General features: G+C 41.1%; 1 protein-coding gene across 3 annotated transcripts; it reads left to right on the top strand.

Annotated features, from left to right (window-relative positions):
* The first annotated feature begins 288 nt into the window (after nt 1-288).
* Nucleotides 289-57,282, top strand: LOC117369136 (carcinoembryonic antigen-related cell adhesion molecule 1-like). 3 transcript variants are annotated; one of them, XM_033963179.1, is made up of 8 exons: nt 289-769; nt 15,366-15,443; nt 30,310-30,660; nt 37,254-37,532; nt 48,376-48,525; nt 48,607-48,701; nt 54,499-54,540; nt 56,351-57,282. In XM_033963179.1, the coding sequence occupies exons 2-8, from the start codon at nt 15,389-15,391 to the stop codon at nt 56,405-56,407; spliced, it is 1,029 nt and encodes a 342-aa protein (XP_033819070.1). In that variant the 5' UTR covers nt 289-769; nt 15,366-15,388; the 3' UTR covers nt 56,408-57,282. The 3 variants fall into 3 exon arrangements, with proteins under 3 accessions (XP_033819070.1, XP_033819071.1, XP_033819072.1); XM_033963180.1 differs by having other exon boundaries at nt 56,001-57,282; XM_033963181.1 differs by lacking the exon at nt 54,499-54,540 and having other exon boundaries at nt 56,001-57,282.
* Nucleotides 57,283-59,130: the final 1,848 nt, after the last annotated feature.

The following is a 59,130-nucleotide window of genomic DNA, read 5'->3' as shown; positions in this document are numbered from 1 at the left end:
CTTGCTTATTGGGTAATCCATCCCTGACCCCTGCTATCAGTAAGCATGTTGTTATCAGACTCAGCAGGGTCCCACCACCTATGATGCAACATTTTTCTGCCAGGTCACGTCCCCTGTGATGCGTTGTTCTTGTTTTGTAGGAGCAGAATACACCAGAAGATAAAGCATGACGTTGAGATGACGGCAAGATAGACTTCCAAGGCAGTCAAAACAGTGGCATTAACATGGTAAGAAAGAACTGTGAGATCTGTGGGATCTGCAGAACCCTTGTTTTACCCGACCCAGCATGTGCCTAAAATGTCTATGCCTTAATCCTGCCCTGCTTGCAATGCTTTGCCTTTTCCTTTCCTTGTCCAGCTCTTCCTCATTTACTTTTCTTGCATTTTTTTGCTTCCTTTTTAAACCACATTATTCAAACTGTCTGTGATTGGCACTATACAGTAACTGTGATTGGACTACTGACTGCCAATATACAGGATCTCTGGGTGGGGCTGGCACTGGCATTGGACAGTCTCTGTGGGTGTGACAGTCACTGGCATTGCACAGTAAATCTTTGGTTATAGTTGTTGTGTGCTCCCTGGATTTTCTGCAGTAGAAGACCGAGGAAGAAAAATTCCATTCATTTCATTAGGAAACTCACAATTCTGTGTCCATCATGGAAATCTTATGAACTTGTTCCATCTTTGCCTTTGTAACCACCATCCCTGGGATTATGCTGCCTTGAACTGAAAGAGACATCCTCAGGAAAAAGAAGGGACAGGAGACTCAAGTGAGTATCATTATAAGTGCTTTTGATTGATGTTTCCTGAAAAACAGAGGTAGTTTTTTCTCGTCACAATTCCAAATTCATGGGATTCTCAGTACGAAGAAATTGGTATTTAGTAACTAAAACCAGCAGTTTTGTATTTTTCAAGCTTTGTTTCCTGGTCTGTCTCTCTATAGGGAATAATACCAGTAGTTTCAGTTTCCTGAGCAGAACAGGGCTGCAGTAACTCTGAGATTCTTCCCTTATAAGCAGTGTCAATGCAGTCATGAATTCAGAGAGACATGGTATATTTAGCTCCCAATTTTGGATAAAGCATGAAGACTGGAATGGAGATGTTCACATTGGGATGCACTTAGTTCTAGCAGGGCATTTACAAAAGGCTCTGTGTCGGGAAAGCCTTTTCTAAACATGTATTTGTTGGCATGTGCAGCGGGGAAAACCATTTTAGAAACATACGTGTGTATAAAATGAACAGAACCATCCTGACAGCTTCCACATGCTATTTGTGCCACTTCCACTTGTAGCTGCTCCATTTTACAAATCATATTGCCAATTAAGTGTAAGGCTGCAATTTTAATTTTGTTTCGCTTTGAATGTGGAAATAAAAAAATGGGAGATTAAGGAGAAAGACTATCTTTAGTTCCTTGTTGAAACTTCTACAGTGGCCATAATGAGCATTTTATAGCAATGTGTGCATGTGTTGAGCTGGTGCAAATCCAGTGGGGATTTTTTTTTTCCTATTCACTTGTATTCCACTTGTAAAATGTGGAATAGATGTGTAGATTTGTGTCCTATGTAAACCACCTAAAAACATAAGAACAGCTATACTGGGTCAGACCAATGGTTCATCTAGCCCAGTATCCTGTTTTCAACAGTGGCCAATCCAGGTCACAGATACCTGACTGAAATCCAAATAGCAACATTCCATGCTACTAATCCAGGGCAAACATTGGCTTCCCCCATGTCTGTCTCAATAACAGACTATGAACTTGTCCAAACCATATCCTCTGGCAATGGGCACCAGAGCTTAACTATTCGTTCAGAGAAAAAAAATTCATTCTATTTGTTTTAAAGGTATTTCCATGTAACTTCATCAAGTGTCCCCACCTCCCCACCACACCCCTTTAAATTTTTGTGGTGTGGATCTCCAAGTGTAGACAGCAGCCTTATGAGATCATAATTTGCATGTATATGCACATGGAAATGTTTCTAAATTAAGGGCCTTAGTATATGTATTCTATACAGTATTAAACTCTGCAATTGTTTCATAAGATCAGAGGGTCCATAATTACATAACAAGATTTATTTCTTAACCTCTGAAGGGTTCTTTTACTAAGCTGCGGTAAACTCTAGAGCAGTGATCTTCATTGCAAGGACTGTGAGCCAATGGCAGCCCTCCGAGACCTCTGTGGCGGTCTGTGAATTCTCTACAGAATATCAAACACCCCCCACCCCTTCAGAATCCTGCACTTTTTGTTTTCAGTGCTACAGTCTTGCACTCTTCGGTCCGCGGGCAGCATGAATGAAATAAACACACTGCCTTCAGCAGCCCCGGAAGCTTTCTCTCTGCTACAGCTTCCTACAAACAAAAATAGCTGATACAGACTCCAGACTAAAGCAAGAGCTGGGTTCCTAATACAAGGCCAGCTCCTGAATACATAGCAGACAAGAGGGAGTAAGGGACTCTAAGGTGTGGGGAGAAACAAGCTGCATTTGGAACAGCTTGGAAATCCTGGAGTGGAGTTGTTGTTTAAAAGTCAGTACTCCAGGATAGACTGGTGAGAGACCAGGCTGTTTGAAAAGTGAGACTCCAAGATGGGAATATGATAAATGGAATAGCAAGAAACCTGGTTAACCCTGGAGCATTGTCCTGTAAGCTCAGAGGACTACTAGCCCTTGGAGTGGGGCACAGTTAAGGGACTGAAAAAGGCCAAAATATGGGGTCATGAAAAAGTTGCAGGGAGTGACTGACAAGGAGGAAGGTGGAGTGAGTCTCCAAAGAGCAAGTCAAGAGACTGGTCAAAAATCAAGGGACTCCAAGAGGTTAAGTGCCCTGATAAAAGCAGGATGTCAGAAGCCAGACAATGGTTACACTCTAAAAGAGAGGGATTCTTGGGCAGAACGCAAGAGTTGCAACCTGAGTCCAGAAGCCCCAAGAAGAAAAAGGGGACCTGTAGAGGTTAAGTGCCTGTCTCAGGGGTAGCCCAAGGGGTGGAAGAAAGTCAGCTCTTGTGATCTAGAAAGGACTGGAGACCTGGATTGGGTGTCTGCTATGTTGTCTCAGTCAGAGGAGGAGATAGGATCCTGTGAAGATCAACTATTACAGGTTCAGTACCCACCTCAAGATCAAGCCCATGAATTAGAGAAGGCTGCCTGTTACATTAAAGATCTGGAAGAAGATCAGGTGCTATCGGCACAGTGTACAATTCAATTAAGGAAGGAAAACGAGAACCTCCAAAGACAACTGGTAGAGGTTAAGGATCAGTTGAAAGGTGAAGAGTGAAGAATGAGAGAGTATGAGAGCCTGTTGCAGCATATGGACAAAGAAAGGGGAGCTCAGAAAAGCCCTTGAACAGAAAATTGAGGAGGCAAAGCAACTGAGTAACAAGTCCATTGGGGGGACCCTACAGGAATAGAAATGCAGCTAAAACAGGAGGAATTCCAGGCCTTAAACATAGTAACATAGTAATTGACAGCAGATAAAGACCTGAACAGTCCATCAAATCTGCCCTATAGTTAAACGCATTATAATTCATGATTTAATTAAATTGTCTTTTTTTCTTTGTTATTTCTGGGTCATAGACCATAGAAATCCACCTGGTACTGTCCATAGATTCCAACTACTAGAGTTGCCATTGAAGCTCATACCAGCCTATCCAAACCATCTCGTTTGCGAGATACAAACTGTAACAGTCTTCCCACCACCGTCCTCACATTCAAAATTGCTGTAGTTCCTGTTGAAGCCCTCCCCAGCCCATCCTTAACTGAATTGCCATCTACAGGACACAGATCGTGTATCTCTGCCCTGTACCAGCCTTAATTCTTCAATTTATACTATTAATTTTCTAATTAGAGCCTCTGTGCTCATTCCATGCTTTTTTTAAAAAAATTCTTACACCATTATCTTCTCCACCACCTCCCTCAGGAGGGCATTCCAGGCATCGACCACCCTCTTCATAAAAAATAATTCCTAACATTAATGTTCTAAATGAAGATCAGACTTGTCCACATACTTATTTTCTCAGTGGTCAGTTATGGAAGCGAAAGCTGGACACTTACGGAAACAAGGCAGAAAGAAAATTGACTCATTTGAGCTTTGGTACAGGAGAAGGATTTTAGGCATGCTGTTGTGGACTGACAGAAGAACTAAAAAAATCAGTTCTGGAAGATATCAAACAGGCTATGTCACTTGAAGCCCAAATGATGACAATACGACTGTCTTATTTTGGTCACACCATCAGGAGGAAAAATTATGTTCTTACCTGTTAATTTTCTTTCCTTTAGACGCAGCAGATGAATCCAGAGACCAATGGGATAGCACACATCTACCAGCAGGCGGAGATAGAGAAACTGATTAACAGGTGGTCCTATTGGCTGGCACTCCTCCTGTATCTCCAGTATAGCTCCTTGCCCAAGCAACCGTAACCATCAATAGGCATAGCATGTAAAAAACTTCTTTCCCATAACAAATTTCAAAAGGCAATTATACAGAATACAACCATCAATAATAACAAACTTCGAAAGTTGGAAAAGAAAAAACCGACAGTCAATATCCAGAAAGGGTGGGGCTCTGGATTCATCTGCTGCATCTAAAGGAAAGAAAATTAACAGGTAAGAACATAATTTTTCCTTCCTTAGCAAAAGCAGCAGATGAATCCAGAGACCAATGGGATGTAGCAAAGCAATCCTCAATCTGGGTGGGAAGCAAACGCCGCCTCCGCAACAACCGAAGCACTAAATGCATCTACCACATGCACCCCCACATCCAACCAGTAATGCTGAGAGAAAGCACTCTCGGAAGACCAAGTAGCCACGAGACAAAACTCCTCCAAGGAAAAATCCTCTGGACCGAGTCCAAGAAGTAGCCATCGTTCTGGCGGAATGGTCATGAAGTTCCTTCGCCAACCACTTCCCTGCCATCAAGCAAGCGTAAATAATGTCCTCCTGGACCTACTGAGCGATGGAGGCTTTGGACGCCACCATACGTTTGAGGCGTCCCGTGAAGAATACAAAAAGGTGATCTAAACAACTAAAAGTTGTTAGAAACCTAGCTCGCGGACAACGCTACGCATTTTCAAAAAATGCAGTGAATAAAAGCACTTCTCCCCAATTCTCCTCCCAGGAAGAAGGAAGGAAAAGTGAGAGTGTCATAAAAGAAAGGATGACACCGAAATTGTGGTACCGTCCGAACTGACACCCCAGATTTTGTAAATCAGAAATAGAAATCCCCGCCAAACAAGGCCTGCAACTCAGAAAACCACCGAGCTGAAGCCATGGCCACAAGAAACCCGGTGTTCAACGGCACAGCCCTTTAGAGTCTCAAAAGACAAGGATGAAATGAAGCCTTCGGTAAACTATGAAGAAGTACCTTAAGACTATACTCCGGACAGGGCTTTCTAAGAGGTGTACAAATATACCGTACTCCGTTTAGGAACTGAAAGGACCTCAAGAAGTTGATCCTGGAACTGAAAAATGAAAGCAAGAAGATGTGACTTTACCTGAACATCAAGAAGACCAAAATCATGATTACCACCAACAAGAAAGTCCACATAAAAATGAAGTGGTTAACAGCTTCGTTTTCCTTGGGTCTTCTACATGAAATTGAGAAGTAATCGAAGAGCAATATACCTTGTAACAAGCTAAGAATGGCACTTGATGCTGAAGGGAATTGAACGCTAAGCCCTTGGCAATATACTTGTGTCAAAAAAGAACTCTGGAAGGGTGCAAATGTTGAGAAGTACTCAAGAAAGTAAAAACCTCCAAAAGGAAGCAGAAGCCACAAGTGAAGATGTCTGTATCGCCTGGATAAGAGAATAAACAACCTGCTTCGCATAACCCTTACATGTCAGCCATGACTTTTCAAAAGCTAGGTCGCAACACCAAAGTAGTACGAATATCCATGTTGATCGGACTCTAGGTGAGCAAATCCAGAGATACCAGGAAACTTAACAGTCCGGCTGTCGAAAGACTCATCAGATCCATATAGCAAGGATGGTGCAGCCAATCCAGAGATCCTACAAAAACTGTGCCCTGAAAGTGAGCTTGAGATGGCAAATCCAAGCCATCATCAGCCAGGGGAAAACACTGAAAAAAGAGAAACCAGAGGCGAGAAAGAAGCCACGCTGCTACCCCCTCTGACTCCCACTCCCTGTGCCCGCCGAAGAAGCTAGGAAGCTTAGAATATTGAGACAAGGCCATGAGGTCTAGTTCCAGGAGATCTCACTTCCATAAAAAGAGCTGGAACACCTGAGCCAAAATTCTCAATATCCAGGATGTAGAAGATTTCACTAGTACTAACATTTACACTTTCTAGAGCGTACACAGTGCTGTACACTGTAACAAACAATAAATGGGCCATGCACAGATTTTGTGGAGAGAAAGTCTATCCAAACTCTTTTCCTGATCCATAAAATGATCTGCCAACAGAAGAGGAAGATGAGGGTCCACCCATTGAAGTAGAACCCCAACTTTACCTGCCAACTGAGCACATCACCTACTGCCCAGGCTGTAGAGAAATACCCCCATCATAATACTGACTGAAAAGACCCTCAGCGTCATTCCGGAAGAATGGTCTGAAGCTCCAGAAACTGTAGCCTGACCATGCTCCAGAGTAGAAGAATGAACAAGTACCGAGTCGCCTCTTAAGACCAGACTCCTGGAGCTGAGGATGGAAGGCACCGAGCCCCCCAACCCGACAGCCCGGGATTATTGGTGGCCATGAGCTAGTCCAGCAAAGACCAAGGCATGCCTTTGAAAACAGAATTCTCGCTGAGCCACCAAATCATACAGAGCGATACTTGAGGAGTCTACCAAATAATTGGAGCCTGAGATACCGGGAACCACCGGAACAAAAGCGACTGGGTAGGCGAAATGGCATGTGCCAAAACCGAAAGTGCTGCTCCAAGAGAGGCAAGCAAACCTAGTGCAGATTCGGAATCCATAGTGAAAAGGTAAATATTCTCCCAGTTTTTCTGTAGAAATGTGTAACCCTGAGAAACTAATTCAGAAGAATGGGATCCAGCCTGCCCAATGCCCCCGTCTTGGGCACCATGCAATAAGTGGAACAACGTCCCTTAGTTCCTGGCCCTGAGGACCAGTAACACTTAAAAAGGGAAATACAAAACATAGAGACTCCAAGAACTAACCAGAAACCTGAAGAGGATGCAAAGTTGCAAGCATCCTGAAAAAAGTTCACAGCCCCCTGACCTGACATTATAGCATCTTCTCCCTCATGAGAAAGCCTGAAGAGTCATTGGAAGAAGTCTAGATCCCCTCAGAATGAAGTGCAGAAGGTAGGGAACGGCAGGATGAGAACTGAAGGATCTGTAAGCTTAAAGAAAGAAATTCTCCTAGGAAAAATCAAGTTTCGCAATGTAAAGAGAAATATACTGGAAACCATGAAAACAGTACTAACTCCATGCAACGTGAGCGAAATACGTATGTCCTTTAAAATGAGTACGAACTAGACGCAATCAAGATGCTGCTTCTACCGCCCCGTGGAAAACAACAGAATCCTAACAGGTATCAGACAAAGCTCACATCGCTAATGAGAGCTTCAGGGATGAGGCTAACAGCCACACAGCGCGCGCTCCTCCGTGAGTTTGATAGAATAGATAACTGGCTCCTGGTTAGAAGGAGCTGTACAGCCCTTTCTGTCTGGTCAGGGGGTCCGTCTAGCATGTGCCATGAGAAGATGGCGACAGGAGAAACCAGCGTGATAAGCATGGAAATCTGAAGTCCAGGCCCCCTCAGAAATAGAGAAAGAGAGTCCTGGCCGCAGAAAGATGCGAAGTGTCATTATGCCCATAGAGACAGCCTGAACTTGTAAACCGTTAGTACTACCTTTAGGCATATATATCCTATGCCACTACTAGACACATGCAGCGCAGCACAGAGGCCCAAATAAAAAGGACAGCTACCAACAGACAAAGGCTCAATCTGCAGGGACCCCAAGAGACACAATGAGATACCCGTGTGAAATACAGAGCACTTTCTTACTGCTGATCTCACTGCGCTGTGAATTGCCGTATGTCGGCTCAGTCCGGAGACAAACTGAGACTGGGTGACCTAGCACAGGTCAGAGTCTCTCTGGTAATCCCCTCGAGTGCTTACACCAGAGTCCGATTAAACTAGCAGCTTCCTTCAAGGTAATACAGCAGGAACACAGACATAGACATATAAAATCTGTCCAAGCTTGTCCCAAAGCAGGTGAAACACGTACAACTTGTCTGAACCGGAAAGGAGAGAAGCCACGGCATATCCTGACCAAGTCAGCTGTAAATAAACTACCGGAACGCTGCAGCTCTCCCTCCATCGCCGGAGACCCAAGTGCACACCTGATTCTCGCTGACATGTGGCCGCCGCATCAACGCTCCTAGAAACATAGTCGGATTCAAGTCCCGCAAAATTTACCCTGCTGCGGCATGCATAGAAAGAAAGACTCGGGGAATAACCAGAAGAACGGTGGGGTGCTTCCCACAGCACCGGAAAAAACATGAAACATCTCATGCGCGCTGCTATAAACCGGCACCTGCACAATCAGCTGCACATGGCCGTGACAAACACCGACGAAAGAGAGCCTTGGAATAAACAGGACTACTACTGCTGCACTGAAATTCAACGAGGAGTACAAGTGCAAGCATGAAATCGCACCACTACTGCCACGCTGTAACCAACAAGGAAACCAAGCGCGTGCATGCAAAGGGCGGGAAAGTCCCGGCTCCCTCAACGGATTCTAGTCATAAAACTTAGCCTCAATAAAAATATCCATTCCTTAAACGTATATTGACCGAATCCACAGTACTAAGACTCCCAAACAGAACCTGAAGTTCATACAACAGTAAAATACAGACATACTCACAAGCTTGTTGTTAGGGCCGGTTGAAGCCAGTTAGAGCTGGATGAGCAGCACTAACAGAGCAGAATGTAGCAACTGTGGTCTCCTTTTTTTTTTAACAGAGAAAGGAAAGAAGAAAAAATCGAGACCCTGTCAGACCCTCTAGCAAAGGAGGGAAGGTGAGGCAGGGACCTGGGGGGGACCAGGTGTAACCCCTAAAGCCGGCACCGTTCAGCTGGACACCCCTGTCTCACTGAAGAGAAAATCTCAACAGGAGAAATAGCATTGCCAGCTCACTGAAGAGAAATCTCAACAGGAGAAACAGAATGGCAGTCTCACTGAAGAGAAACCTCAACAGGAGAAAATAAAGTTCCAGTCACAGCCAGAATTCAGGAGCTAGTTGAATAGCGACCATTTCCTGCTGGGAGATAGAGAATATGGAGATACAGGAGGAATGCCAACCAATAGGACAACCTGTTAATCAGTTTCTCTATCTCCGCCTGCTGGTAGATGTGTGCTATCCCATTGGTCTCTGGATTCATCTGCTGCTGTTGCTAAGGAAGAGAGAGATCACTGGAGAAGGACATCATGTTTGGTAAGATCGAAGGAACCAAGTGTAGAGGGCGACCTACAATCAGATGGTTAGACACGTTGAAAGCAACCATAGGGATGACGCTGGAGGACCTGTCTGGACTAGTTCTAAACCAATTTCTTTTAAGAGCCGCAGTTCATCATTCAACATTAATACTAAGTCTACCACCCTTCAACCTCAATTTATGCCCTCTAGATTTACCAGTTTCCCTTATCTGGAAAAGATTTGATTCTATAGTAATACATTTCAAGTATTTAAACATATGTATCATATTATATATCATAACATGCTGGACATAGCCAGAACTTGGACATCTTTTTCTGATGTATTTAGTAAAGGTTGTATGTCAGCAGATCCTGTTCTATCAACTTGCACGAACACAGAGGTTTTTTTAGTGGGTTTTGTATACTAAGCTCCTAGAGTGTTGAAAGTCTATTAAATTGCTGCATTTTTACTGAGAGCTTTATGGGGTTTGCTTGATACTCTTTGATGATCATAATATCTTCAGACTCTTGATCATAATATCTTCAGACTCTTGATCTTCAGACTCTTGATCCAGGTCATATAGGGCATTTTCGATAGGACGTCTAAGGGCTCCTTTTACGAAGGTACGCTAGCGTTTTTAGACACGCACCAGATTAGCATGTGCTATAGCACGTGCTACCCGAAAAACTACCACCTGCTCAAGAGAAGGCGATAGTGGCTAGCGCACATGGCATTTTAGCGCACGCTATTCTGCGCGTTAAGGCCCTAACACACCTTCATAAAAGGAGCCCTAATTCTGAGTTTGGACGTTTCCTGTAAGACGTCCAAAAGTCATGGTGAAGAATGTCTATTTTTTAAACCGCTAAATGTCTAATTTTTTTAAATGACTTTTTTGGATATCTTGGACGTCAGGCCGTCCAGCCTAAGGACGCCTAAATTAGTTCACCATTTTCAACCACAAAAACATCCAAGTTCAAAACATGTTTCTCAAGTTTATTAAAAATTTGATATACTGCCTTAATATTGTCAAAGCGGTGTAAATTACATTAAAAATAAAGTTTAAAACTAGTAATAATATCATTCAAAACTATTCCTGTATAAATCTTTATTCATTTTAAAATATACACAAAGTGCATACAGAAATACAACAATTGGCACCAAGTAACAGCACTTATTACTAACAAATAATAATATAGACATCTTTTCCCCTCCTCGCCCCTCCCTCCCAACTCAGATGTGTGTAAAACTCAATAATATAGAAGGCTTTGACTATTAATTGGTGGATACAAAATTTGCTAATGGGCCCCAAATGTCATTGAAGTTTTTACCATAACCCTTTAGTTCCGAATTCATACATTCGTATCGATAACACAAGCACAGGGATTCCCACCAAAAGCTGTGATTCAGCTACAAATTTGAACTTGGAGGATGAGATGTACAGCATCAGCATCTATGAGACAGACTTGTTTTTTTTCTGTTACATAGAATTTTTTGAACCCCTGTTCATTTGCAAAAATTAGATCATTCAAAGTCTAATAGATGCTGGCACTGTCATCTTGATATAGGGACGCTGGATCACATGTTGTACTTTTGCCCCTTAATATTAGTCTTCTGGAAGTTGATATGGGTTTCAATTAATAGGATATTAGATATTTCCATTCCTATGTCGTACGATATAGTGTTCTTTGGAACTATATTACAACCCAAGTCTCCAATTTCTGTAGCTAAGAATAGATTACTTCTTGAAATGACTGCTATACAAATGATTACAAAAAACAGGAAGAATTGCAATATCATTCAAAACTATTAACATACTATTAGCATATCATTAATATGTAGGGTAATTACTAGATGAATCAGAGCATGAGGAAAGGAGGGTGGAACTACAATCATTTCTAGAAAAGAGGAGAAGGGTAGTACTAAAGGGAAGGGAAGCTATGCTCTTCCTTAATTATGTTTAAGTGGCGGGAAGTCATTGAGTTGATCAGATGGAAGGTCACAAGTTATATGCGTCCTTACACATAAATGTTTTTAAAATTTGTTTTAAATTTATCAATATTTTTCTCTTCTCTTATGTGGGCAGGCAAAGAATTCCAGTGTTCAGGCACACTTACCGAAAAAATACATTTATGTGTGATGTCATAAAAGAGATGTCTGACTGAGGGGATATGTAATAGATTTTGGGTATTTGATCTTAATGTTCTGATGGAACTGTAAGGAATAATCAGCCTGTTAAGAAAGTGGGAATATGGAGGGATTTTATTTTAAACGTTAACATTAACAGTACAACGTTAACAGTAAAACATCTAAATCCAGACCATTTGGATATGGGAGGGGCCAACATTGCAATGGACTGACCACCCAAACATACCAACAGGGCAGTGGGGCATTTTAGAGAGCACTGCCATGAAATTCTCATAAAGAGTGCCAGATGTACATCTTACCATAACCCCCTTATGATTTCTGGTAAGCCCTCCAAAACGCTCCCAAAACCTACTATGCCCACCCCCAGTAGCCCAGTAGCTAGATGGCACCTATATGGCAGTATAATAGGGTTTTAGTAGGCTCACACTTTCTACCATAAATGTAGTGGTTGGATTATAGGCCTGGTTCCTCCTCTGTATGGTTCACCAGCCCACTCACCGGGCTACTTAAGATACCTGTGTGCTGCTTTACTAGGCTGTTGTCCTAGAGACAGGTATGTACTGTTTCATTCAGATCTTTGTGGGTGGGAGAGGGTCAGTGACCACTGGGGGAGTGTGTGTGTGTGTGGGTCATTACTTAATCCCTCCAGTGGTCATCTGGTTAGTTTGGGTACGTTTTTGGCACATGGATGGTTGTAAAACAAGTTCATCCTGGATGTCTTGGGAAATGTTTGATTATTACTGCAAGACATCCAAGTGCTAAGCCCGCCTATATCATGCCTCCAACACGCGCCCTTAAACAGCTAAGAAGCCTAGCCAGTTGACACTTTCCAAAAATGCCAGGACTAGTAGTAGATTTAAAACAAACCAATAAAAATATTCCTTCATTCAATATGTAATTAACCTCCTTCTTTACAAAGCCACACTAGCATTTTTAATGTGGCCATGGCGGTAAAAGCTTAGCCGCTCATAGTAATTCCATGAGCATCAGAGCTGTTACCACAGTGGCCGGAGCTAAAAATGCTAGCGCAGCTTTGTAAAGGAGGAGTTAAGCTCTGGAATGTGGTGAAAGCAATTAGCATAGTAGGGTTTAAAAAAGATTTGGATAATTTCTTTGTTCAAAAAAAAAAAAATTCTTTATTTATTCAATTTTAATTGAACATATAGCATATATATGCATTAAGAAACAGAAATTTTAAAAAAGCTATAACACCAAAAATTCAACAAAGGATTATCTTTATGGAACCTAACAAAAAGGTGAATTTTCATAGCAGATTTCTCTATAAGTCCTTACGCTATTACGATGGACTTGGGAAAATTGACTGCTTATTTCTAGGATAAGCAGCATAAAATCTGTTCTACTCTTTTGGGAATTTTGCCAGGTACTTGTGACCTGGGTTGGCCACTATTAGAAACCTTTGGTTTGTCCCAGTAAGGCAACTCATTTTATGTTCTTAGTTGAAATATGGCCTGTGTCAACTCAAATGGCTACATGGATTATTTTATTGAAGGGCATTTATAATAAAGGACAATAGTGCTCCATTTTCTGGTCATAGCCACTGTTATGGTTTCCTTAAAAACCACAAAAATGGATGTCCATATCTGACCTGCATACTTGGGCGTTCATATTTTAAACTGCATATTCTAAATTTAAAATCTAGTTTTAGCTTTGTGCAGTGGCAGTATTGAAGCCAATGAGTTAAAATATGTTTAACTACATAAAGTGAATTTGAGTCCTAAGTAACTGTATTGGGAAGAACAGGGAGGATGAATATTTTGGTGTAGCTCATGCACTATTCTCTTTTCCATCTGCCAAGGGTTGTAAATTTAAAAGATTTCAACTTCTGCTGTCCTTTCAAGTGGCATTAATGGGTTAAGGATTTGGCTCTCTTGATTATGTCAACTGACTCTTATCTGCAATTTCAACATGTCTTAAAAAAGTATCTTTTTACTGAATACTTTGAAAATTAGGCATGTTCTGCCTTTCTTCTCACCTTTTGTACTCATAATCTTTTATGAACCGCATAGAACTTAGCGGTATTTGCGGTACAGAAGTGATTTTTTATGTTATCTTTATGTTTATGAATGTATGGCTGCCAAAGCAGTCCATCATTAATCATGAGATTCACTCTGACATAATGCTTTTACATCTATAACTGAAATTTATTATTTGTTGCCTTTCCTAAAATGGTGTGAAAAGCTAATACCCTTTCTTCTATTTGCTGAATAGAGACCTGTATACTATTCACAAATAAGTGCATGATAAGCAGAATTATTTTCTTATTCATTCCAACCTTCAAATTCCACAGATAAAAAAGGGGAAAATTACATTTCATAAAATGCTCACGTTAAGCCTGTAATTCTGGGATTTAATAACCTTCAATATACATATTAGGGTTTTAAGAAATGGGGGATTGCCTTCCTTTTTGCTATTCATAGAAACAGAAATCTTGATGGCAGATAAAATGGCTGATCACGTCTGCCCATTCACAGCATCCACTATCTCCTTTCCCTAAGAGATCCCACGTGCCTGTCCTACGCTTTCTTAATGCAGACACAGTCTTTGTCTCTACCACCTCTACTATAAAAAAGTATTTCCTTAGATTATTCCTGAGTCTATCACCTCTTAACTTCTTTCTATGTTCTCATTCCCTTCTCTACAGTCTGTCCAGCTGGTAAAGTTTCAAGTTTTATTTTATTTGATATACCACTTATAAAGCCTAAGCTGTTTCCATACAAATTGTATACAATTATATAAAAAAATAGAGGGAACATACAAAATAGTTATTTAAAAAATATAAGGGACTAACATACATGACACAAAAAGGAAAAAGGAAAAAGGAAGGGGAGAGGAACAAACCAAATGGGAATGGGTTAAAGGAGTAGAGATAGAGATGGAGATGAAAGAAAAGAAAAAAAGAGAGAGAGAGAACCTATAGGAGGAGTAAAAATAAGGATTTTCCACTTGGGGAGGATCAGAAGAAGGAGTACTAGTTTAGGTTTCGAACGCATCTTTGAAAAGGAAAGCTTTGAGGCCAAATTTAAACTTCTGGAGACAGCTTTCTTGACTGAAGTTAATGGGAAGGGGGAGGGCAAGTCATTCCATATTGTTGGTGCAACAACAGCAAAAATTGTTTTCTGGTGGCGTCGTAACTATTTGGCACATGGAAGGGATGGCAAGAAGATGTTTTTGTGTAGACCTAAGTACTCTAGACATGGTATATGGCAGGGGTGTCAAAGTCCCTCCTTGAGGGCCGCAATCCAGTTGGGTTTTCAGGATTTCCCCAATGAATATGCATGAGATCTATTAGCATACAATGAAAGCAGTGCATGCAAATAAATCTCATGCATATTCATTGGGGAAATCCTGAAAATCAGACTGGATTGTGGCCCTCGAGGAGGGACTTTGACATGCAGGCGAGTGGCTCATTTGCACTTTAAAAGCGAGGAACAGAATCTTAAACGAAATACAGTGTGCTATAGGCAGCCAGTGTGCGTCTATTAGAAGAGGTGTCATGTGGTCATAGTGTCCCTGTTCTTAACTGTATTTAGTCCCATGCTTCCTGTGAAGAAGAATAATTACAAATCACAAGATATTTTGAATAAACATTGCTGGATACTGGAGAGGAAAACAGTGCAGGTGTTTAGACAGGATAGCACACTGTGATGTTGATTATCAGACAGGCTGGTAGATTTAGGGTCTGAAGGATTAGCAGGGTCAGATCTCCATACAAAAGGATAAGGGATGTTAGGAGCAAGTGTAAATCTGCCTTTTTCTTTGCAGAGATCCTGGTATCTAACCACAAATTGTCTCTTCTTCAGAGATCTGCAGCACTTCCTCTGGGATGAATGTTGTGTTCTGCAGTCAGTGTCCTGCTGTCTGGAGCTTTATGCTCACAGGTAATGGGATTAACACCCAATAGAGCAGAGAGTTGATTATAAAAAATGAACTTAGAACATTTCTTGTTAGCGGTTTGAATGAAGTATTGCGATAACTGTGTTTATGAACTTGAATATGTGAAATTATAGTAAAAAATATGAGAAGTTGTCAGTGATAAATTTATGGGACTAACAGGAGGGTAGAAAACAGTTGCCTCTGCCAATAACAGTGGTAGCAGCATATAGGACAGTGGTCTCAAACTCAAACCCTTTGCAGCGCCACATTTTGGATTTGTAGGTACTTGGAGGGCCTCAGAAAAAATAGTTAATGTCTTATTAAAGAAATGACAATTTTGCATGAGGTAAAACTCTTTATAGTTTATAAATCTTTCCTTTTGGCTACGTCTTAATTATCATATTGTAATTTATAGCTAAACAGATATATGAGCAAGATACTGTTTTATTTTACTTTTGTGATTATGATAAAACATACTGAGGACCTCAAAATAGTACATGGCTGGCCACATGTGGCCCCTGGGCCGCAAGTTTGAGACCACTGATATAGGACATCAGGTGGCCCCTCCTCAGGGCCAGCAGAATTGATCTGCAACCAGCAGGAGTGTTGGGGTTCAGACTACTTTCTACTGGCCATGTGACTGCTGGTGAGGAGGTACCTGAATTCAGGAGACTACATGGGGGCTGTGCTCAAAGAAGGCAAGCCAGCTGATCCAGTTGTAAGAAAGTTCATGATAAAGCAGATGTTTGGCTCATGTACAGTCTGGGTTCTTATTGTTCAGTAAATTAAACTGCAGCCCTGCTATTACCTGAACAAATGGTCTGGCCTTCCTCACCGCTGGAATTGTTGTCTATGTGGGTTGATGGTGCTTCAGGGGCTGGACAGAGCTGTCACAGATGCTTAAGTTATGAGGGAGGGAGCAAGTGTTCGTAACTTCTCACATGTTTCAAACAGTTTGATTATTTTAATTTGAAATGAATCTTGATTGTACATTTCTTAAGGGAGTGATCATCTGCCCCAGTGGAATGTTACCGCAGTGAGACGTCACTTGGTTTATCTCTATTTTGTGTTATTTTCCAGTGTACAGAATCTATCAGCTGGCTAAGGAGCTAGTTTGCTGCATCATCTGAGATAAAAATTACATTCATCAGAGTAACAAAATATGTTTGCTTGTTTCTATTAAAAACAAGTGTATATTTAGAAGTATGTTTAGCTTGGTGAAGTACAAGCTATAGGGCTTATTTGCTAAGGCCCGGATTCTCTATATTGTGCTGAATTCGGCAGCCGCCTAAAAAGCAGCCGCCAATCGTGTGTATAGAGAATTGCACCTCCGGGTTTTCCAGGCCTACATTTCTGGCACTTATCTTTGTCATGAATCACATCTACGTATGCGATTTAAGGCACCTAACACCACTTCCAGTATTAGCCACACTTTAAGGGCCATAAAGCCAATAGGCACTGTAATGATTTTTACCATTTTAAACAGCATTTCTCAATTAACTTAGGTGCTGGTAGAATTTCTCCCTAAAGGCTTTCTCTTATAAATTTGATCATGTTATGATCACTATTTCCCTGCAGACACAACACCATTACCTCTTGTGCTATGCCCTACATTCCACCAAGGACTAGTTAAAAAATAACTCCCCTTCTTGTTGTTTTCCTGAACCAGTTGCCCCAAGAAGCATTTATTACGTCTAACAATCAGGGCCGGTGTTAGGGGGGTACAGACAGGCAGCTGCTCTGAGCCCCACAGCTACAGGGGGCCCCCGACTGCCTGGTGAGGAGATGTAAGCTTCCCTCCCTTCAACTCCCTCACTGCCGCAGCCTGTAGGCAAATTGAACCCTCGCCACAGGGCTCAAACACTGTGTGAAGGCTACCCTTCTCCTCAAAAACAAGGCGTTACATCATGGGAAAGAGAGGGAGGGGAGGGGGAGAGAAATGCTGCTGCACCCAATTGGGGGGGAGAGAGGGAAAGAGAGAGAAGGAAGACAGAGAAGGAAGAGGAGAGGAAAGAGATGCCAAGACCATGGGAGGGAGGGAAAGGAAGGAAGGAAAGGAGATGCCAGACCAGGGGAAAAGAAGGAGGGAGAAGAGATGCCAGATAATGGAGGGGGAAGGAGAGATGGAAGGGAAGGAGAGCAGAGAGATGCTAGGGCATGAGGGGAGGGAAGGGAAACTAAGGCAACAGATGCCAGACCAGAGGAAAAGGAAGGAGAGGAGAGAGATGCTAGAGCATGGGGATAGGGAAGGAAATGAGAGTGATGCCAGACTATGAGGTGGAGTGGGAAGGAAGAAAATGAGAAGAGAGATGCCAGAGCATAGGGGAGGGGGTGGAGGCAGAAAAATTGAGAAGGGGTGAAGCTGAAATGAATCATGTACAAGGAGAGAAGGGGCACAGGATAGACAGTTTATTGAAGGAACATAGAAAGAGGGAAGATGCCATATGGAAGAGAGAGAGGGTGGACATTAGTTGGAAAGGGCAGAGAGGGCAGACAGTGGATGGAAGGGGTAGAGAGAGAGGGCAGAGACTGGATGGAAGGGGCAGAAATGATAAAAGGTAGAACGATTTTTTTGTTGCTTTATGTAGAATAAAGTAGTATTGCAACTGTATTGATAAAAGTTTATAAATAGGAAATGGAAATAAGGCAATCTTTTTTTTTGGACTAAATCCCTTTCCTCAAATCAGGACAGGATACCATAACAGCAGTATACTTTACTGTCCTGAAGAAAGAAGATTTGGACTCTGAAAGCTAATTGAAAAATGAATTAGTCCAATAAAATGGTATTTTCTTATTTCTCATTATTTACTTTATTTCTGTTCGTTAATTTGTAAAGTGGTGATTGTTATTTATCAATTTTTTCAAATTTACATCTGCTATCTTTATATTTTGCACAGTATTAGGGGACATGTGTCACTGTTTCTTTTGGGGTTGCATTGTATGCAGAGTCTGGTTTCTTATCAAAATCATTCAACTGACCCGCATTGGTAACAAAATTCATGGAGAGTGATCAAAATAAAATTTATAAAAATACTCAGAGATATGGAACTTTGTAGGGAAGGCTTGAATACCTCCCTTGGGTGAAGAGTTCACCTTCCAGTCATTGTGATTTTATAAAAACTTTGATCATTAACTCCACAGAATATTGCTTAATTCAGTCTCAAAAAAACTTTCATAATAAAGATTTTTAACATATTTGAGAGTCACTGTGTGTTATAATTTGTTTTGAAATAACACTTAGCTTAAACAGGACTTGGGGGTCCCAACGTGGCCCCATTTCGTTCCCTGCGTCAGGGGACCCGAGTGGTGTAATTCAGACAGGTTCCTGATGAAATGCAGTTGAAAAATGGCTCTTGTGACTATCAAAATGATTCTAGTAAGGAAACAAACAGTAAAAGCAAGAGTCAGGTGTGGATGTAGCAAAACTCTAATAACCACACTGAGACTTGAAAATGACACATTCTTGCAACAGCTCTAGGGAATAAGAAGCACAATGAAATGTAACTAATATAAAGAGCTCCTTGGAGATTACATACCTCTGCTGGAAAACAGTTGTTTAATTCAAAAACCGCCAGGCAGAGAGCAGATTTCTGGTACTATTTAAGTGCAAAAACGCTGAAAAAACGTCAAAAACAGTCATGACGTCAAAAATGTGATGACATCACGACGTCAGCTGTCAGGAATGAAAAAACTGATTAAGAAGAAATCCTGAAGTGGAAATGAGTGAATACAGCAAAGGCAAACATTATTAAAGAAATGCTATCCACTCGATCTCATTGTTTAGCCCTCGAGGGTGCAGTGTGTTCAAAGTAAAGATCCATTGCTGTTCTTTTCTCCATAACAATTTAGCTATGTCTCCACCTCTTGTAGATGTGACAGTGTCCAGAATAGAAAACTTAAGGTCTGTCAGGTCATGATTATGTTCAATCCAGTGAGTCACTAAAGGAGCTTCCTTCACTTTAGATCTAATTCTGCTAATATGCTCACCTATTCGTACTTTGATGCTTCTAGTAGTGCATCCCACATAGTGAAGGTGGCACGGACACTGTATGATGTATACTACCTGCTTTGTACTGCAGGTAGTAGCCAGGCATATAGACTTAGTCTGTGTTTTAAGTGACATGTAGGCTAGGCTCACACTGTGTGCACACATTTTACATGAACCACATGGGCTGTGCTCACCTCCCTCCACTACCTCTGTCTTTCTCAAAAATTGTGAATGCACCAAAAGTTGTTTAAGATTCCGCTGTTTAGAAAACCGTGGGAATTCCTGGAACTCTGGGTGATATCTCAAAATGTCCCAATGCTGTTTGATGATTCTTTTCATATGAAAGGCATGAATGGAGTATGGGAGTACACAGACCAATGAGGGTGAGTCCTGAGATCGTGATGAGTTAAACAAAAAATCTCGGTTGGCATACAGTGCACATTTGTATGCTTTGCGAATAACAGAAGATGGATACCCCTTCTCTTCAAACCGGATCTTCATATCTGTGGCTTGCTGGATAAATTCTTGTGTGGTAGAACAAAGCCTCCGTAGTCGTAAAAACTGACCTGTCGGTATATTATTTCTAAGGTGTTGAGGATGAAAACTGCTGTATTATAAAAGGTTATTCCTGTCACTGGGTTTCCGGTAGATGCGGGTACTGAAACTCCCATGTTCCAGACATATCTTGATGTCTAAAAAAAGTACCTGTGACTGATCACTATACATGGTAAACTGTAGATGTGGGTCACATGAATTAAGCCATACTAGAAACTCATTAAGCAAAGTTAAAGAACCAGTCCATACTGCAAACACATCGTCTATGAAACGTTTCCATATACAAATATGTTCCCAATATTGTGAATGATATAAATATTTTTGTTCAAATTTGGAAACATACAAACATGCTCTAGATGGTGCCATTTTTGCTCCCATCGCTGTTCCTTTGATTTGTTGATAAAACACCTTGTCAAACTCAAAGTAATTCATGCTGAGTGCAATATGATCAAGTTGCGACAAGAAAGCTATACGGCTTTCTGCAAGATCCAATGCTTGTAGTTCCTCTGTGATGATGGTTTCTTGGCAGTTCAGTTTAACTTTTGTCTACATATTTCTATTTTTGGTTTGTGATTACTTATTACAAAACAAAGCTTGTATATAATTTGAATGCTTTAATTTAAGCACAACAAAAAATGCATTCATGAAACGTAGTACAGTGCTCTCCCACGAATTCGCAGTCAGCGATTTGTGGTGCTGGCCATTTCTTTCTTTTTTTTTTTTTTAATTCTTTATTCATTTTCATATTTTACATCAAGTGCACAAAATATTGAATTACAACTAATGAATACACAATATCACTTTCTATCTACTACATAAAATTTCAAGCATATTTTATCCCCTCCCCCACCCCCCACCCTTCAAGTACTTTCCAATCACCTTATACATATTATATACCATATTATAACATGTTATGTAAAATTATTTTCATTACCCACCCCTACATATGTGCCATAAAGAAGACAACGAAAAAAGAAAAGAAGAAGAGAAATCCTACTATTCATTCACTGCAATATTTTGTCAATGGCCCCCATATTTTTATAAATTTAGTATATGTCCCTCTTTGTATTGCTATCGCTCTTTCCATTTTGAATATATGACAAATTGTATTCCACCAAAATATATAATTAAGGTTACTATAATTCTTCCAGTTGTTGGTTATATGCTGAATGGCAACCCCTGTCATGACTAATAAAAGCTTGTTATTTTCTGGTGAAATTTGACTTTTTTTCCTCATCATCATTCCAAATAACACGGTATCATATGATAGTGCTACATGGTTTTCCATCAATTTATTAATTTGTGGCCAAATTGCATTCCAAAAACTTTTAATGTGGGGACAATGATACAGTAAATGATCCAATGTCCCAGGTTCCAGATTACAATGCCAGCATTTATTGGACTTAGAACTGTCTAATTTTTGCAAACGTGTAGGGGTCCAAAACACTCTATGTAACAAAAATAACCAAGTTTGTCTCATAGATGCTGACACTATACATCTCATTCTCCAAGACCAAATTAGTGGCCATTGAGATGCAGTAATTTGGTGCTTAATCTCAATGCTCCAAATGTCTCTTAGACCATTTTTTGGTTTTTTATTCAAATATCCAGATATTAATTTATACCACAATGCGGCTTGATGTCCTAGGAAGTCTGCTTGGAAACATAAGAACTCTAAACTATATTGATTATTCAATGTTTTCCATTCAGGGTACCCAACCTGAATGGCCTGCTTCAATTGCAACCATTTAAAACTTTGTGTTTTACTAAGACCAAATCTATGTTGCAATTGTGAAAATTCCAGCAGTTTACCTTCTGAAATAACATCATTTAGAGACCGAATGCCTGCAATAATCCAGTTCTTCCAAAGGATTTGAGCTCCGCCAATTTTAATCTTGGATTTTATCCATAAAGACTGATTAGTTGACTTGTTTATTGGGATAGGTGTTAATTTACTAATAAACCTCAACGTTTTCCAAGTATCCATTAATATCTTATTTTCCCTGTATCTTCTAGGCATGTTGATACTTGGAAGATGAACTAAATTTAGGAGAAACATAAGGCGCCATTCCAAATATAACCAATCCGGTCCATTATCTATAAGTTCTGGGAGGATCCAATACATACCCTGACGTAAAATATAGGCTTGAAGATACCTATAAAAATTTGGAAAATTTACCCCTCCCTCCTTAATTGATTTTTGCAAAGTTACTAAAGCTATTCTAGGTATTTTACCAAGCCAAAGAAATTTCGTTAAAATGCTATTAAGCTTTTTATAAAAGGACCCCTGAAAATAAATAGGTATCATACTCATTTGGTAGCAAACTACAGGCAACATCATCATTTTAATAGTTTGAACTCTCCCCCACCATGAGAGATGTAAAGGATTCCATTGCTCACACAACTCCGTAACTCTTTTTAATACAAATTTTTCATTTTCTTTTACTGTATCTTCAATTGTATTTTTAACTTGAATGCCAAGATATTTAAATCCTTCTTCCTTCCATATGAACGGAAAAGCGTCAAATAGTCCTTTTACACAATGAACATTTAAAGGTATAAATTCAGACTTACTCCAGTTAATTTTATATCCTGAAAATTTACCAAACATATCAATTAATTCCAATAGACAAGATAAGGTAGACTCTGGATTTCTCAAATAAAGTAAAATATCATCCGCATATGCCGAAATTTTATATTCCATATCAGAATATGGAATACCCTGTATCCCCCTTGCTTGCTGTATTGCTAACAATAAGGGTTCTAATACAACATCAAATAACAAAGGAGATAAAGGACAACCTTGTCTAACTCCCCTCTGCAATTTAAAACCTTCAGATAACATATTGTTAATATTTAATCTTGCAATCGGGAAGCTATACAATATTTTTACCATTTGTATAAATCCAGAACCTATACCAAACCATTCTAAAGCCTGATACATAAAATTCCATTCTACCCTATCAAACGCTTTTTCTGCATCCAATGAAACTGTAAAAGCCGGTTCATCCATTTTTTTTTGATAAATTTAACATATGAAACGATAATCTAGAGTTATTAGAGGAATGCCTTTTAGCAACAAAACCAGTCTGATGCGTGTCTATAATATGTGGGAGAGCTTTGGCTAATCTCAAAGCCAAAATTTTTGCCAAAAGTTTATTATCCACATTTATTAAAGATATAGGCCTGTAGTTCGAAACCAAAGTAGGATCTTTATTTGGCTTAGGCAAAACAATTACTACTGATTCAGCCATAGTACCTTTAATATCACCTTTTACAAGTTGTGTCTGATATAAATTTAGTAAATATGGGGAAAGGACATTTTGAAATGTTTTATAAAATTCTACTGTATAACCATCACCACCTGGAGCGGATCCAACTCTAAGAGATCTCAATGCTTTTTCTAATTCTTTTAATAATATAGGTTCATCTAAACTCCGTTTTATATGATCAGGAACCTTAGGTCCATTAATTAAATCTAAAAAATTTTTACCATCTTTTTGCCTCTCCAAATAAGGCTCGGAAGAATACAGGTCCTTATAAAATTTTAGAAATTGTTTTAAAATTATATCCGTTTGATTTGTTATTATACCATTATCATCTTTTATCCCATTAATGTTAGTTCTTCTTTTTTTTGCTTTAAGATAATTCGCCAATAATCTTCCCGCCTTATTAGAATTTCCATAATACATTGTCTGTTTGGAAAACAAATCTCTTCTTATCATTTTTGAAGCTAATTCATTATATTTACCTTTTGCTTTCAAAAGAGCTTGTAATACCTCATGTTCCCATTTACTTACCAATTTAGTTTCTAGTACTTTAATTTCTTTTTCTAACTCTATATACTGCATTTTAATCTGTTTCCTAACAAAAGCCGAATAAGATATAATATGACCTCTCATAGTCGCTTTAAATGCGTCCCATACATTTTCAATAGATGTATCCTCCACTAAATTAATTTGAAAGAAATCACTAATTTGTGTTTTAAAATTTTCCAAAAATTTGTCATCCACAAGCAATGCATTATCAAATCTCCAAAGAGGTCTTCTATTTTCTAATTGATCTAAATGTAATTCTATCCATACTCCCGCATGATCCGAAATAATAATGGGATCAACGGAAGCCTTAATCACTTGTTGCATCTTATGTGATGAAATAAAAATATAATCTATTCTTGAAAATGATTTATGAACCTGTGACCAAAATGAAAATTCCTGATCATTAAAATGAAGAATACGCCATATATCCTTCAAATCACATGATTGAACCAAATTATCTAAACCTAAAGATTTTATACTTTTACCTGGTTTTTTATCCATTAATGGATCCATTACAGCATTAAAATCTCCAGCCACCACAAAATTAGAAGCAGCCAGTGGTAACCACATACTCTGCAACTTTTTTAAAAATTCTGATTGATTCGAATTAGGGGCATATATATTGAACAATGTCAGGGTATTATTTCCTATACTCATATCAACATGTAACCATCTTCCATGTGGATCCGAATTTACTACCTTAAAATTAGCCATACACTTTTTATTTATAAGAACTGCTACCCCTGCTTTCAATTTTATAAGTTTTTATCTTCTATTTATATATAAACATTTTTATTTCATTCTGAAAAATAAAATTTTCACTTTATAATTTTTTTTTTAATATTTCCTCTTTTCCAAATTAAATCCAATCCTTTTAAAACTATAATATTACAAAATCAATCTTTACATTTGATCTTTTAGTCATCTCCTTCAATTACCAATAAATTCTTATGTATCTTTCTTGTATATTATTCATTTTCCTTTCCTTTACTTGCATCTAAATGTCATATAACTTTTCTGTCTATAATTAGTCCATTCTACATTCTTCTTCTTGTTGTCTTTTCATTCATTACTTTTCATTTACTGACTTATTAAATTAACTGAACTTTCATATTTATTTCTTAGCTACATCCATCCTCTCTTAAGACTCTTGACTGCCAATTGTCATTTTATTTAATATCCTTTTAGTCTATCCATTCTGCTTTCTTCTTCTTCACATCTATTTATTGTCTTGTCCATTCTTCACTTTTCTCCTTTTGTTAATTAGTCAAGTCCTTTATTCCTTCCTGTTCACTCTTTACTCCAGCCATCCATCCTTCAGTCTCCTAAAGTTCAGTCTCATGACTTTCCAGTGCATCCTTCTTGCTTTTTTCTTCTTTACATTCTTTTATTGTCTTTTTCCCTTGTCCATTTTTATTTCCTGTTCTTTATTTCATATTCCTCTTTCTTCAACAAACCAAAGTCCCATAGTTCTTTATATTAAACTTTTTGTTCCATATCCACCAAACCAGTCTTAATATTTTTCCCTTCATTTCAACACCCATTGTGCTAAAATGACATAGGTTCTGATTTTGAAAGAACGGTCTTTAGCTTTTCCGGGTCTACAAAATACAAAGATTTATCCCCACAAGATACCTTCATTTTTGCTGGGTAATATAACCCATATTTATATCCTTTTTCCTTTAATTGAGGTCTCAGATCAAGGAATTTCTTCCTAATGTTTGCTGTATTTTTAGCAAAATCTGGTAAAAACCATATTTTGGACCCTTTATAATTTAAATTTTTATCTTTCTTGGCAGCATTTAAAATTTCTATTGCTTGCTGATATCTTAACATCTTGAATATCAGTGGCCTTGGTCTCCCTTGGTTCTCCACATGCTTTGTTGGAATTCTGTGTGCACGTTCTATTTCTAAAGGCTGTTTGAAATCCAACTGCAGTATTTTAGGTATTAAATTTTCTAAAAACTGTATGGCATTTCCTCCTTCCAAATTTTCTTGTATTCCAAAAAGTTTTACATTTTTCCTTCTACCACGGTTTTCATAATCTTCCAGCTGATTTTTCAATTGAGTAATTTCCAAACTGTCATTTTTACATCTTCTTTCTGCACATTCCAAAACCTCCATTTTAGCTTCTAGATCCGTTGTTCTTTTGTTTGTCACTTCCATCTGCCTATGTATATTCAATATTTCTTCCTTCATTTCCGCCATGCTGTTAACGTTTTCTTTCAACATTTGTTTTATTTGTCTTAATTCCCCCATAACTTCGGCTTTACTTAGCTCTTCCGACTCATCCCCCGGAAGCGGAACCTTACACGGAGTAATTTGATCCGACTTTTGCCTCTTCGCCGCTCCTCCGGTTTCATTTTTACTCTGCCTCGTACTCGCCATGCTCCCGCACTTCCCTCCACACTTTTTCGCCGAAATACAAGCCGCAATGATAAACTTTTTTATTCAGCCGTTGCCCAGGTAAGAGGAGCGCCGCGATCACACGTCCATTTTGTGTGCGCGCCAAGCCACGCCCCCTCGTGCTGGCCATTTTCTGACTGTGAATGACCGGGCAGGAGAGGGCAGCAGGAGAGGGCAGCTGGAGTGCCGGCGAGTGAAAGAAATCAGTCGTGGTATGCTCCGACGGCCTCTTCCTGTACTAAAGTCAGGCCTCACCAATCAGAAGCTGTGTGTCAAAGCAGCCTCTCCGGCTGCCCTGCTAAAAACTGTATTTGCGGTTTTTCAACATTCGTGGGGATTCCTGGAACGGAACCCCTGCAAATATCGGGGGAGTACTATATTAAGAGGATACCATTGCAAACTATTTAAAGTGGAGAAAAAGATCTCAGTATTGTAACCCGCACTCTCCAGGCAGAGGGCCTGGGAATACTGGCCACAATTAAACTCTTGTGAGTTTCTGCATGTCTCACAAGGATGACTTGTTTTCACGTTTCAGAAGAAGGGACAGCTTTCAAACAATAATTCAGGTTTGTATTTAATTGTTCAAAATAAAGAAAAACCATAAGTTGCTTGTCAGGATTACAAAACTTTCATAGCATCAAGCACAAAGTTCCAAAAAGAAGTCTCTGGTTAAGAAACTCAAAAAAAATCAAACTTAAACAAACTCTCATTCCAATTATAGTCCAAGTAGAGTTCCTAATCAAAGCAGGAAAGTAAAACACTTTTTTTTCAAAAAAATCAAAATCACAAGACAATACAAAAGTACTGGCTTCTTCAGCCGCTTGAGGCTGGAAGGACAGTGTGCGCCGTGTGGTCTTATTCTTGCCTGAACTTAGGCCCGCTATCCCACCATGTAACACGGGGCTTACCCCACTGTCTCAGCACAGCAAGCATGCTTCAATTCCAAAAAGAAAAAAAAACATTATTTAACTTTCAAGGAAGAAAACTCCAAACTTCCAAAAGAAAAGTCCTTGCTTAATTTAGCATAGTCTAATCCACTCTTTAACTTGAGCAAGATTAATTCAGACAGCAAAAAACCCAAAGAAAAGTCCAAAACAAACTCCAGCAAAAATTCAAATAGTACTTGCTTTTGTGGTGCAAACTTCCATGGGAGTATAATCAGGAGTCATTTCAACACTGGCTTCAGGGCTTGTTTCTAATTCCATAGCCAATGGTTCCTCACTCAGGCTGGTAGGCAATTCTCCTTCAGCCTCAGTAATCTCCATGTCCTCTGGAGCTGGTCTGCCATCAGGAGCTCTCAACCCTGAGCCTTGCGACCTTCCCTGTTGCTGTTCCTCTCCCTTCTGTCTCTCTAGGAGCCTGGCCTTCAGAGAAAATAGCTTGCAGCCCCGCCCCCAACCCTCAGGTGAAAAGGATTTCCTGAGATTCATCTTGTGACTCAGAGGGGGATGGGAATTCAGCACTGCTGCTTTCTTACTCCCTCTACTGGCCCTAGCAGGAAATTCAGACAGAGTGGCAGAATATGGGGAAAAAGGCAGATTCTGAACTGTGTCAGGACTTAACCTAGAATCTGAGCTAGGGACACTCCTAGCAGGCATAGTCCGCTTATCACAGTATTACATTGGATTCAGACAAAAGTTACTGATCCTCCAGACATATCAACTTCAAAAAGTAGTTTGAAGTCGAAAACACGTCCTCGATCAACAAAAAACTCCACTATTTTAATTACTTTTCTCAAATCATCAGTTGCACTCCTTTACTTAATATTCTCAAAAAAAGCAAACCGCATATCAGTGCAATACTGGTGAAATAATTTAACAAGCGCAAAGTAAAGGAAAACCAAAACTTATCTGTTGCAGATGTCTCCTCCGTACAGGTTGGCAGGAAAGGCAAGGCAGGACATACCGGTTTACTATTTCTCACATCGGCATTTTTTGTGCAGGGAAAAGCTTCAATCCTCATAAAGATTTTCTTTAGCAAACTCCAGACAGGGCCCCTGTTTTGCTATCAAAGTTTCGTCAGGGGAAATGCTACAAAATAAAGAAAATACAAAACACAGAACTTAAGAAACAAAAACTCAAAAAAATATACCTTCAACTTGAGCTGTACGCTTCAAAGATCCTGCATCCAAAATGGCTTCTCGGCGTACCAGAAGTAGGCTTGAAATGAATGTCACACGTTCAAAAACGTGTTGAAGTCAGGATAGCACAATCACATCAAAAAATCTTTAGGTAAACAAACTTAAAGATTTTTTGACGTGATTGTGCTGCCCTGACTTCATCACATTTTTGAACGTGTGACATTGTTTTATGCTTGAATTCCCTTCTGTTGGAGGAATTCATTTTAAGTGAATTTCTGATTCATCCCTCTATTCCAGTGGTCTCAAACTCAAACCTTCTGCAAGGCCACATTTTGGATTTGTAGGTACTTGGAGGGCTTCAGAAAAAATAGTTAATGTCTTATTATAGAAATGACAATTTTGCATGAGGTAAAAATAATAGTTTATAAATCTTTCCTTTTGCCTTAGTCTTAATAATAATATTGTCATTTATATCTAAAGAGACATTTGATCAAGAAACTTTTATTTTACTTTTGTGATTATGATAAATATACCAAGGGCCTCAAAATAGTACCTGGCGGGCCACATGTGGCCCCCGGGCCGCATGTTTGAGACCACTGCTCTATTCCATGTAACTAAGCTCCCTTCTCACTTAAAATTAATTTCTTCTTATTTAAGTTTGTGTGCTCTGAGAACTTTTTATTTTGCAAAGCACTATGACAATAATAACTACGTATTGATTTTGTATTTGATTCTTTCTTAATTTTGTAACTCCATTATTAAGATGGACTTGTGAAAATCTATTGCTTATTCCAAGGAAAAGCAGCATAAAATCTGTTTTACTCTGTGGGATTTTGTCAGGCACTCATGACCTGGGTTGGATACAGGATAATGGGCATGATGGACCTTCAGTCTGTCCCAGTATGGCAACTCATGTTCTTATCTAATATAATAAAGCCCTAAGCACGCATGCGCACTCCCACCTGCGTGCTCCCGTTTTCCATGCGCTGTAGGGCACCGCAGGTAGGAGTGCGCATGCGTGAGAATCCCCCAAGGCGGATGTTGGCCGCGGCGGCTGTCGGCGGCTGCAAGCTGCGGCGGAAGATGGCTGAAGCCTGGCTGGAGGAGGACGAGGAGGAGCTGCGAGAGCTCCGCAGAGGCAGGAGGTGAGAAGAGAGAGACAGAGACAGATGGATGAGAAGGACAGAGGGGCTACTAGGGGGACCAGGAGAGATGGTAGGGGATAGGGAGAGATAGACTTCAGGGAGTGTGGAGGGGGCAGGAGAGAGAGATGGTCTTGGAGAAGGACAGAGGGGGACAAGAAAGGGAAAGATGGCAAAAGAGGTTAAACAGGGTCAGAGAGAGATGGTAGAGGGTGTGAAAGGGGGAAAGGGAGAGATGGAAATGGTAGGACCACTGCTGCTTTGGGGCACTGAGGGAGGAAAGGTTGGTACGTCAGGACTGCTGCTGCCGCCTCCGGTAAATAAAGACCCTGTCAGGAGGGCCAAAAGGGTACAAAGGAAATGGTGAAAGGTGAGATGGTGGGACTGTGATCAGTGGGAGGCAGAGTCCGGGCATGATAGAGGCGGGGCATGGGTGGGGTCAGAGTCAGGGTCAGGGTATAGGTGGGGCTATTCTAGCACCCGCTACTGTAACGAATGTAACGGGATAAAACACTAGTGTACAATATTTTGCTAAGAACCTATCCTTAGCGATTGGGGAACTAATAAATACAGTAATTACTGTAATTGATTTTAGGCTGTTTCTTATGTACATTGACTCTCAAGTGAATATATAATTGAACAGGAAGGTGCTGTAAAGTTGTAGAGTTAATTGTTCCTCTGGTGTGTAGTATATAGAGATATACAGTATGATAGCATTACAACTTGCTCTGTTCTCCCAGTGGATATCAAAGAAGGTATTATGGGGGGGGGGGGGGTGTTTGCATGTGATTATTTTATACAACTGCAGATCTAAGTGTGTGGATAAATGTTTCTAATTATTCTGTGTATCTAAATTTCTCTTTTTCTTTCCTGCATTTTCAGCATTTCTGGGTTTGTGGAGCCAGCAGGTTTCTGCAGTGTCTGTTGTCCCCATACCAAAGATTGCAGCGGTGGGAGAGAATGTTCTGTTGTCTGTCGATGGTGTCTCTGGAGATATTGAGGGATTCAACTGGTACAAAGGGGAGAGCATAAATACAAATCAGATGTTGCGTTATAACCCATTTAGAACACCTCCTGAAACAGTTTTTTCTCCTTATGAGGGTCGGGTGAGGGGATTTCCAAACGGTTCCATGGAGATCTCAGGAGTTAATATAAAAGACAATGGCAGTTACACTGTGCAAATTCAAACAAATATACAAGACGTAGTAGCCACAGTAACCATAACAGTCTACGGTGAGTGATTTTAAAACATTTTTTATCACCCAGCTAGAAATTATGAATTGAAGAAAAAATAAATAAAACTGGAAAAAGAGCATGAAGGAATGGGAAAATCAAGAATTTACAATACATGAGTAGTAAGATGGTGAATAATGTACTGTATTAATACTTTGCCTAATATTCAGAACAATTTAACTGGGCAGGAGAGGCTCTTGCCTGATTAAATGACTTATGGCTGCCTAAGCACTGATATTCAGTGGCCCTTAACCTGAGACTAATGCTGAATATCGCCCTAATCACCCTTACACTGTCTGGTTAGTGGGAAGAGCTGGTACTTAACCTGTTAGTAGTGATAATAGTAATAATAATATCTTTATTCTTGAATACCGCCAACACCAGCAGTTCTAGGCGATTCACATTAAATAAAACTGGACAATCAGTGAAAAATACAGTTTTGTGAGAAAATACAGCACACCTGAGGGCTATTGAAGTGATGTACATTATGGTACTGTAGGTTATTTTTTGAGGAATCACAATTTTGTCTCCTAGTCCAAACACTAATCTTGGGATTGCTGGATTATTGCAACATCTTTTACCTACCATGTCCAGCATCAATCATAAAACAGTTACAAACTGTACAAAATACAGCACTAAGATTAATCTTTTCCATTAACAAATATGACCACATAACACCAGCCTACCTAAAAACCACTGGCTCCCCGTGAAAGGCTGAATCATATTCAAATTCTATTGCTTGTTGTTTAAAGTACTACAGGGCTAAGCCCCAATTTATCTAAACAATAGATTCACACCAAAAGAAGCAAAATGGCCTCAGAAAAACATGTATCCCTTTTCTTACTTTTCAACCCCCAAAAAACTAAAAAGGCTAAAAAAGTTAGAAGGCCTACTGTCATTCCAAGCAGCAAAACCAGATAAAGATGTGGTCAAAATCCTAGGTAGAAGCAAAGGAGACAAATCCCTTCTCACACCGGAGAAAGAAGAAAGAGCAGCAAAGGTGACTTCTGGGTTCCAAACAGTTTTATTAGTTCAAATATAGACTCGACACGTCCGTGTTTTGGCCTAACCAGCCTGCATTAGTGCAAGGCATATAAACAACTGTTAGAATCTTAGGTGCTGTATCAGATTATGGAATATTCCATAAACAAATCAAAACAATGTTATTTAGCAAATTTGTTTTGCAGTGCTAATCTAATGTCTGTCTAATAATTAGCTTAATTTTAACAGAAGCTTTGAACCTTTATTGAACTCCTTTTTGGATTGTGGTTAATAATAAGCTTTGAAATGTGATTCCCTGGAAATGCCCAGATATCTCTTTTTGTAATCTGCCTAGAACTGAAAGATTAAAATGGAATAGAAGTCAATAAATGTAATTTTCTGGCCCTGCAGGGCTCACAATCTAAATTTGCACCTGATACTGCCTCAGGTTAAGTGACTTGCCTAAGATTACACAGAGTTGCAGGGGAATTTGAACTTTGTTTATTGCTCTAACCATTAGGCTACTCCTCCACTCCTTAATACTGTCTTTATAGATATATAGATACTGTATATATACTGTGTATATATATATTAATATCAGTAATACCAGTAACAGTCCCAGTGCAATCAGAACCAGAGTGTCACAATACTGGTATGAGTACTAGATGTATCATTAGTATAACACTGGCCTTAGAACCAGCTTAGAAATCAGCTCCAGTATCATCAGTGTTTAACATTACTACTGGCAGTAACACTGATACCAGTATCATTGACTGTAGTATCATTACCTAAATCCCTTGCATTCTCTGCAGACAGGTCATTTTCCGCTGTAATTACAGAGTTGTTACTATAAAGGTTTGAGGTTTTGTGGCAGTAACAGAGAAACAGGTTATAGAAATGGATCTGTGATCTTTCTTTTTCAATGTTTTTATTCATTGTCGGTGCTGTTTGTGGCTGCAGAAGTGGTTCCACCTCTGGAATCTGAGATGGAGCTTTAAGTTTATGCTATAAATCAATTTAATAATAATAATAATAACTTTATTCTTATATACCGCCAACAATCTTGCGACTTCTAGGCGGTTTACAATAAAGAGAAACTGTACAGACAGCGAATTACAGAGTATAGCATTGAACATCTAGTGATAGTAACAGGAGAGTTACAGGGTCTGTGTATTACACGGTTTCACAATGAGTAGCATTATACAGTCGACGATATTCAGAGCATAAGTAGGAGAAGAGAAAGGAGATTGCGCTTTGAGTTACAAGACTGCGAAAGTGAAAAAGATAACATAAGATGTTGATGAGAAGTAAGTTGTTAACTTGGTACATTTGAACGAAGGACGGGCACCAGTGGGAAAAACTGGTAACAATTAAAATTAAAACCTAACAATTAAAACCTAACATTAAAAATTCAGATTAAAATCTCTTTTTTTTGATGGTAGATCTCTGAGACAGAGGTCTTTTTCTCTTTGTGACCCGTTCCTTCACACAGTAACATGCATAGTAACATAGAGAGTAACATAGGAACAGTCGCAAACTATACAAAATACAGCACTAAGATTAATCTTTTCCATGAACAAATATGACCACATAACACCAGCCTACCTACAAACACACTGAAAGGCTGAATCTTATTCAAATTCTATTGCCTGTTGTTTAAAGTACTACAGGGCTGTAAAATAGAAGGGCAATTTCAATAGGACATCTAAGTCTGAGTTCGGACATTTTGGAGAAAATGTCCAAAAATATAGTAGAGAACATGACCATTTTCAAATCAGAAAAACATCTAACTTTTTGTTTCAAAAATGACCATTTTTTAAAATGTTTTTGGCTCTGTGTGTCTATCTTTTAGGACCATTATTAAAAACAAAATGTCTTAATAAATGCACACAAACAAGCTATTGGGATGTAGGAGGGGCCAGCATTATTAGCAAACTGGACACAGACACATCAGCAGAGCAGAGGGGCAATCTAGGGGGTACTGCAGTGAACGTCACATTTAAAAGTTCCAAGACACTAAACAAAGGAATGTTTGTTGGAGGTTAGCACTATGGAACATATGTTCCTTACATGCCCTTGTGTGGCTGATTACTGGGATAAAGTCTGGTCATCCATTTCTGAGTTGCTTTCTATCACAACACCCTTTATCTTATAGATTGATTATTTGTGGTATTATTGATATGAATGTTGAGTTGGATACTTATAAAGCCCAATGTCTGAAAAATTTGGTTGTGAGTTAGATCAGTGTTCTTCAACCACTGGTCCATGGACCAGTGCCGGTCCACAGAAATTTCCTGCCAGTCCACAGGGCCAGCACGTGCATCAGGCCCAAAACAGTGTTCTTCAACCGTCGGTCCACGGTGCGATCGATGCAGCGTTATCTTCGAGCCAGCTCCCTCTTCCTAACTGATTCAGTGCACAAAGCCATAGGCAGTGGCTCCTACGGGCATCCTGCTCTTGAACCGGAAGCCTTCTCTCTGATGTTGCAACGTCAGAGGGAAGGCTTCCAGATGAGGCACGGGACGTGCAAGGTGCAATTAGTACTAGTATGGGGGCAGGGTCTGGGGTGGATATTGGGTAGAGATGGGCGGGGTCTGGCCCACGACTTAGCCCAGTGTTATTCAACCACCGGTCCATGGATCGATGCCGGTCCACAAAATAATTATTTTATTTCTGCCGGTCCATAGGTGTAAAAAGGTTGAAAAACACTGAGTTAGATTACAATAATTGGTGGAATTTGGTGTGTTTATATGCTAAATATGAGAAAATACTTGCAGTTAAGTGTGGTAATTTGAGGAGATTTAATAAAATTTGGGAATCTTTACTTAAATATTGTGATTAATTTATTTTTGGTGCTTGTTAACATAATATTTTTACAGAATCTCATGACTAATGTTTTGTATCTATTGTTTTAATATTGTTCACTTGTTTGTGGATATTATGCATAGTATGTAAAATTTAATAAAATATTTACAGAGAAAAAAGTCCCAAGTACACATTTCAAAAACTGAATGGTGAGTCCTCCAAAACTACAACTACTACTACTATACCACTACTATTCATTTCTATAGTGCTACTGGATTTAAGCAGTGCTGTACACATTATATACAAGTACTTTCCCTGTCCCTAGTGGGCTCTGGGGCTTTGGATAGTTTAGTGACTTGCCAGGGTAACAAGGAGCTTCAGTAACCATTAGGCTACTCTTCCTTTCTATTTTGACCCTCATGTGGTATAATATTTAAAGGCATTATCTCAAGATGTGTTTGGAAATTGTTTTTAATTGGCTACTCGAGCCCATTAAAACAGGGACAATTTCTGTATCTTTCTACCATATTTTCTTGGTTTGATGAGATGTGTCTGATGTGACTTTTCTGATGTTGAGTGAAGTCTTCTCTCTACCTGAAGGTGCTCCCACATTCTGTACACGCATAAGGTTTCACTCCTGTGTGAATTCTCCAGTGGACTGTAAGATATGTCTGACGTCCGAAGCTTTTATCACATTTACTATATTTGAATGGTTTCATATTGTGAATTTTCTAGTGTTTTGTGATATCTACATGACATTGGAAGCTTTTACCACATTGAAATACATGTAAATAGTTTGATTCGTGTGTGGATTCTCTGACTGAAGCTTTTACCACATTCAGTACATGTAAAGAGTTTTTACTTGGATAAGCTCTGCTATTAATTTTGAGGTTTTCCTTTTGCTTGAATGCTTTATCATTTTCAGCATATATAAATTCTCTCTCTCCCTTTTGGATTTACTGTACCTACTTGTATACCACCACAATTGGCCTGCAGGTGTCATTGTTATGTAGGTACAATAGGTTTTGTGTGGGTTCGGGAGGGTCTACTATCATTGGCATAGTAAGGGAGGGTGGTACACCCTGGGGCTTGGTGGGGGCACTCATCATCCTCCATGCCCCCCCCAACCGCTCCTTCCTAACCACCCTGCTGCACGCATGCACCCCTTCCCTCATACCTCATTAATTTTCCTGGCGTGAGCATCATCATGAACTTGTTACCAGTGTCAACCCTCTCTGATGTCACTTCCGGGTCCCATGCCTAGGAAGTGACATCAGAGGGAGAAATATCATGATGTGGGCAGCAAGTTCATGATACTGCTCATGCAAGGAAAATTAAAGAGGTATGGGGGAAGGTCAGGGGAGCGTGTGCATGGCGGGGTCGAGAAGGAGTGGGGGCAAAAAAGAGGGCAGGGGAGGGTCTCCACTCGCCCCAAACATCTAAATGGTACCCTGGACGTTTTGGTAAATGTTCAATTATAATTATCACTGCAAAACATCCAAATCCTAAGCCCACCCTAAGCCTGCCCAAAACACGTCTTCAACATGTCCCTTTGGAATTTAGAGGAACAGAAGACTAATAACCTAAAAAGATGTCTAAAATATGGGTTTTGAAAATAGTGATTTGGGACATTTTAGCCAAAAAACGCCAAATGCCACTTTATGCCATTTTAGACATTTTTTTCTTTTTTGAAAATGAGCCCCATAGCAACATAATAAATGATGGCAGATAAAATCCTGCATGGTCCATCCAGTCTGCCCAACAGTCATGTATCATTATCAAAACAAGAACCACAGACTTTAGAAGTCCTTCTGGCATCAGTTTCACTCCCCACAGTTGGGAGTTGCCGTCAAAGCTAACTCCAGCACATCCTGATCCGTTTTGCCATATTTGGGACACATCGACTTGGCAGCTCAGCTTCAATGCTAAAAAATTTAAAGTAATGCTCCTGGATAGAAGAAATCCATGCAGAACTTACACACTGAATAGTGAGACCTTAGCTAGGACCACAGCAGAACGTGATTTAGGAGTTATCATTAGTGATGACATGAAAACTGCCAATCAAGTGGAAAAGGTTTCCTCCAAGGCAAGGCAAATGATGGGTTGTATCCATAGAGATTTTGTCAGCAGGATGCCAGAAGTCATAATGCCGTTGTACAGGTCCATGGTGAGACTTCATCTGGAATATTATGTTCAATTCTGGAGACCACATTACCGGAAAGATGTGCTGAGAATTGAGTCGGTTCAGCGAATGGCCACCAGGATGGTTTCGGGGCTCAAGGATCTCCCGTATGAAGTAAGGCTGAATAAATTGCAACTGAACTCACTCGAGGAACGATGAGAGAGAGGAGACATGATTGAGACGTTTAAATATATCACAGGCAGGATCGAGGTGGAAGAGGATATCTTCTGTCTTATATGCCTTCGTCCACCAGAGGGCATTCGCTGAAAATCAGGGGAGGGAAATTTCATAGTGATTCCAGAAAGTATTTTTTCATAGAATGAGTGGTCGATCGTTGGAACGAACTCCCACTGCAGGTGATTGAGGCCGGCAGCATGTCAGAGTTTAAAAGTAAATGGGATATTCACGTAGGATCTCTAAGGATGTAAAGGGGGGTGGGTCATTGGAGTGGGCAGACTTGATGGGCTATGGCCCTTTTCTGCCGTCATCTTCTATGTTTCTATGTTTCTATACCATAGAAGTCCTTCCCCATCTCTCCATCTCTCTCTGTTCATACTTCTGTGCACCTTCCAGACTGAATTTTGAAAAACAGTATGTAAAAATCCTCCTTTTCCTTTGATTACAGAAAAATTGAGCAAACCCAGTGTCACAGCCAACCTCACCCATCCTGTGGAGCAAAGAGACTCTTTAGCATTAACATGTGGCACCTCAATCGCTGCCCAAACAGTTCTGTGGTTTAAAGACAGCCAGAGACTCACATCAGATGACAGAATGAGTTTGTCTCAAGAGAACAGAACTCTAACCATATCTAATGTCTCCACCACTGATTCGGGAAACTATCAGTGTGAGGTCATGAACCCTGTCAGCCACAGTACAAGTGACCCTTACAAACTGATAGTATACTGTAAGTAACTCCAGCCTCATATCAGTTTTATTCTGTTTTCTCTCATTGATTTTGCTTAAGTAAAATTTTATATTTTTATTTTCTTATAGATGGCCCAAACAATGTGAAAATTACCCCTCAGTGACCCATAACCCAACCTCTGAAGTCACAACTATCATTAAATTGTGTGACCGAGTCTATCCCAGCCCTAACCTATACCTTGACTTTAAATGGTGCCTTAAAAAGCCATGAAGGGAAGTTAGTTCTTATTGATGTAACCTTACATAACCAGGGAAACTATACATGTGAGGCGTATAACCCAGTGACAGAGCTGTCTAGTTCAGCCTGTGTCTATGTTAATATGTCTGGTAATAGTGATAAACTGTTGTTTTTTTAAAAAAATTAACAAGCTATTCATGTAGAACAGTGTATCACAAACTATGTGCCCTGACAAGACACCGGTAAGGAGGAGAGGCATTGGCTGACTGCTTATAGGATGTGCCTCTTGCAGCAAGAGACACATTCTGTAGGCAGTCAGCTGGCGCTGACAACTCTCTTCCTCATCGGTGTCTCTCCTCCTCTTCCCCCCTCCTCCAGGATCCCCCACCGAAGTGACAGCTTCAGGGTCGCGTCTGGAAGGCATCTGCACATGCACAAATGTTGATGTGATGATGTCACACATGCATGTGATGTCATCGCATCGACATGTTAAAAAGAACAGGCACAAGAACAGAACCTTCAGGCACAGTACTGGCAACATCCCTTTCCTAAAAGTGATTTCCATTGACCACTACACTCTATTGCCTTCCACTCAACCAGTTACTGACCCAGCCCATCACTTTGGGACCCATCTTGAGGGCACTCAGTTTATTTATGTATTAGAAGTCTGTGTGGAACACTGTCAAAGGCTTTGCTAAAATCAAAATACACCACATCTAGCACACTCCCTCTATCCAATTCTCTGGTCACCCTGTCAAAGAAATGGATCAGATTTGTTTGACAAGACCTACCTCTACTGAATCCATGTTGCCTCCACCCTGTAATCCACCAGATTCCAGAAACTTCACTATTCTCTGTTTTAAAAGCGTTTCCATTAGTTTGCTTACCACAAAAGTCAGACTTACTAGCCTGTAATTTTCTACTTCTTCCTTACCTCCACTTTTGTGGAGAGGGACTACATCTGCTCTTCTCCAGTCCTCCAGTACCACTCCTGACTGTAGAGAAGCATTGAAAAGGTCAGCCAGTGGAGCCACCAGAACATAAAAACATAAGAATAGCCTTACTGGGTCAGACCAATGGTCCATCAAGCCCAGTATCCTGTTCTCACAGTGGCCAATCCAGGTCACTAGTAACTGGCCAAAACCCAAGGAGTAGCAATATTCCATGCTACCGATCCAGAGCAAGAAGTGGCTTCCCCCATATCTTTCTCCAATAACCGACTATGGACTTTTAAAAAGCTCTTGCCACAACCTCTGACAACACGTTCCAGAGCTTAACTATTCTCTGAGTGAAAAAATATTTCCTCCTATTGGTTTTAAAAGTATTTCCAGTGGCGTACCAAGAGGGGGGGAGGTCCGCCCAGGGTGCACGGCTTGCGGGGGTGCACAGCCGGCCAGGTCTCTCCCCTTCCTTTCCCCCAGCCACGCCACTACGATTTTACCTCCTCCCACCGAGTCTTTTCGACGTCAATTCTGACGTCGGAGAGGACATTCTGGGCCAGCCAGGCAGTGATTGGCTGGCCCAGAACGTCCTCTCTGACGTCAGAATTGACGTCGCTAAGACTTCTTGTCAGCGGGAGGAGGTCGGATCGTAGCGGCGCAGCCGGGGGAAAGGAAGGGGAGAGGTGCTTTTTTTTTTTCCCGCAGCAGGGAGGGCAGGTTGTAGGCAGGCAAGCTTGTTGGCTTTATCGAGGGAGGGAGATAGGTAGACAGACAGGCTAGCTTTGGGTTGGCCAAAATCTGGGAGGTAGTGGGGAGGACATAAGGTGGCACTAGGGGCACTATGGACACAGGACGGAGGCACTGGGGGCACCATGGACATGGGATAGAGGCACTGGGGGCACCATGGACACGGGAAGGAGGCACTGGGGGCACCATGGACACGGGAAGGAGGCACTGGGGGCACTATGGACACGGGAAGAAGGCACTGGGGGCACTATGGACACAGGACAGAGGCACCGGGGCACTAAGGACACAGGATGAGGGCACTGGGGGCAACATGGACACGGGATGGAGGCACTGGGGGCACCATGGACACGAGAAGGAGACACTGGGGGCACCATGGACACGGGACGGAGGCACTGGGGACACTATGGACACGGGAAGCAGGCACTGGGGCCACCATGGACACGGGAAGGAGGCACTGGGGGCACTATGGACACGGGAAGAAGGCTCTGGGGGCACTATGGACACGGGAAGCAGGCACTGGGGCCACCATGGACACGGGAAGGAGGCACTGGGGGCACTATGGACACGGGAAGAAGGCACTGGGGGCACTATGGACACAGGACAGAGGCACTGGGGGCACTAAGGACACAGGATGGGGGCACTGGGGGCACCATGGACATGGGACAGAGGCAGTGGGGGCACCATGGTCACAAGAAGGAGGCACTGGGGGCACCATGGACACGGGACGGAGGCACTGGGGGCACTAAGGACATGAGAAGGAAGGAGGGAGGGAATAGAAAGGGACAATTGTTAGGCCTGAGTGCAGAAAGAAAGGATACACAGTCAATTAATAGATGTCACCTTTTGATGAAATAAATAAATGGTCACGTTACCTCTGACTTACTTTTGCTGTAGCAGAGTCGGCAGCTGTGCTGAGGTGCAGGAAGGTCCCGCACTGACTCGTCTGCCAGCTCTGCTCCGGAAGAAGTAAGTTACATCGGAGGGAGTGGACCCAGCAGACGCAGTCATTGAGGGACTTTGCCACAACTCCCTGCGTCTGCCGGGTCCACCCCCTCCGACGTAACTTACTTCTTCTGGAGCAGAGTCAGCAGATGAGTCATCGCGGGACCTTCCAGCATACGGCTGCTGAGTCCGCTCCAGAGCAAGTATGTCGGAGTTGGATGGACTGGCAGCCGGCAGCTACAATCATCGTGGGACCTTGCTGCATAAAGGGAGAGAAAGGAGCAGGATTGCTGGAATGGAAGAGTGGTGGAGGTAAATAAAGGGGGCAGGGTGGTATTGAAGGGTGGTGCTGATAGAATAGATGTACAGAGAAAGGGGGAGTGACATAAGGGGGAAGGATATTAGAGGGAGAGAAAGGGGACAGATGCTGATTGAAGAGGGGTGGATGGTGAGAGAAAGGGCAGACATTGGGGAGCCTATTCTGGATGGAGTGCAGATAGGAGAGATAAGGGAGAAAATGCAGGAAGGAAATGGGAGGAGAGAAAGAGAGGAGCAGACGCTGGATGGAAGTGGACAAAGAGAGAAGGTACTAGATGGAAGGGTTGGAGAAAGAGGGTACTTGATGGAAGGAGGGGATAAATAAAAGGAGGGCACATTATGGGGAGAAAAGGATTGAGTTAGGGAAACACTAGAGGGGTGAGGGAAAGAGGTAGTAAGCTTTAGGTAGACAGTAAAGGACATTGATGAGAGGGTAGTAAGAACGTAATCTAGACAGATGCAGAAAAGGAAAATGAGGGAATAAAGGGAAAGGGATTGCAGAGGAGAGGTGTAGGAGAGGGAAGGAGAGGAGAGAGATGCCAGACCAAAGGGGGTGAAAGGAGAGATGGAAGGGATGGCATACAGTTTCTGGAAGGGGCATAGAAGGAGAGAAGATGCCATATAGGGGAAGAGAGACGGCAGACAGTGGATGGAAGGAAGAGAGTTACAAGAAGAAGAGGAAAGCAGAAACCACAGAAGACAAAGTTAGAAAAAAATTTGTATTTATTTATTGCTTTAGGAGACATGTGTCACTGTTTCTGTGGTGCACTCTATGCAGAGTCCAGCTTCTTACTGGTTCAATTTAACCTTTGTCTATGTATTTCTATTTTATCCCCCCTTTTACAAAACTGTGGAGCGTTTTTTAGCGCCAGCCATGGTGGTAGCAGCTCTGATGCTCAGAATTCTATGAGCGTCAGAGCTGTTACCACCGTGGCTAAATTTCACACTACAGTTTTGTAAAAGGGGGAGGGGTTAGTTTGTGATGACATATTCCATACTAGGCGAAGGTGTTTTCTGTGTTCTGTGTGTTCGAAAGATGTTTTTTTGTTAGGATTGACTGCAGGATTGATCTGTACTAGTCTGGCTTGTTTAGTTTTACAATGGGTGTATTGATGTTGTACTGCTCACTGCAGTATGTAAGATGCTGCCTTTTCCTAGGTACTCATGTGTGACATGTGGCTTGTTACTAAAAATCATGTTTTTCGTACAGATGGGGGGGGTGTCAAAAAATGATGGGCCCCGGGTATCACATATGCTAGGTACACCACTGAGTATTTCCCTGCAGTTTCATTGAGTGTCCCCTACTCTTTGTAATTTTTGATGGAGTGTAAAATCAATCCACTTGTATCCGTTCTACTCCACTCAGGACTCAATCATATCTCCCCTTAGCCTTCTCTTTTCCAAACTGAAGAGCCCTAACCTTTTTAGTCTTTTCTCATACGAGAGGAGTTCCATCCCCTTTGTCATCTTGGTCGCTCTTCTTTAAACCTTTTCTAGTGCCACTATATCTTTCTTGAGATAAGGAGACAGAATTGAACGCAGTACTCTAGATGAGGTTGCACCATTGAGCGATACAGGGGTATTATAACATTTTTAGTCTTGTTAACCATCCCTTTTTTAATAATTCCTAGCATCCTGTTTGCTTCCTTGGCCACCGCCGCACATTGGGTGGAAGGTTTCATCGTATTGTCTACAATGACACCCAGATCCTTTTCTCGGGCAATCCCTAAAGCGGACCCTAGCATCTTGTAACTGTGATTCAGGTTATTCTTCCCAATGTACATCACTTTGCATTTGTCCACAGTAAATTTCATCTGCCACTTGGATGCCCAGTCTTCCAATTTCCTAAGGTCTGCCTGTAATTTTTCACAATCAGCAAGTGTTTTAACAACTTTGAACAATTTAGTGTCCCTAAGTTCCTTCAACACCCTCAAATGTACACCATCTGGCCCCATCATTTTGTCTACCTTTAATTTAGCTAGCTCCTCATGAACACAACCTTCTGAAAATTGATCAGGGTCTACCACTTCTCCATCCCTATTCGTTTTTGTCTTCTGCTGCCCCACTCCCAGCGCTTCAGCCGTGAACAGAGAACAGAAATATTTGTTAAGCAATTCGGCCTTTTCTTTATCAGCTTCTACATATTCCTTCCCTTCATCTTTGAGTCTCACAGTGCCACTTTTGCACTTCTTCCTATCACTGATATATCTAAAAAATGTCTTGTCTCCCCATTTTACAGTGTCGGCTGTTTTTTTCTTCCATGTGCATCTTTGCTTTCCTGACTATACGACCAGCCTCTCTTAACTTTTCCAGATAATTTTGCATGTCTTCTTCTTTCTGCAATCTTGTATAGTTTATGAAAGCTAACCTCATATTTCTTACCTTCTCAGCTACTAATTTTGAGAACCATTTACAGTGGTACCTTGGATTACGAGCATAATCCGTTCCAGAAGCATGCTCATAATCCAAAATGCTCGTTTATCAAAGTGAGTTTCCCCATAGGAAATAATGGAAACTCGCTTTGATATGTTCCCACCCCCTCGAGGCCAGCGGCGCTGCTCTATTCCCCCCTCCCCCCGAGAATCGGCATTGATCCCCCTGAAGGCCCCCCCTTCGATCTGGCACTTCCCCCCCCCCGTGATCTGGCACCCCCCCGCGATCCAGCACCCCCCCCCCACCGCGATTGTACACAAACACCCCCCGCCGCTGCTTACTGTCATCTGGGCACTGGCACCGGCATGTCCTGTGCGTTGGTGCTGGTGCCCGATGATCGGCCTCCTCTTCTTGCTGGGCCTTGAGCATCTGCGCATGCTTAAGGCCTGCGAGTTGTTAGAGTGGTCAGTGGGTTCCCACCAAATTCTTGGGATATCAAACTTCATGGCTCTCTTTGCCCCTCTGTACCAACCTGTAGAAGAACAAAATGAAATTGTGGTAATGACAATAAATTTATTTCACCTATGACTAATGTTTATAAGATTTTTGCAACCTGTTTTAGAAGCATCTATGTACTACAAAGGTGCCCGAACTGACCAGATGACCACTGCATGCTAGTGCTGCCTGATTCAGGAAAATTTTTTCGATTTGATTTGGTCTATTGAATCGATTTTTCAATTTGATTCAATTTTCCTGTTCAATTGGGTGGGGTTCTTTTATTTATTTATTTTCAAACATCCTGGCAGGTTTATTTTGTAGCCTTTCCACCCATCCCCCCCTTTCCCCTCTCCAACCCCACAACTTTTCCTCTCTTTGTTAGGTCCTAGCTCACGCTCGCTGTCTAACATCAGCTCTGGCAGGATACACATTTCGAATCTGATATATTGTAATCACAAAATAGAAAGTAAAATTATTTTTTCTATCTTCCACTGCTATAGCCAACATTTGTTTCTTTCCCACTATCTATCATCTCTCTTTTTTTCTCTCTCTCTCTTTCCTTGCCTTGTGCCTTCGGTCAAACTTCTCTATTCCCTTCCATGCAGCATCTTTCCTTTCCTCCCATCCATTATGATGTGCAACATTTCTTTCTCTCTCCCCATGCACCATTTCTCCCTGCCCTCCACCCTACGTCCAACATTTCTTCCTCTCTCTTCTCCATGCATGCCTTCCTCTCATCCACCATATGCAGGATTTCTCCCTACCGCCCCTTTCTACCTCTTCTCTCCCTTCCTCTCCTCCACCCCAATTCTTCATCTCTATTCTCTACCCCCATGTGCAGCATCTTTCCTCCCCTCTCATCCCCCTGTGCAGTAGTTTTCCATCCCTCTCTCCCATCCCCCTGTGGAGCAGCACCCCACTGACTCTCCCACCTTGAGAACTGCCATACCTCTGAGATCTCCTAAAACGACAGCAGCAGTGGCGGTAGACTGTCAGTAAAAGCATCACTGAATGGAAGACTTTTAGCCTGCCCCAGTAGGGCTTCCCTCTGCTGCATCATAAGTGATGCAGCAGAGGGAAGACCCCAGTGGAGCAGGCTGCAAGCAGCCCGCTCAGAATGATGCTGCTGCTGCTTTAGGAGGCCTCAGAGGTATGTCAGGTCTCACTGGGGTGGGGTTCGCTGGATCGGTGAGTCCAATTTTCTTGAACAATGAATCAATCTGAATTGGTGAATTGGGCAGCACTACTCCATGCATCAAAGTAAGACATCCCTACACTCCCCCCGTGCTCACTGACCCTCTTCCACTACAGAGCCAGAACATCAGCATCTGGTATGGGGAAGCCTGGTAGAGCATCACACAGATGTGCAGAGTTACTTGATGAGTGGACTAGTAAACCATAGAGAGGACGACCAAGGTTCATAAGTCATGCTAATCACTACATTTTTTGTAGAAATATTAGCTCATCCAAACCCTACTATACTGCTGAATAGGTGCCACCTGCAGCCAAAAGGACTACTGGGGTGGTATATAGGTGGGAATAGTAGATTTTGGGGGCTCACCATAAATTATAAGGAGTTCTGGTAAGATATACATCTGGCACTCTTTAAGTGAAGTTCACAGCACTGCTCTCTAAAGTGTCCCACTACTCTGTTGGGATGTCTATATAGCCAGTCCAAATGGCTTGCATTTGGACGTTTTCAACATGGATGAAAATGGGGTATAAAGTTAGACATCCCAGTGGTCAAGACATCTGTATAAAATTTTCAAAATAATAATTATATTTGGATGTCCAGCAGTTGCTATTCGAAAATGGTCATTTCTGTTCCTCTGACTTTAGACGTGCAACTGCTAGTCACTCCAGGCCCTAGTGGATCCATCTGTAAAATGTCCATCATGAGCTGTAGAGGTAGTCTCGTGATTCACATCCTTGAAACTCAAGTATAAAATAAGTACCTGTGAATAATATGTAAATCACTTTGATTGTAACCCCGGAAAGGTAGTATATCAAATCGTATCCCTTTCATGGCTGCTGCTAGAGATTGCCTGCCTGCTTAAAATCACTTTGAATTTCAAGCCCATTTTTGCTGCCACAGCTGAATATTCAGCCAAACCTCTTTAATGAGAACATGAACATCTCTGATAGAGTAAAATCAAAATATTCGGTATACAAATACTACAGGAATTAAGAAAGTTTTTGTAACTTTGGTATATCTGTCATATCCTCAACAGTAACCCAACTCCTTCACACTTCTTATAAACCATCGCTGGACCCTACCTGCCCCTCCAATTATCACAGTTTCCCTCCTCCCCTTCTTATCCAAGCTACTTGAATGTGATGTTCACCGCTATTGTCTTGACTTTCTCTCATCTTGAGCTGTCCTTGATCTGCTTCAATCAGGATTTCGCCCTCTTCATTCTATGGAAACTGCCCTTTCTAGAGTCTCCAACGACCTGCTCCTGGCCAGATCCAAAGGCCTCTAGTCCATACTCATCCTCCTTAATCTATCTGAAGCTTTTGACACTGTAGATCACTGCCTACTCATCAATACAGTGTCCTTGTTGTGTTTCAGAGCTCTGTTATCTCTTGGTTTTCCTCCTGTCTTTCTCATTGCACTTTTAGTGTAAACTCTAGGATCCTGTTCTGCTGCCATTCAGAGCTCTGTCCTCTTTTTTTCTCCATCCAAACTTCTTCCCTTGGTGCCCTAATCTCCTCTCATGACTTCCACCTCTATGCTCACAAATCTAAATCTCTATGCCTGAAATTTCTAAAGGAATTGAGGCCTGAGTATCAGCCTGCCTGTCTGCCATTGCCACCTGGACGTCTCACCGACATCTAAAATTAAACATGGCCAAGACTGAACTCCTTATCTTTCTTCTTAAGCCTGTTTTTCCCTTCCCCCATTCTCCATGTTGGTAGATAACACTCTCATCCACCCTGCCTCATCAGTTTGAAACCTCGGAGTCATTTTTAACTCATCTCATTTCTTCTCTTCACATACCCAACAGACTGCCAAAACTTGTTTCTTTCTCTATAACATTGCTATAATCTGGCCTCTCCTTTCTGAGCACACTGCCAAGACCCTCATCCATGCTCTCATCACCTCTTGCTTGGATTGCCACAATGTCCTTCTCACAGGTCTTCTGCTAAGTCATCTCTCTCCTCTTCAATCTGTTCAGAATTCTGCTGTGCACCTTGTATTTCACCAGTGTCATTATGCTCATGTTACTTCTCTCCTTAAGTCACTTCACTGGCTCCCTGTTCATCTCCACATACAGCTCTTCAGTATCTCTCCTCCCTTGGCTCTCCCTATATTCCACCCCAGAAGCTCCATTCATCAGGTGAATCTCTCTTGTCAAAGCCCTTCTCCTCTACTACCAACTCCTGACTCTGTCCCTTCTGCCTTGCTGTGCCTTCTACCTGGAACATTCTGCCTGACTTAGTGCATCAGGTCCCTTCTCATGTGGTGTTCAAATCCACGCTAAAAACTTACTTTTTTGAAACTGCATTTATGTCTTACCCTGACAACTTGTAAAGCACCCATATCTGTTGTCATTCCCTCTTTGCTCCCCTATTTCTGTCCCTTATATTTCCTCCACCTAAATAATATGTATGTCACCTTTGTCCTATGTCTGTCTTAATTAGATTGTAAGCTCTTCGAGCAGGGACCATCTCTTGCATGTTTGTTGTACGGTGCTGCATGGTGTGGTAGCGCTTTATAAATACAGTGTTCTCCCGCTCATTTGCGGTTCGCGAATCGCTCTCGCTCATTCGCGGTCTGCTCCAACCACCTCTTCCTGTAGTAAAGTCAGGCCATACCAATCAGGAGCTGCATGTCAAATCAGCTCCTAATTGGTGGTAGTCCGACTTTACTACAGGAAGAGGCAGTTGGAGCAGACCGTATGTGATTTCCTCCACCCACCAGTGCTCCAGCTGCCATCTCCTGCCTCCCTGCCTTTTGACAGGCAAAAAACCACATTTGTGGTTTTTTCAAATTTGTGGGACTTCCTGGAATGGAACCCCGCGAATTTCAAGGGAGTACTATAATACATAGTAGTAGTAGAAGTAATATGAGGTGTGTAACCATGTAGCATAGTGCTCTGTTTGAGCATCTATCCAATTCACTGACACTTGGAATTTTTTTTAGCACAATCCTGACTCAACCACAAAAGATTTCTTTAATGGAAAAACATAGCTACAGATGTTCTTGACAAAGAGCGATTGGGGTGATCTCCTGTGGGAAACCACACAAGATATTCATGGAGGAAGTTCCCATGTATATTTTATAGCCCAGCAGTTTCTTCCTGCTCCTTTGGATTTTCTGCATATTTATAACCAGGAGCCTTCACTCAGAACCAGCAGGGGTTTCCCTCTATTTAATTAAATCAGTCATTATAATGAATCTTGGCTAGGAGTTCACACATAAGAGCTTCTTCCACAATCATAATTGTGAGCCCTATATTATCAATGTTGAGTAAAGACTGGATTCTGAATGTCTTGGGAGGGCTCCATGGATTATTTTTCAGTGCCAAGTTTTGGGGCTGTTCTTCCATGTTTATTTAATATTTGATACACCGCATTGGCTGAAGCATCTATATGGATTACGTTTCATTAAGATAATGCAATAATTTAAGAAAGAGGGCTAGAATTAGGTTGAAGTAGGAAAGAGTAATGGAAATGGAACTACATAATTGACAGTAAAGATGAGTAAAGTATAGTAGAAGGTCAGAAGTGTATTTCTGCATCCGTATTGATCGCCACTGGATCCTATATGAAAATCCCCTTTGGTGCAGTCGTAGTGACCTAGATGCTCCATATTTTCACAGCATTACCTGTGGAACAGCATGACAATATGCATGACAATACCTGGCAGACTGCAGTAGGAGTTACTATTGGTGCTGTCCTTGGTGCTGCTCTATTGACCATCACAGCTGTTCTGTACAAGAAGGGTTGCAACTGTCAGAGAAAAGGAAATGGTAAGTATAGCACACCCATCAAGCTTTGTTATTCATGAATTGAGATTTGGGGCCAAATTCTGTTTGTCTTCTCACCCTCAGATGCTGGAGGGAACATATACGAGGTTCCGGATGTTAGTGGAGTACCTCCACACCAGTATAGCAACATTATACCTCAGAGACAAGAAGGAATTTATGTGAGTAATAGCCATTTCTCTGTCAATAAACAGGATTAATCTGCCACACAAGTGGGCAACATCATCCAATGGTGCCAAAACAAATGGCTCTTTCAGAGCCAAGAAAGAACTAGAAATCTTCCAAGCAGGTGTGGGAATTCCTATATCATCCCTTTTCTGATTAGCCTCGTCAGTCTTTTCTCATTCTTGCTACTGCCCAGACATGTTTAAGTTTCTTCCTCATTACAGAAGAGGTGAAGAAAACAAACCATCAACACTGAGAAAAAGATTTAAAATATATACAATTATAAATAGCAGAAGGCAATTGATTCCAAATGGCACATAATCTCACTCATTGTCTCTTCAGTCTGGTAGGATGCAATGGAACATAAGAAAATAAGAACATATGAGTTGCCATACTGGGACAGACCAAAGGTGCATCAAGCCCAGTATCCTGTTTTCCACAGTGGCCAACCCAGGTCACAAGTACCTAGCAAGATTTCCTAAAGAAAAACAGATTTTATGCTGCTTATCTTACTACTCTACTACTACTTATAGCACTTATCCTGGAAATAAGCACTGGGTTTCCTCAAGCCATCTCAATAATAGCTTATGGACTTTTTGTTTTGTTTTTTTGTTTTTTAAAAGTCCAAACTTTTATTAAACTCTGCTAAGCTAACTGTTTTTACTACATTTTACAGCAACAAATTATTTCCGCCAGTTTGTTTTAAATCTACTACTTAGTAGCTTCATTGCATGCCTCCTAGTCCTAGTATTTTTGGAAAAAGTAAAAAAGCAATTCACATCTACCTGACCCAGGCCACTCAGTATTTTATAGACATCTATAATATCTCCCCTGAGCCATCTCTTCTCCAACTGGGGATATCTAAATTCCATCTAGGACAGTCCTGGGAAAGCTTCGAATATTCCTGCAGGACATCCAGGTTTAAGCCTGCCCGATGCCCACCTCTCAACAAACCCCTTTGGGCTCTGGATATTCAATGGCATGGAGGTCCTGATGAATGTCCAGAAAGTTGGTTTTGATGATCAGCACTTGGACTTCCCAGCTATTAGGATGTCCAAGTGCAGACTTAGGCAGGTTTGTAGACATTTCAATGTTTTCATTATGAGTCTGAGAGGCATACAGTGGCGTACCTAGCATGTGTGACACTCGGGGCCCATTATTTTTTGGCACCCCCCATCTGTATGAAAAACATGATTTTTAGTAACAAGCCACACGTCACATATGAGTACTTAGGAAAAGGCAGCATCTTACATACTGCAGTGAGAAGTACAACAGCAATACACCTATTGTAAAACTAAACAAGCCAGACTAATACAGATCAATCCTGCAGTCAATCCTAACAGAAAACCATGCCTTTCGAATACACAGAACACAGAAAACACCTTCGCCTAGTATGGAATAAGTAATCATAAACTTACCCCTCCCCCTTTTACAAAACTGTAGTGTGGATTTTAGCCACGGTGGTAACAGCTCTGATGCTCATAGAATTCTGAGCACCAGAGCTGCTACCACCACGGCTGGTGCTAAAAAACGCTCCACAGTTTTGTAAAAGGGGGGATAAAATAGAAATACATAGACAAAGGTTAAATTGAACCAGCAAGAAGCTGGACTCTGCATACAATGCAATACCACAGAAACAGTGACACGTCTCCTAAAGCAATAAATAAATTAAAAAATTTTATTCTACCTTTGTCTTCTCTGGTTTCTGCGTTTCTTTTCTTTTTGTTACTCTCTTCCTTTCATTCACTGTCTGCCACCTCTCTGCCCCTATATGGCATCTTCTTTCCATCTATGCCCCTTCCAGAAACTGTATGCCTCCCCCTTCCATCTATCCTTTCACCCCATTGGTCTGGTATCTGTCTCCTCTCCTTCCTCCCTGCTCTGGCATCTCTCTCCCCGCTCCCTTCCTCCTGTTCTTCCCTGGTCTTCCTTCTAAATATATTTTCTGCCTTTGTCTAACTTTTTTTTTACTATTCAGTCCTCAATTTCCCTCTTTCACTGTGTCTACCTATAGCTTGCCACCTCTTTCCCTCACTCCTTCCAGTAACTAACTCTATCCTCTTCCCTCTATCCTGCATGTGCCCTTTTTTTCTTTCTCCTCCCCACTTCCTTCCATCATCTGCTCCCCCTTTCCCTCACACTTCCATTCAGCAGCTGGCCTTCCTCTCCCCCACACTTCCATTCAGTGTCTGTTTCCCTCTCTCTACCCCTTCCATCTACTGTTCACCCTCTATCTCGCCCCTTCCATTCACTGCCCTCTGTGCTCTTTCTATCCAGTGTGCACCCTCTCTCTCTCTCTCTTCCATATGGCATCTTCCCTCTTTCTATGCTCCTTCCATAAACTATCTATCCCATGCCTCTTCTCTCCTTTGTACATGATTGATTTCAACTCTGTCACCTCTCCGTTTTTCTCTCTCTGTCACCACCCCCTCCCCTATGCTCTGGCATCTCTCTCTTCTTTCTTTCCTTCCTACCTCACAGTCTGGCATCATCCCTTCCCTGATTCCCGGCATCTCTCTCCCTCCCCCTCCATGCTCTGACATCTCCTCCTTCCTTTCCCCCTTCCTTTTCCCTTCATCTGGCATAACTTCCTCCTTCCCTCCATGCCCTGGCGTCTCTTCTTCCCTTTAAGCCCTGGCATCTCCTTTCATTCCCTCCAGTTGGGTAGAGCAACACTCTCCCCAATTCTCTCCCCCTCTGCTCCCTTTCCTCCTTCTGACCCAAGACCTGGTGTCCTGAACTTCTTTGGGCAGCAGCAGCATTCACAATTCACTGCTGTTGCCGGCTTCAGGCCTTCCTCTCTGTCGGGTCCTGTCTTCATGAAAACAGGAAGTAGGCAGGACCCGGCAGAGAGGAAGGCCTGAAGCCGGCAAAAGCAGCAAATTGTAAATGCTGCTGCTGCCCGAAGAAGATAATGGCACCAGGCCTTGGAGCACCTGAGGCAATCGCTTCTCTCCCCTCCCAGCCGAACCCCCGCTGACCCTCCTATCTCTCCCCCCCAAGTGAACCTTTCTGACCCTCCCAGCGAGAGCAGCAAACCTCCCTCCAGTAGCGTCAGCTGCTTCGCGGCTTTCTCCTGCCGGTGCAGCGTCGCTGATGATGTCATCAGTGACGCGGCAGAGGGAGGAGAAAGCCGCGAAGAAGCCGACGCTACTGGAGGTTAGGTTTATTGCTCTCGCTGGGAGGGTGGGAGCACCCCCCCTAAGGCTGCACCCGGGGTGGACCGACCCCCCCCCCCCCCTTGGTACGCCACTGGAGGCATACATTCCATAAATTTCAATAAAGCACCATCATAGCAAAGATACAAAAAGTTAGATCATAAACGCACTAGGGACAGAGAAAGTACTGGTATATAATACATAGGCTGCTTTAGTTGTACCACAGTAAGGCAGTATATCAAATACATAATCAATACCCTTATCCTTTAGCAAGAAAAGTTGGAAAGTGACAGTGTATTTAACCAATCTAGTCTAGAGAATATATTGTATTGGACATGAGAAGCATTGGTGCCGATATCATTTGGAACTCCATACAAATAAAAAAATTATTAGCCCTGCTGCTCCTCACACCTGACTCAGTGCTGAGTTTCCAAATGCTTTTCCTCAGAGGCTAGTATAACTGCTGTTCAAACATGTTTAGAGTTCAACTAACCCCTTGCAGTCACACTAGAACCTTGAGGAAGAGTGCTTCAAAACTTTGTGCTGGGTTGGGTATAAGGAGCGGCAGTGCTGATAACATCCTTATTCAAACCAAGCCTCAAAAGTTGAGTACGTGCACATTTAAAGTTTTGCATATGTCAGTCAAACCTGTATGAACAGTAACCTTAAGCTATGCTGGCACTATAAAGTATGTTTGGAACCATCAAGATACGAGTCTTAATGAGGTTAATATTAATGGTGCCTAGTTTAAGAGCGTAAGTAGGTGCCTACATAAGGACTATTTTATAAAGATAAGTATATTCTTGCTTGTCTTTATAAAATACTAGTGGCAGAATTCAGGCCTAACATGCAGGTGCAGACATTTTCACCTGTCCAAATGCAAAGTCTCTTGTAAAATAGGTGAAGGACTTCATGTGGATGTCTCTCTATCTCCAGATGGAACAATGATTTTTTTAAAAAGATGAATGTTTCTAAACAAAATGTGTAAAACTAATCCACATTTGCATGAGAGAAGCTTTTTATAACTGTTGCTCCCTGACTAATAGAGTACCCTGATCCCATATTCTCAGCCTCCCCAATCACCTAACTTCCCCGTGACATCAGATTTCTCATCACCTCCCCCTGAGCCCCCTCCAGAACTCTTCCCTATCTGAAGACCAGCGGCACAAGTAGACCCTCCTTACAGCATTTGCAAAAGTGAGCACAGATATCCCAATAAGGGGAAAAGTCAAAACCAATGAAGATTTTTAAGTCGGATTTTTAACATCCAAGCTGCTCTTTCTCCTTCAATTATTTTACTAAAATCTGAGGCTCCTATGCTTAACTTACCTCAGACTCAACACACTTTATTTGATACACTTATTATTATAGCATTAAGACTTATACTCTCTAATTGGAAGTCATTTGAATCTATTTCAATCCATTTTTGGTTTCAGTCAGTGCTTCTTCAACATAAACATGAAATGTTGATTTCCACTTATACACCCATGTCTTCCAAGGCTCGTCTAAAATGGTCTGCCTTCATAGACTATCTTAACCTTCTTTGATTCTCTCTTCTAGCTTTCTCTTCTTCTCTTTCTCTCCTTCTTCTCCTTTCTTTCTTTGACCTCTGAGGGATTTTCTTTCTTCTTTTCTACCCTTTCCTTCCCCTTCCTTTCCTTCGTTTAGCCTCTCCTCCCCTCCCTTTTTACTCTTTTCTCTCCCTTCTTTCACTTTTCTTTCCCTCACCCCCCTTGTCTTCTCTTCCTATCACTTTTACCTTCCCTTTTTGTGTAACATAATTGGACATGCTTGACCATCGTACTGTATTATATTATCTATTATCATTAATCCCTGATTTCTTTGATATTGTCCTTGATTGTTTTTATGACCCTTGTACACCTTTTTCCTTTTTGTATTTCACTAAAACTCAATAAAATTTCAAGTTAAAAAAAAAAGAAGACCCTCCTTACAAGATCTCACTGCCACCATACCATCTCAACTCCATCCCTATTGGGGATTTCAGGTGTATAGGGTGAGTAAGATGGATTCCCAGTCACTCCTGGTTTCAATAGACTAGGGACTCCTTTTACGAAGGTGCGCTACGGGTTTTACTGCATGCACTGGATTAGCGTGCGCTAGCCAGAAATCTACCGCCTGCTCAAAAGGAGGTGATAGCAGCTAGCACACATGGCATTTTAGCACGCACTTTTCCGCGCGTTAAGGCCTTAGCACGCCTTTGTAAAAGGAGCCCTAGGTTTCAAAATGGTAGCTATGATCCCTAGCTGTAATCTCTCAGTAATACCACTAGGGGTCAGGATACTAAATAAGAACATTTTGTAACTTTGACATAGATACCTTTCTTAAAAAAATTACTCCCTAAATGTGTTAGTCTATAGGGTGTTGTCATCCTCTTGGTTTTTGCTTCATTATACTAATACAGCTTCCTCTCTAGATGTCCTTATCAATCCCATGGCTATTTTCCAGGGAGAAGGTACAAATGGATTTTAGAGGGAGGGGTAGAAAGGCAGAACAGCACAGATAAAAACTTCTAACAGAACATAGGCAGCTGAAATGAACAAACTAGGTAGTTGAGAGGTTCTTCATTGCTGATATCTTCTATGTTTATATAATATTCTTCATCTTTCTCCTACAGATTAATACCCTGAATCCCAAAGCGCCTGATTCTACTTATACAGTAAGAAAAAATGATATGAACATTAAAAAGATATTGAGTCTACACAAGCTACTTTCTTTTCTTCCCTCTAAAAAATTTTATATCTTGTCAGATATACAATAAGGGAAATTCTTTAAAGGGCTCCAACATTTAGATGCAAATTATGTAGCTCAGCTTTGTATAGTGCTATTCTGGAAGATGCAGTGATTGGGAAGATTCAACTTCTATAAAAAAAAAAAAAACAACGCCACTTAAATAGCTGCTCTGGCACAGCACAGAAAATCAATCTTTAATGGAGGAAAAAGCCTCAGACATGAAGAGAGCAATCACAATAACTTTACTCCTTAGACATCGCTGGCTCAAAAAAACCCCTCCAGAACGTTGTGGAAAATAGCGAGGGTGTTATGACTAAACAGACACCAATTAGTGGCTCAATATGCATATTTTAGTATCCATTTAAGAAGTGCCACGGAGTGTGTGTATGAGTGATGACTTCTCACATGACTATCCATTTATCGGCTAAATATTGCCACTAAGGGGAGGTTATTAAGGTTTGGTAAAAGATGTGCTTTTATTGTACCTTGATTTACAATGGGAATCACCAACCTGCAGTGTCTCCTCTTCTTCATTCCTTTTCCCGTTCATTTTCCTCTACCCTCCATCTCCCTTTTGACTTAGGTCAATTAATCAAATATACAAATGTGGAAAAAAATCACCTTCCCTATCCTATTAAATGATGTAGCTCCTTTTCCTACTTTTATTATAGACGGTAAACCACTGGGGGTCTGCTTGTCAGCAGTACCTGTATAGCAAATCATGAATAACAAATAAAAGATATCAGTGCCATAGGTTGATAACTCCTGTGGTACAAGAATAACCTTGCTTGTAAGCTATCTCATTATTCTATTCCACAAAAGGATTGATGCTTCCAGGCTGCATGTTAAAGGGTTCAGCAGCCTTCATCAATGGCAATGTCCAGATCACTCTCTCCCCCCCTCCTCCCCTCTTTAATTAGGCTGAAAACCCCTCTTGGTCTCCCTCACATAAAGGGCTCACTTTGCGTTGCTCAACCAGATCCTGCCCCAGGGCCTGGTGAGAAATTTCAACTTGTGTGCACCAGCCCTTGTCCCTACCTTTGTCCTCTAAAGGAGAGGAAAATTTTGAAAGGGAGGCTTCTATGACTTGGGCCTCCCTTTACGAAACTGCGATAGCAGTTTCTAGTGTAGGGAGCCGCGCTGAATGGCCCATGCTGCTCCCAACGCTCATTGAGTTTCTATGAGCATCGGGAGCAGCACGGGCCATTCAGCGCAGCTCCCCATGCTAGAAACTATCTCAGTTTCGCAAAAGAGGGGGTAAGTACCCATTTACCCATCAGTTTCCTTTTGAAAATATTTAATTATTGTACTAGCCTTAATGTGCAACAGACTTTAAGGTATGTATGATTTGGAAAGAGAGATTTATTGTTTCTTTGTTTCTTTTAGGATTTACTGTTCAGAAATCAGTCTGTTTACAATGAACTGAAGAAATAAACTGGACCCAGCAAGTGCATATGAGCCTTTCCTGTGGCATTAGTCAAAGTGTTAAGAAATCAGGACTAATTCTTGTTTATAAATCTACAGACTATAACTGATTAGACCTATTTAATAACTAGAATATCTTTTGCTAGTAACAGCAAGGATTGTTACTGTTATAACTGGAATAATACCTAAGGATAGCTGATAAATCTTCTATTGTTCATTCCCCAGACTATAACCGCTAGGCAATATTATTGAAGTATTCTCTACAAGGGTTTGCTTATAGCACATTGAAAATAACATACTTTTCTTTGTAGAGGTTTTCCTATGGAGCAGTTCCTATGATTACGGAGATTGTATTTCACACTGCATGAACTAAGTTACAAGCGGATATTTATTTTTAGTATTTATATGATTGAACATTTTGCCTTGATGGATTTACCATTGATGACATATATACCAGGTTTATGTTTGAACAAGCTGGACTGATTGTGATTTATTATTACAAACCTTTACAAGTATAAACATTTACGCTACAATATATGAACAATTTATCTCCCCCCCCCCCCCCTCTATTTCATGAGCGTCGGAGCTTTTACCACAGCCACATTATGATGGCTGAAACTTCGGTTCTACCTACCCAGACACAGGAAGACCTGGAAAACAGCAACAATCATGAAACCAGCTATGGAAGCCTAAGAGAACATATATATAAAAGATTATTTACTATTTCCTTTCTGCCTCTGTATGGTCAATCCTGTTAAAAGGCAGGTGCCTCACAGATCTTTATCGTCAGCAACATTGCTTAACCTCTATTTGGCCCCCTTGGGTAAATTTTTAGAAGAGATTGGGGTGTCTTTTTGTATGTTTGCAGATGATGTTTTATTTTCAAATTACAGAATGGGGTGAAACATTAACTTCTGAACTGGATGGATTTATGAGTAAGATTAGTGACTGGATGAGCATGAATGACCTTCTGCTGAATATAGCGAAGACAGAATTCATGATTGTGGGTAATGGAAAAGAACATCTTTTCCAGAGAGTGTGTTTGTAATAGATCATTTGATTACAGTAAAAAAGGAAATCATGCTTTTGGAAGTAATACTTGATGCAAAATTGACAATGGATGCACAAAGTAGTGCAGAAGGCATATTTTGCTTTGAGAATGTTAGCTCAATTAAAATGAGTGCTTACTGGTTGGCATTTTCGACAAATTTTACAGAGTATTGGACTAGTGCAATGGCTTGTACCTGGGCAGTGGCGTACCTAGGGTATGTGGCACCCGGGGCCCATCATTTTTTGACACCCCCCCCCCCCATGTAAAATTTTTTTTTTTTTTTTTGCAATAACCATGAAATGGAATAAATGGTCAGAATAGAAACGGCACCAAAAAAAAAAAAAAAAAAAAAAAAAAAAGAAACAGGCAGTGAAAATTTTCTTTTATTGAACCTCATTTATGTAACCATTATTCCAAACATAACATAACATAAATTATGTCTGAATTGTCATGACATCAGAAGTACATATGGAGTAGTTGCAGGTGATGCTTGGGACAGTTCTGATTATGTTAGTTTGGTTTTATGTGTTTTTTGAATAGAAGGGTTTTTATTTCTTTTTTTAAGGTTTTGTAGTTTGTGGTCGAGGTCAATAGGTTGTAGAGTTGAGTGTCGAGTGTTAGGAGGTTGTTGAACAGTTTTTGTTTTTTTTCTTTTGACGTTTTTGGTTGGAGGGTATGTGAATGGTGCGTGAGTTCTCCTATGTCTGTTTGAAGTGGATTGAATTATTTAGCTGAAGAAATTAGTTACCCCCCCATTCCACACACATTAATTCTCTTCCATTTTTGTTCCCATTATAAAAAAACACTGATAAGTTCCCAGGAAAAAAATACATTAAAATAAGAAGTGAAAACAAAGGCCCCTACAGATGAGAACATAACATAAGAATAGCCTAACTGGGTCACACCAATGGTCCATCATGCCCAGTAGCCCATTCTCATGGTAGCCAATAGTGCTGCCCGATTCAGAGAAAAATATTTCATTCGATTCGATTCACCCTGTTGAATCGATTTTTCGATTAGATTCACTGTTAATGACACCGCTTTTTAAGTTTAAACAAAGTATAACAATAAATTTCACAACAACAATAAATTTCACAAAGTACTTAAAAAAAAAAAATCACATTTTTCCATTAAAGCAGTTCTGGAGACATTTGCTTGAACAGTCTTTTTTCCCAGTCCATAAGCAAGCAATATGAAAAAGATTTCCTTAATTATCTACTCAAACATTTTTGCTATTTACTTTCATTGTACCTAGACTATTATTCAGTAGAAAAAATTTAGTTTGTTCAATCAAGCAGAACATTCACTCATAGAAGTCCAATGTCCACACAGGATTTGATTGAACAAACCAAATTTTTTCTACTGAATAATAGTTTAGGTATACTGAATAGCAAAAATGTTAAAGCCACACAGAAAAGCAGTAAAAGTCAATAGGTTCTCCAAGTGGGAACAACCTGATGTCTCAGCACTTGAGGAAAAGACCACATAATAATGTTTATAAGATAAATCATATAAATGATTATACTGAAGCAGGGTGTCCTCAGCGTGAGAGGTAAGCGAGAGGAGAGAATTCTCCAGTGCTTTACACAATAAGGCTCCTCTGCCTGCAGTGCACACCATCATAGGACACCTCAGGTGTGCTCAAATTAATCAATGTGATAAATTAAACAGTGATAAACAATTGGTCAATCACAAGAGTGCAAGATCAAACAGGTTGTTCCCACTCAGAGAACCTATTGACTTTACTGCTTTTCTGTGTGAGTAGATAATTAAGCAAATTTCTGATAGCCTACAGAACTGATTCTCACCTTCCATCCCCAGCCCCCAAGACTTACCAGACCCCCCCTGCCGATGCATTTACTTACTGCCTGAACTGGATATTAAATCGTGGGGAAGAGAGGAGAAATGCGGGGAAAGAGCCAGCCAAAACTAGTATTTGTTGCTGCTGAGTGCACCAATCCAGGGCAAGCAGACGCTTCCCCCATGTCTTAATAACAGACAATGGACTTTTCCTCCAGGAATTTGTCCAAACCTTTCTTA

Source organism: Geotrypetes seraphini, chromosome 11 (assembly GCF_902459505.1).
Source record: "Geotrypetes seraphini chromosome 11, aGeoSer1.1, whole genome shotgun sequence".
NCBI lineage: Eukaryota > Metazoa > Chordata > Amphibia > Gymnophiona > Dermophiidae > Geotrypetes > Geotrypetes seraphini.
This window is presented reverse-complemented; position numbering and strand designations above follow the sequence as displayed.

Bases quoted from the DNA above. Each gene is read 5' to 3' on its own strand.
- LOC117369136 (XM_033963179.1), top strand. From the start codon at position 15,389: ATGAATGTTGTGTTCTGCAGTCAGTGTCCTGCTGTCTGGAGCTTTATG. The intron at 15,444-30,309 runs GTAATGGGATTA...CTGCATTTTCAG, and splicing joins CTGGAGCTTTATGCTCACAG to CATTTCTGGGTTTGTGGAGC. The intron at 48,526-48,606 runs GTAAGTATAGCA...TCTCACCCTCAG, and splicing joins CTGTCAGAGAAAAGGAAATG to ATGCTGGAGGGAACATATAC.